The 72,089-nt window shown below is 45.8% G+C and overlaps 1 protein-coding gene across 3 annotated transcripts; it reads left to right on the top strand.

Annotated features, from left to right (window-relative positions):
• Nucleotides 1–20,831: 20,831 nt before the first annotated feature.
• On the top strand, nucleotides 20,832–63,771 carry LOC121567831 (protein FAM168A). 3 transcript variants are annotated; one of them, XM_041878148.2, is made up of 9 exons: nucleotides 20,833–21,017; nucleotides 36,578–36,685; nucleotides 37,900–37,991; nucleotides 48,945–49,025; nucleotides 61,077–61,240; nucleotides 61,864–61,908; nucleotides 62,000–62,180; nucleotides 62,463–62,601; nucleotides 62,748–63,771. In XM_041878148.2, the coding sequence occupies exons 2-8, from the start codon at nucleotides 36,624–36,626 to the stop codon at nucleotides 62,576–62,578; spliced, it is 741 nt and encodes a 246-aa protein (XP_041734082.1). In that variant the 5' UTR covers nucleotides 20,833–21,017; nucleotides 36,578–36,623; the 3' UTR covers nucleotides 62,579–62,601; nucleotides 62,748–63,771. The 3 variants fall into 3 exon arrangements, with proteins under 3 accessions (XP_041734084.1, XP_041734082.1, XP_041734083.1); XM_041878150.2 differs by lacking the exon at nucleotides 36,578–36,685 and having other exon boundaries at nucleotides 20,832–21,017; XM_041878149.2 differs by lacking the exon at nucleotides 61,864–61,908 and having other exon boundaries at nucleotides 20,835–21,017.
• Nucleotides 63,772–72,089: the final 8,318 nt, after the last annotated feature.

Below are 72,089 nucleotides of genomic sequence, written 5' to 3'. Positions count from 1 at the left end.
CTAGTCGTGAAAGATGCACAGACATCTGTACTGGGAAAGAAATCAACAGTTGCTCTTGGCATTTTCCAAGATGATGACACAAAGACATTCAAAGCTGCACTGCAGGAGGAATACAAAGACTGTTTCACAGAGCTGGGAAAACTGAAAAGACTTCCAGTTAGGAATTCATGTAGATGAGACTGTCACACCTGTTGCACAGCCAGTACACAGAATACCATTGAAGTAAAAACGAACGAGCTAGAAGACATGGATGTTATTGGGGGGCTTTACAAGTAGGCCGTCATTGTAAATAAGAATTAGTTCTTAACTGACTTGCCTAGTTAAATAAAGGTTAAATAAAAAATAAATTAATATTGAGAAAGTTAATGGACCTACACCATTAGTTGTAGTACACAAGAAAACCGGTGACATCAGAGTATGTGTTGAAATGCGTAGAGCAAATGAAGCTGTTGTGCGGGAGCGACATCCCATCCCCACCAACGACGAGATCCTGGAGTACATGTCAGGAGCCCGTGGTCTTCTCAAAACTGGACCTAAAGTGGGGATATCATCAGATCGAACTGAAACCAGAGTCTCATTCCCTGACCACATTTGTGATTCACACAGGTTTGTGGCGCTACAAGAGACTAATGTTCTGTGTCTCCTCTCTGCTCCAGAGACATATCAGCACATCATCCGCCAAGTCCTTCAAGGCATCGAGGGGTTCCACAACATCTCAGATGATATCATTGTGTTTGGGAAGCACACACAAGAACACAACAGACGACCACACCAAGTCCTGAGACAACTGCAGGAGAGGGGGCTCACCCTCAACAATGACAAATGTGATGTACATAGACATGGAATCACTGGTCACTTTAATAATGGAACTCTAGTCACTTTAATACAGTCCTTCTCAAATAGTGGGGCGCGCCCCCCTGGGTGGGCTCGGAGCGATGCCAGTGTGACCCCGGGGAACATGCTTTTTTTTGCCGCAGGGAGTAGTTTTTTTTTTTTTGCACCGAACAAGAGCACACAGCATAGAGCAGGAGATATGAAGTGCAGATAACAAACCCTTAAGAGACACCATGGAAACATATTCAACAGGGATGAAAAGAAAGGCGGAGAGAGACGGAGTTGGCAGCAGACAGCATGAAGCCAAATAAATTAAGGCGTCACTTAAAGACATTACACCCCAATCACCAGACCACTAAAAACAAGAGTCTTCTCTGCTATCTGTGAGGAGATGGGAGCTGAACATCAAGCTGTGCTGTTTCACAGTGAAGCAAGGTGGCTGTCACGAGGAAAAGTCTTGTCCCGAGTTTTGGAGCTCAGAGAGCAGATAAGAATGTTTTCGGAGCAGGAGCACAAGTATGACCTCGCAGAAAAATGTAGTGATGAGAACTTCCTGGCAAAACTGGCCTACCTGAGTGACATATTTGGAAAGCTAAATGAACTAAATCTACAGCTTCAAGGGAAAGATAAACACCTCCCTCAGGTCACAGACAAGATCAGCTCTTTCACTCGAAAGCTTGCAATGTGGGGCAGGCGACTTGATGAAGGAAATACTGATTCATTCGAGAACCTGCATGAATTTGTTGACACTACTGACTATGATGCCACCTCAGTGATTCCATATATTAAGGAGCATATTTCATCACTGATGGGATTCTTTAAAAAGTACTTCCCTGAAAACAGTTCCCAATATGACTGGGTGAGAGATCCTTTCAAAGCACCAGCACAAACTGGTTTCAGCTCTGCAGAGGAGGACCAGTTCATTGATATGACGTCTGACTCCACATTGAGACTGTGGTTCACATCACAGACACTGAGTGAATTCTGGCTAAGTGTAGAGAGGCAGTATCCACTCTTAGGGCAGAGGGCCATGGGCATTCTTCTTCCTTTTGCAACATCTTATCTTTGTGAGACTGGCTTGTCTGCTGTTGCTGCACTGATGACCAAGTACAGGTCCCAGCTAAACATTGAGCAGGAGCTGAGAGTTGCAGTATCATGCTTCAAACCCTGCTTCGAAAAGCTGTGCACTGCAAAACGTGCTCATTGTAGCCATTAATCCTGACTTCCTCATTTGGATGTTTACTTCTTCCTAGGGGGGGGGCGTAACAGAAAATAATTGAGAAGCACTGCTTTAATAAATGTTTACATACTGTTTTACTCATTTCATATGTATATACTGTATTCTACTGTATTTTAGTCAATGCCACTCAGACACTGCTCGTCCTAATATTTATATATTTCTTAATTCCATTTTTTTACTTTTAAATTTGTGTGAATTGTTAGATACCACTGCACTGTTAGAGCTAGGAACACAAGCATTTCGCTACACCTGCAATAACATCTGCTAAATATGTGTATGTGACCAATACAATTTGATTCGATTTGATGTTAGCACACAAAGGGAATCAGGGGGTAGTAAAAACAAAACAGAGACTTGTGCACAAAAGTGTGGTGGCCAAACATTGATAAAGGAACTGCTCGTGAAGTCCTGTCCAGCATGTCAAGTCAACGGCACACCACCAAAGCAGGTCCACACAGTCAGAACAGAGCTACCAGCTAAACCATGGCAGACCCTAACCCATTGACATGTGGGCCGTTTCCAACAGGAGAACACCTCCTCATAACTACAGACTCCAGATGGGTTGATGTGAGTGTCCTAAACCGCATCACCACCGCCACTATAATCAGAAGCCTGAGGGAGACTTTGGCAGTCCATGGGTATCCTGAGTCTATTGAGACGGATAATAGGTGCTCCTCTCACCGTGAGTGATTTCCGAAGCATACGTGGAGGAAAACGGGATCCGACACAGCCGCGTCACTCCATACTGGCCTCAGGCCAACCGCTCGTCAAAGCAATCTGCACTGCCCAATCAGAACAGGACGCTCGTCTAAGCAATCTGCACTGCCCAATCAGAACAGGACGCTCGTCTAAGCAATCTGCACTGCCCAATCAGAACAGGACGCTCGTCAAAGCAATCTGCACTGCCCAATCAGAACAGGACGCTCGTCTAAGCAATCTGCACTGCCCAATCAGAACAGGACACTCGTCAAAGCAATCTACACTGCCCATTCAGAATAGGACGCTTGTCAAAGCAATCCACACATGTTTATTTTGTGAAACTGTGGATACAACCACAGTCAGGACAATGGACTACAAGTGACAGAGAGACTGACTGGGCAGAGCCTGACACACTGACTAGACAAGTGCCTTCACCTGACGATGCCATTCAACTACAGCCTCGACCCCCAAGACCTCAGACAACAAGCTGTGCATCTGAAGGACTATGTTAGATAGACATGTTGCCATAATGGAGCAGAACAATCTCTGGCACAGTCTCAATAGCAGGGCAGTCTACCCTTAACCATCACAGAAAAGTTAAGAGTTCTTGTTAAATAAACATTGTCAACAAAAGGGTTCCAGCAATGTAACCAGTGTTATGGTTGGTAGTTTAAAGAGTTCCAGCAATGTAACCAGTGTTATGGTTGGTAGTTTAAAGGGTTCCAGCAATGTAAGCGGTGTTATGGTTGGTAGTTTAAAGAAAATAAAAGTAGACATTACAAATCAAAATCAAATCAAATCAAATCCAGTATGTTGTTGTTGAAAAGATTTCAATTCTGTATACGAGAGATACTTTATTTTAAGTACTAGATAATGTTTTGTTACATTATAATGCATATATCTGCAGTTTGGAGACGTGTCATCATAATGGTTAGTCAAACATCTAAGAAGAGAAGGGATGTAGTGTATTAGTGACACCTAGTGGTGCAATACCAGCGGGGACTATGAGGCACGTGAGGAATGGATGGGGCTAGGCTTTGGGGTATGCAGTTGGATGGGACCAGGAATAAAGTACAGGTCAATGATTCCCGTGAGTCAAGTCGATACATTACAGCATCCATGTTGCTTTCACCTATCCTATGTTTTCATATCAGTGGAGAGGAAGGAAAGGAAAGGAGCCTAGGAAGCCACTTCAGACTTAACATTTTGTCCAATGTATTCTAAACAGGCGGCTTTTGCTGATTCAAGCAGTAGTGTGTCCTTGATGTGTCCGGAACTACCTGAGGCACATACAGTGTGGCTGTTGCCTCTACTTGGCAATGCGTTTAACCGCAGTCTCAACCCGGCCAGACGTCAAACGAAAAACACACTCACACTCTGAAGAGAACTGCCATCTGTACTTCCTGTCACCTTGACAGCTGTCTCATGTCTGTCCTTGTTCTTCTAAAGTACATCTCTATTCTCCCTCTATCATCTCTCTTTCTCTCCCCCTCTCTCTCTCTGCACCTCATCCTCCTCAGTCTTTAGTTACTCCATCTCTCACCCTCTCTCTCTCTAACGTTCCCTCTCTTCGCATCCTTAGGTTTCTCCCGTCTGTCTCTCACCCTCACCCTCTCTCTCTCTAACGTTCCCTCTCTTCGCATCCTTAGGTTTCTCCTGTCTGTCTCTCACCCTCTCCCTCTCTCTCTCTAATGTTCCCTCTCTTCGCATCCTTAGGTTTCTCCCGTCTGTCTCTCACCCCCTCTCTCTCTCTCTCTAACGTTCCCTCTCTTCGCATCCTTAGGTTTCTCCCGTCTGTCTCTCACTCTCTCTCTCTCTCTAACGTTCCCTCTCTTCGCATCCTTAGGTTTCTCCCGTCTGTCTCTCACCCTCTCCCTCTCTCTCTCTAACGTTCCCTCTCTTCGCATCCTTAGGTTTCTCCCGTCTGTCTCTCACCCTCTATTTTTCCTTTGGTAGCTTGGTGTGTATGTCTGGTTCAGAGTACTGCAGTGTGTGTACGTGTGTGTGTGTCAGGCCGCTGGAGGACTTTTAGAAGTCAGAGAGAGACTGTGGTGGTCCCGAGGGTTGGCAGACATCAGTGTAAAGACCTCAGATACCCCTCAAAGCGCCTCGGTCTCCATAGACGCACGACGCTCAGAGAAAACAAAAGGAGGGGTGGTATTTTTCTTTTCTGCCTCTCTCTTGTTCTCTCTCTCACTGTCATTACCAGTCTCTACAGAGAAGTACAAAACATGAAGAGTGATCAAAGTGTCTGGGGTGTCAGTCAGTCAGAAGAGAGGGACAAGAAGAGGGATGTGAGTGGAAGAAATGATGAGCTGGTCACCATAGAAACATACATTCCATTTCCCTCAGTCACATTTACCATGCCATGGTGAACTGGTCACCATAGAAACATACATTCCATTTCCTTCAGTCACATTTACCATGCCATGATGAGATGATTCAGCTACACAGTTGATATTATGTTCCATAAACGTTGGAATGTAAAATCACTGCAGGAGACAACAAAAACAACACTGACTTTTCAGATGGGAGCCAATCCAGATCACAGCACACAGACAGAACAAACTAATCTTTGCTCGTTGGCTAGACAAAGATACAGTATGTCTGTGCTCCTTGCAGTGGCATGTATTCATGGATGCCAAGGGAAGCCAGGCTTCATACATTTCCTTCAATTCGCCTAGAGGCTGAATGTATCTCACCGGAGAAAGCATCCGAGCGAACGAAACAGCGCCTCTCTGTCTCAGCATGTGTAGCGTATCGATCTGATGCTGTCTGGTCAAAAAGAGAATTACATTGTTGTCGCTCATTGCATTAAATGCAAGGGAAGCCGATTAGCATTTGGCCTCCCTTAATAAAAAATAAATAAATTGCCAATCAGCGTTGAGCTAAGCTCAGCTGTGAATGGTCCTGGCGCACCAAACAAAAAAGTGTCAAGGGAAGCCAGTTTGGATTTGGCTTCAGACCAATCACATCACATCACATCAGAAGCCAAACGTCATTGACAGAAAAAAATTACTTGAATTGTTGCATCTCGTTTTGTTGTTGTCTTGCGGTGGCTAGCTAGGTAGCTAAAACTGTCCCTTTCCTAAATTAGCCATGGATTGAATAGGGATTTGGATTTGTGGTTTTACTTAATTCTTCGTACTGGCTAATGATTATAACGGCGATTGTAATCCAACCATAATTTCATACATTGTGCCCCTGGCCTGAGAGGATGGAAGTTCAACATGTAGCTAGATGTAGTATGCTAATGTTAACTAGCTGACCTGGCGCATCGTTGACCATGAAAGGAAGTTAGGCTAGCGAGCAAGCAATTTAGCCAGGTAGCCTAGGACAACAAAAACTACAACCGTGTACTGTATAACAGAGTCATAGACCGTTTAGGCAACATGAAAGAGAGGAGGATGGCATTGGCATTTCTCTACAAGTAGGGTGAGTCAACATGTTCTTTCCTACTTGCACGCACACACGCAAACTCACACAGACACAGAAGTCAATACCATGGACAGCCACATCATATGTACCTTATGTTGGTTGGACAAATTTTTTTTGGGCATCTTTTAGTTGTCACTGTATTAGACTAAGCATAGGTGGTGGTTCTCTGTAGCTCAATTGGTAGAGCATGGCGCTTGTAACACCTGCGTAGTGGGTTCGATCCCCGGGACCACCCATATGTAAAAAAAATTATGCACGCATGACTGGATAAAAGCGTCTGCTAAATGGCATATTATTATTAGGTGATTCGATTATGTTGAAATGTTGAAGTTGAAATAGTGCTGGAATAATGGAGACAGCTCCTGTTTTCTTTGTAACTTGCGGTAACTCTCCGTGGTTCGAAATCAATAGCTGTTTAGTAGTCCAAAACATTTCCTCGCTGGACCATGCTGTTGTCACGCCCTGACTCAGGGGACTCTTATATGTTGAGTCAGGGTGTGTATATTATTTGTTGTGTATGTTCTATGTTGTATTATCTAGTATGTGTATTTCTATGTTGGCCGGTGTGGTTCCCAATCAGAGGCAGCTGTCGCTCGTTGTCTCTGATTGGGGACCATACTTAGGCAGCCTATTGGCACTGTCTAGTTGTGGGATCTTGTTCCGTGTAAGGTTTGTTTTCTGTACTACCTTGGACTTCACGTTTCGTTTCATTTATTGTTTTGTCGTGGTGTTTATTCAGTTAATATAAACATGTACGTATATCACGCTGCGCCTTGGTCCGTCCCGTCATTCAACGGACGTGACAGAAGATCCCACCAAACAAGGACCAAGCAGCGTGCCGAGAAGGAGCAAACGCCTGGGACTCAACAGGAGGTTACGTTATTAGATGTCCTCCTCGGTTGGGGGAGAATTACGGAGGAGGAGGCCGTCCGTTTTCGGAAGGCGATGAAGGAGGATGCCCAGGTAGGATAGGAGAAACGGCGCCAACAGTGCCGACGACGGAGACCCGAGAGGCAACCCCAATAAAAAAATGTTGGGGGGGCACACGGTGTGGACGACGAGGCAGCAGGAGGCCGTTAAAGGGCGGATCTGCAGGTTAGGAGAGGAGGCCACCATGTTACGTGGGCTATTGGTTCAGAGGGAGCAGGAGTTATTCGGTCAGAGGGAGGCGCTACAGGAGGCTAAAAGGGAGAAGGAAAGAGTAGAGGCACGGCGAGAGGAGCTGGTTAGGCAGCAGAAGGAGCGGGGGTCAGGGGCGGTGTGTTCAATAGGGCGATATGGGCGACGCACTGCCAAACGGGAAAAGGAAGGGATTTTTTTTCTAATCAATTATATCACGGCAACAGTAGTTATCAGTGTTGTAATCTAGACGTCTGATCTGCCACAGTGCCACACTGCCACTAAATGTCCAATCAGGCTAAAGTCGTGCTTCAAATGCCCCCCTTTTTGGGGCGATTTCAGTCAGGTTGAAAATCGCCCAGAAGTCTGTCATAGACTCCCATGTAAAATCTATTTTTTTCAAATTTCAGAGCTTTCAATACAATCTCTATGGGTTTCTGAGGGCTTGCACTTACGCGTTTCGGTCATACGTAACGTAACCATGAACGTAACTAAGAAAAGAGCGGGTAGCAGCATCAATCAATTCACGTACTACTATCAAGATGGCTATAGCGTTCAGTGTAACTCCGATTGTCTCTTTGAAAGAAGTTCACATCAAAGAGACAACCACAAAGTACAGGAGCGCTTTTTGAGTTCCTTCCCATCTCGGAATCAACCTCAGTCTCAATCGCCAGTGTGCTTTTGGAGAGACTGGAACGGTCTTTTGCCGACTGACGTGAAAGTCAAACTCATTGCGCAAGCTTACGATGGAGCCAGTGTGATGAGGCGAGAGAAGGCAAAAGGTGCGTGAGCATTTCAAGAAAGGCCATTACGTGCATTGCTATGCGCATCAGCTGAATTTGATCATGCAGCAAGCTAAAAAGTAACTAGTAAACTAGTCCTCAGCATGCCTGATTTCAATGAGAAAGTCATTGACCGCTTTGCTGCATTGAAAGAGAGAAGAGAACAGTTTCAGTACAAGTAATGTAGCCTCTCTCTCTCTTTGTCCCTCCCTGTCTGTCTCTTTAACACACACACGCCCAAATCAGTTCACAGTTGATGTTGTTTAAAATAGTTATTTTTCATTTTTTTTAAAGTAAACAATTATTTTTACAAATCTATACAATTGGCCAGAATATGGTTGTTCATATTTACAAAGCCATACAGATAGCTGTGTTTACCTTTTCTAGAAATTATTTTCAAATTCTGTTTTCAGGCAAAATGTCTATCACTGTTCATTTTCACAAATCTATACAAGAGGGCAGAATATGGAAGTCTATAAAAATTTCTTATTACCAATGACTTGCATCAATGTTTTCAGTAGCCTCTATCAAAAGCTCCTGCTTGCTCAGGTGCACATATTTCCAATTCAACCATGAGGCCTTTTTGAAGCAAGTAATGTGTATATCAAAATTGACTTATATGCTGCCCCTGTCTTCATGTTGTTGCTGGACATATCTTTTTTAAAATGTGTGTAGGTCACCTAAATCATCAGAAAAATTGACCCCCCTGAGAATTTTTTCAGGAGCCGCCACTGGCGGGGGTTAATAAAGGAACCCAGTCCTGCTCCTCGCACCAAGCAAGTGGTGCGTGTCGCCAGTCCAGTCCGGCCCGTTCCTGCTCCCCGCACCAAGCCAGTGGTGCGTGTCACCAGTCCGGTCCGGCCCGTTCCTGCTCCCCGCACAAAGCCAGTGGTGCGTGTTCCCAGTACGGCCCGGCCCGTTCCTGTCCCTCGCACCAAGCCTGTGGTGCGCGTCGCCAGTCCGGCCGGCCCGTTCCTGCTCCTCGCACCAAGCCAGTGGTGCGCGTCGCCAGTCCGGCCCGGCCCGTTCCTGCTCCTCGCACCAAGCCAGTGGTGCGCGTCGCCAGCCCGGCCCGGACTGTTCCTGCTCCTCGCACCAAGCCAGTGGTGCGCATCGCCAGCCCGGCCCGGCCCGGCCTGTTCCTCGCACCAAGCCAGGGGTGCGCATCGCCAGCCCGATCCGGCCTGTTCCTGCTCCTCGCACCAAGTCAGTGGTGCGTGTCGCCAGCCCGGCCCGGCCTGTTCCTGCTCCTCGCACCAAGCCAGTGGTGCGCGTAGCCAGCCCGGCCCGGCCTGCTCCTCGCACCAAGCCAGTGGTGCGCGTCGCCAGCCCGGCCCGGCCTGTTCCTGCTCCTCGCACCAAACCAGCTGACCGGTGCCTGGTCCGGCACCGGTCAGCTACACCACTCCGGAGCCAGAGCAGTCCGCTCCACCGGTGCCTGATCCAGTTCCGGTCAGCTGTTCCACTCCGGAGCCAGAGCAGTCCGCTCCACCGGTGCCTGATCCAGCTCCGGTCAGCTGCTCCACTCCGGAGCCAGAGCAGTCCGCTCCACCGGTGCCTGATCCAGCTCCGGTCAGCTGTCCACTCTGGAGCCAGAGCAGTCCGCTCCACCAGTGGGAAGTCCAGCTCCGGTCAGCGGCTCCAGTCCAGACCATGACGTCAGCCCCTCTCCAGTTTCGGGGTCTCCCACACAAGGGTCCAGACAGGGCCTGGCGTATCGTGGGAGGAAGGAGAGGGGAAGTAGCGCGCCGAGGTCCAGACCAGACCAGACCAGGGGCGCAACAGGGAGGCGGAGAGGTCGTCACGCCCCGAGCCGGATCCGCCTCCGAGGCGGAATGCCCACCCGACCCCTAACCTGTTATGTTTATGTTGTGCGGTCGGAGTCCGCACCTTTGGGGGGGGGGGTACTGTCACGCCCTGACTCAGGGAACTCTTATATGTTGAGTCAGGGTGTGTATATTCTTTGTTGTGTATGTTCTATGTTGTATTATCTAGTATGTGTATTTCTATGTTGGCCGGTGTGGTTCCCAATCAGAGGCAGCTGTCGCTCGTTGTCTCTGATTGGGGACCATACTTAGGCAGCCTATTGGCACTGTCTAGTTGTGGGATCTTGTTCCGTGTAAGGTTTGTTTTCTGTACTACCTTGGACTTCATGTTTCGTTTCGTTTATTGTTTTGTCGTGGTGTTTATTCAGTTAATATAAACATGTACGTATATCACGCTGCGCCTTGGTCCGTCCCGTCATTCAACGGACGTGACAGCTGTAGGTCATGTAACTGTTTGTTACATGCAATATGTTTTGTGGACTTCACCGGACAAATGTTGCTCTCCGGTTTTGTAATGAAACAAATGTGTGGTTGAATTTATTCTGCCACTGTGTCTTCTTATTGTCTCGGCCTTAGGCCTATATATCACGGTGTCAAGACATATGAACTAACAGGTTATAGAGCAAACAATGCAATTATCACAACACATAGATTGTAATACAGCTTTTTTTCTGGCTTCCCCACACACCGCTACTGGCTCCTTGGCTAGATGAAGATGAGTCTGTACTCCTTGGCTAGATGAAGAGGAGTCTGTGCTCCTTGGCTAGATGAAGATGAGTCTGTTCTCCTTGGCTAGATGAAGATGAGTCTGTGCTCCTTGGCTAGATGAAGATGAGTCTGTGCTCCTTGGCTAGATCAAATCAAATCAAATGGCTTGGGGGTAGAAGCTGTTAAGAAGCCTTTTGGACCTAGACTTGTCGCTCCAGTACCGCTTGCCATGCGGCAGCAGAGAGAACAGTCTATGACTAGGGTGGCTGGATTCTTAGACAATTTTTAGGGCCTTCCTCTGACACCGCCTGGTATAGAGGTCCTGGATGTCAGGAAGCTTGGCCCCAGTGATGTACTGGGCCGTACGCACTACCCTCTGTAGTGCTTGCGGTCAGAGGCCGAGCAGTTGCCATACCAGGCGGTGATGCAACCAGTCAGCATGCTCTCGATGGTGCAGCTGTATAACTTTTTGAGGATCTGAGGACCCATGCCAAATCTTTTCAGTCTCCTAAGGGGGAATAGGCTTTGTTGTGCCCTCTTCACGACTGTCTTGGTGTGTTTTGACTGTGATAGTTTGTTGGTGATGTGGACACCAAGGAACTTGAAGCTCTCAACCTGTTCCACTACAGCCCCGTCGATGAGAATGAGGGCGTGCTCAGTCCTCTTTTTTTTCTGTAGTCCACAATCATCTCCTTTGTCTTGATCACGTTGAGGGAGAGGTTGTTATCCTGGCACCACACGTTGTCGGTGATCAGGCCTACCACTGTTGTGTCGTATGCAAACTTAATGATGGTGTTGGAGTCGTGCCTGGCCATGCAGTCATGGGTGAACAGGGAGTACAGGAGGGGACTGAGCACGCACCCCTGAGGGGCCCCCGTGTTGAGGATCAGCGTGGCAGATGTGTTGTTACCTACCCTTACCACCTGGGGGTGGCCCGTCAGGAAGTCCAGGATCCAGTTGCAGAGGGAGGTGTTTAGTCCCAGGGTCCTTAGCTTAGTGATGAGCTTTGAGGGCACTATGGTGTTGAACGCTGAGCTGTAGTCAATGAATAGCATTCTCACGTAGGTGTTCCTCTTGTCCAGGTGGGATAGGGCAGTGTGGAGTGCAATAGAGATTGCATCATCTGTGGATCTGTTGGGGTGGTTTGCAAATTATGGGTCTAGGGTTTCTGGGATAATGGTGGTGATGTGAGCCATGACCAGCCTTTCAAAGCACTTCATAGCTACAGATGTGAGTGCTACGGATCGGTAGTCATTTAGGCAGGTTATCTTAGTGTTCTTGGGCACAGGGACAATGGTGGTCTGCTTGAAACATGTTGGTATTACAGACTCAGTCAGGGACATGTTGAAAATGTCAGTGAAGACACTTGCCAGTTGGTCAGCAAATGCTCGGAGTACACGTCCTGGTAATCCGTCTGGCCCTGCGGCCTTGTGAATGTTGACCTGCTTAAAAGTCTTACTCACATTAGCTACGGAGAGTGTGATCACATAGTCATCCGGAACAGCTGATGCTCTCATGCATGCTTCAGTGTTGCTTGCCTCGAAGTGAGCATAGAAGTGATTTAGCTCGTCTGGGAGGCTTGTGTCACTGGGCAGCTCGCGGTTGTGCTTCCCTTTGTAGTCTGTAATAGTTTTCAAGCCCTGCCACATCCGACGAGCGTCAGAGCCGGTGAAGTACGATGAAGCTAAGTATGTGCTCCTTGGCTAGATGAAGATATGTCTGTGAACAGAGTGCAGTAGCAGTTCCCTACTGGGTTGCAGCACAGTTCAACAGGTGCAGAGGAGGGCTTCTGCTAGATAAATCTGCCCTCGTCAAAAGACTGATCAAAGGTGCATGACCGTGCACATGAAGGAAAGTAGACAATGTCTAAGGACGCTTCTTCCCCTTGTCTCCTCTCCTTCATCTGTACGGACATGAAAGACCTGGACAGCTGAGAACAACCACGATCTTGCTTTTTCAACCATCCCCTGTAAAGTAAATTCACCCGATAACCTGAGTGTCAATGGTTCTCCTTAGTCCTGACATCTGTTCTGTGTCAAGACTAACTAACTCTTCCACCCACATGGCCATGCTCAGCTTTGAGTGTGTCAGTGTTACTGATGCCATGAGAACCTCTGGAAGAGGGTGATCCCAGGGAGCCACGTCTGTCTGTCTGTCTGTCAGTTTGTCTGAGGTGCTGTGGAGTCATATCACCCTCTAGAGGAGACTCTGCATCATAGCAGCAACAGACCTGCTCCTGTATCAGACTACTACATTCATCACTACAGAACAGCAGACTCTGGGTGCACCTCAATAGTCTAAAGAGGCTTGCTATTGTCCACACACAAACACACACAAACACACTATCGTTTAGCAATCACTGTTTAAAAAAATGTGCTGAAATCTACCGGTGCGAGCAAGTGATACACGCAAGAACCAATACTTCTCATGTCGTACTTATTAATACGCTAGGCTAGGTGGTGCCGCATATTCACCGTGTACAAAACATTAAGAACACCTTCCTAATATTGAGTTTGCCATCAGAACAGCCTCAATTCGTCGGGGCATAAACTCTACAATGTGTCGAAAGCATTCCACAGGGATGCTGGCCCATGTTGACTCCAATGCTTCCGAATCAAATCAAATCAAATTTTATTGGTTACATACACGTGTTTAGCAGATGTTATTGCGGGTGTAGCGAAATGCTTGTGTTTCTAGCTCCGACAGTGCAGTAATATCTAACAAGTAATATCTAACAATTTCACAACATATACCCAATACACACAAATCTAAGTAAAGCAACGGAATTAAGAATATATAAATAAATATATGGACGAGCAATGTCAGAACGGCATAGACTAAGATACAGTAGAATAGTATAGAATACAGTATATACATATGAGATGATTAATGCAAGATATGTAAACATTATTAAAGTGACTAGTGTTCCAGTTATTAAAGTGGCCAGTGATTTCTAATCTATGTATATAGGCAGCAGCCTCTTAATGTGCTAGTGAAGGCTATTTAACAGTCTGATGGCCTTGAGATAAACACTGAAAAACAGCTTCTCGGTCCCAGCTTTGATGCACCTGTACTGACCTCGCCTTCTGGATGATAGCGGAGGATGAACAGGCAGTGGCTCCCACAGTTGTGTCAAGTTGTGTGGTGGACCATTCTTGATACACACGGGAAACTGTTGAGCGTGAAAAACCCAGCAGCATTGCCTGGCACTTACTACCATATACCCGTTCAACACAGGAGGCTGCTGAGGGGAGGACAGCTCATAATAATGGCTGGAACGGAGAAAATAGAATGGCATCAAACACATGGAAACCATGGAAACCATGTGCTGGATGTATTTGATACCATTCCATCTGTTCCGCTCCAGCCATTACCACGAGCCCGTCCTCCCCAATTAAGATGTCACCATCCTCCTGTGCCGTTCAAAGGCACTTAACTCCTTTTGTCTTGCCCATTCACCCTCTGAATGACACACATACCCAATCCATGTCTCAACCGTCTCAAGGCTTAAAAATCATTTTTTTAACCTGTCTCCTCCCCTTCATCTACACTGATTGAAGTGAATTTAACAAGTGACATCAATACATTATTATAGCTTTCACCTGGATTCACCTGGTCAGTCTGTTATGGAAAGAGCAGCTTATTTTAATGTTTTGTACACTCACTGTACATTCAACTACTGGGTAACAATGGCTGCCATTACACAAGCAACCTAATTCAGATCTTTCGCCAATTATTTGCATATCTGATACCTATCTGTTACCTAATGTGTAAACAGCAAAAAAAACACATGGAATCTGATCTTTTATTAACTTCCAGTTCAATACCACTTCCATACGGCTGCGTTTACACAGGCAGCATAATTCTGATATTTTTTCAGCAATTGGTCTTTTGACTGATCAGATCAGCTCTGAAAAAGATCTGATGTGATTGGTCAAAAGAACAATTAGTGGAAAAAATATCAGAATTGGGCTGCCTGTGTAAACGCAGCCATTGTGGCTCTGAATCCTGATACAAACCCGATCCTCCATATGCAACCTCTTTCTGGATGCTCAGATCAGTTTTATTTGCTCTGAAGTGGTGTTTTTGCACATGACCTGCCGTTACCGTGATAACCACTGCAAAAATGTAAAGGAACAATTACCTGACTGAAGAATTACCTGACGCATAAAAATACATTTGTTCTTGTTATGACATCGGGGTTTTAAAAATCGAAAAGATGAAATTCAACGAGAGAGCGCCCTTAAATCATGGGATTTATTGCAGCGACTTTGATATTACCGGACGCAATTGATATGGTGAAAACAATGTGTGGGGAGGCAGAGGCACAGAAACTCACATTAACACCTTACTCAGATAACACTTTTAAACGAATAATTTATACTCTGAATGACTCAAAAACTCCCCAGCTTATGCTTTCCAAATGGACGTTAGCTGTGAGGGCCGAGATGCCCATGCATTAACTTTTGTTGGCTATACATGTCGGGGGATGCTATTCACGAGGATATATTGTTCTGTCTCACGATTCCCAAGCACGAAACAGCATAGGGGATGTTCAGTGTGCTGTGTAGTGTATGGAGATTATGACTTTGCTAATGTTTTCAAGTGGAACCTGAGAGGATGTTTATTCAGTTTCAGAGGGAGTTGTTTTAGGGTGACACCCAAAAGAACAGAGGGAGTCTGTGTTGTAGACAGGGGATTGGACAGTAGAGGGAGCCACCCATATTTTGGGAAAGATTATAAGTATGGGCTAGCAACAAAGAAGATTAGAGCAGATATATTCTTTTGGGACTCTGTTCTCCAGGTGATCATGACATCTGTAAACTTATGCTGAAATCTTGTGATATGAATAAAACGTATGATCAAAGTTCAGTATAAGCGGACTCCTTTGTTTAACAGCATAATTAGCAACATCAACTCGACACTACAGCTGTGTGGCTATAATGACATAAACAGATTCCATATGGGATCGAATGGTGGACTTTTGCACAGATGGGGCTCCATCTATGGCGGGACGGCGGGCAGGCCTCTGCACTCTAGTTATGAATGTGTCTCCCTCTGCCACAGACACATTGAATGATGTTTTTCAATTGACTTCCATCGCCCCAAATAAAAAAGTAAACATTGGCTGTTAATTACATTATTTTTTTCACATGGTTGGGGTTAGATATCTAAATGGGGTCGTGGGCCAAAAAAGATTGGGAACCCCTGTACTAAGCTAACATATGGAATTGTTTTTAAATGGCCCCGTGACACTTGTAGAGCAAACCTTCGTGTTCGTGAGAGTCTCATCTTTCCGTAGAGTGGGGTCATATCAGTTTGCAGGTCAAAACGTTCAGACGCTACAGACGTTTTCATGAGAAGACCGATTTTTCGGGATGTCTCATGGTCTGACAAACACCGCTGTAGCTTGGCCACCTTCCACCGTGACATAGGCGGAGGCGGTGGATTGAGCAGGAGGGTTGAGACACAGCCCATGCTAAAAAAACATATCTCTAGCTTAAATGTATGGATTTTAATTGGATTGTTTTCTATTATGTTACTTAGATTTACACCCGGGTGCGTCAATAGACTCTTAAGGATTAACCACAGGCTACTGTTTGGTCGTAGCCTGTGCCAAAATAACCCTGCTCTTTTTAATGTAAAAGTCCCACAGCATTGGTCAGGACATAAAGAGCAAATGGGGTACAGACTGCATGGTCCCCAAAATGGTTGCCCTAACACAAATAATAAGACGTGTTCGAGAGCATCAAATCCATGATCCAATAATCCAATAATAATAATAATAATACCCTAGTTATTTATGATGCAAGGTGATTTATAGATCAGTCAGTCGGCCTGCACTGTTGGCTGCAATGTCACAACCCCATACATTTTCTATGACACAGCACAGGGTGCGTTCAAGCGGATCACTTTTATCAAGTCAGTGACCATCGTTGGTCACCACCTTTCAAAGTGTGTTGCATTATGGTTATAAAACTTGTCCGACTTGTGACTACGTTGACTGCATGAACTTCACAAAAATCATGTGATCAAAAGTTTTGATGAAGTCGCCTTCAAGTCGCTGCAGTTGCTTCTCACCAACTGCATTATGCAGTCATCACCTGAGTCCCACACTACGAATGTACGTTACGTTGGTCAACTCAGATTCAAATTGGGATAACCGGTAACACGAACGTGGCTCACCTTTAAGCCAGGTACATTTCTATGGCAAGAAATCCTTCAGATCTAACCTGCTACGGGGCAGGCTAACTCAGGGATAACTCAGGGATAACTACTTTCATCCTCAATGAAGTGTATGAGCCGTGAGCTGAGGACCAATTAAATCAGATTCCCTCATTCTTGCAAAGATTGCATCATCATCCACTTAATTTGAGGAAGAAAACTGATAAAATATTTGTAATTTATGTGTTACATTTCTTAAATGTTAAAAAACCTATCACATTACACATTTAGTCATTGAAATTTCACACAGAGTAAAACTTTTGACTTAATACAATTATTTTATAGAAAGTCATAGAAATTTTATTTTAAAGTCACTTGGCTCTGTCATATCCTCACATGGTCTCTCCTATCATTGCTACGCAGATGACACAATTAATGTTCTACTTTCCCCCTTCTGATAACCAGGTGGCGATATCGCATCTCTGCATGTCTGGCAGACCTATCAGTGTATGTGTTGGATCACCACCTTAAGCTGAACCTCGGCAAGACGGAGCTGCTCTTCCTCCCGGGGAAGGACTGCCCGCTCCATGATCTCGCCACCACGGTTGACAACTCCATTGTGTCCTCCTCCCAGAGTGCAAAGAACCTTGGCGTGACCCTGGACAACACCCTGTCATTCTCCGCTAACATCAAAGCGGTGACCCGATCCTGCAGGTTCATGCTCTACAACATTCGCAGAATACGACCCTACCTTACACAGAAAGCGGCACAGGTCCTAATCCAGGCACTTGTCATCTCCCGTCTGGATTACTGCAACTCGCTGTTGGCTGGGCTCCCTGCCTGTGCCATTAAACCCCTACAACTTTTCCAGAACGCTGCAGCCCGTCTGGTGTTCAACCTTCCCAAGTTCTCTCATGTCACCCCGCTCCTCGGCACACTCCACTGGCTTCCAGTTGAAGCTCGCATCTACTACAAAACCATGGTGCTTGCCTACGGAGCTGTGAGGGGAACGGCACCTCCTTACCTTCAGGCTCTGATCAGACCCTACACCCAAACGAGGGCACTACGTTCATCCACCTCTGGCCTGCTAGCCCCCCTACCTCTACGGAAGCACAGTTCCCGCTCAGCCTAGTCAAAGCTATTCGCTGCTCTGGCACCCCAATGGTGGAACAAGCTCCCCCACGACGCCAGGACAGCGGAGTCACTGACCACCTTCCCGGAGACACTTGAAACCCTACCTCTTTAAGGAATACCTGGAATAGTATAACAGTAATCCTTCTACACACCGCCTCCACATAAATATATATATAATTATAATAACAAAAAATAACAAATAACAAAAAATGTAAAAAATAAAAAATAAATATATATTAAGGGTGGTTGTCCCACTGGCTATCCTAAGTTAAATGCACCAATTTGTAAGTCGCTATGGATAAGAGCATCTGCTAAACGACCTAAATGTAAATGTAAAGCCATGACATCATTTTCTGCCATTTTCCAAGCTGTTGAAAGGCACAGTCAACTTAGTGTATGTAAACTTCTGACCCACTGGAATTGTGATACAGTGAATTATAAGTGAAATAATCTGTCTGTAAACAATTGTTGGAAAAATTACTTGTGTCATGCACAAAGTAGATGTCCTAACCGACTTGCCAAAACTATAGTTTGTTAACAAGAAATGTGTGGAGTGGTTGAAAAACGAGTTTTAATGACTCCAACCTAAGTGTATGTAAACTTCTGACTTCAACTGTAGTTAATGAAGCATAAGGAGGAGGATGAATTATGCTAGGCTGTGGTACATACTGCAGGATCCACATCAACCACATCGCTGCTGCCTTTTCATGTCACTCTTTAGAAACATTTGATCAAAACTTTGCCACATTAACATCAGAGAGGTACGCTCACCATCAAAGACTGGAATACATCTCCCTCTCTCTGGTCTAAATCACCCCTTGAAAAATGTGTATGTTGAACAGCTATTACCTAGCTTCACCTGACGTTGCCTTAGTAACAGTGTTGGGCGTCACAGAGGAAGTCACAGAGCACCATCCCTGACTGGAATGCACAGGGCACCATCCCTAACTGGATGTCACCTTGTCCTAGAGAGTTTTACACGGTTATCAAAAGGTCACGCCAGAGTAAGCCTATACGAAACACAGCCCTTATTTTAATTGTTTCTAAAATCCCCTATGGGAAAAACAATTGGAACTATTTCCCTGTTTGACCGCTAGGTATTATGACTCATACTGTGGTACTCTATGCAGGAGATGGTTGAAGAGCAACTGACATTTGATCACATGATTTTTGTAAAATTCATGCAGTCCACATGTAGGAACAAGTTGGCCAATGTGTATCCCCTTCTTATTTTTCTTCAATGAGGTTTAACGGTGGTTGGCATCCAATTTGTTGCATTACCGCCACCTACTAGACTGGAGTACAACTCCCTTATATTTTGCTTTAAAAATAAAATTTATAAATACCCTACCATCTAACATTACACTCACAAATTCAAAAATATTATTACAAATTAACAACACCCTACTCCACTATTTAAATATATTCATTCCTACCTCATGCCCTCAACCTGAGATGATGGGACATCACCACTTAACACTCCCTGTAACTCTTCTGTTGTCAAGTCTCGCACACCCAAGTCTCTGCAGCTGCCACCACAACCTCCATTTTCTTCGACTTACATTCCATCTCCGCAGTACAATTAATAACCATTGCTATAAATGCTAAAAATCCAATCTTACTGAAACATATATCACTTGTTGGCCTATATCCCTCTGTACTGGTACATATCTACTACTCTCACCACTCCTCCCCCTTGACCCATCTTCCTCTACTTTCTTCACTGCCTCAGCATATGACAACTTCTGCACTACTCTTACCCTCGAAACCTCAACCTGCCTCTCTCACACGGGACCTTTCTGATCCCCAGCCCCATGGACACCCCTACAATTAGCACATACCACTATTTTCCCCAATGCTATACATTCCTTTGTCTCATGCCCTTCTGCACACTTCTCACACCTTGGAACCTCCCTCCTACACACTGCTGCCACGTGCCCATAAGTTTGACACCTGTAACATCGTAATGTATTTGGCACATAAGCTCGTACAGGATAACTTATATATCCTAACTTCACTTTGTCAGGCAAAGACTCAACTTCAAAACTCAAAAGAACAGACAATGACTCTTCTGTTTCCCCACTCTCACCACCCTGTTTGCGTCGCACCAAACGACGGGCATCTTCCCCTTTGTCAGTTGGTCAACTTTTACATTTACTGCTACCCCAGTAATCACTCCTTTCAATGGCACCCTTTTCTTGAGAGCGAAACAATTCACAATTCTTCCCCCCATTTGTTTAACTCTGAGCGCTTTCTCCCTCTGACCAACAGAAACACAAACAAGTATCACTAGACAATGTGAATCCCCATAATGCAATACACTTTGAAAGGCGTTGGTCACCGACTTGACAAAAGGGATCCACTCAAACGCCCCCATTACCTTTTACCTGTTCCACTAATTAGAGTCCCAGACCAAACACCGCCCAAAACTATATTCCTACCCTTTCATGTTTATTTAGCCTAACAAAACGATGTTGATTTAAATTTCTCAACAAACAAAAAAAGGCAAACGTTTTATCTCATCGTTTTTAGTGACTGTGGTAGTTTGTTAAAATATGTTTGGGAAAAATCCAAACGTGCCGCTCGAGGGCCATCCATTGCCTACAAAACGTCATAAAATGGCGTCGCACTGTCAGATACGTTGATGGGAAATGTCGTTTTTTGCTCGAACAAACTCAAGTTTAACCGCGACGTTCTTTCTTTATTCTTCTGACCAAATCATTTCAGATTTCATTGTGTCTTTAAAACTAGCTACTTCCAAACTGATATCTATACTCCATTTCAAGCTGAAGTTGTAGTTCTAGAGCTGGTGTCCTTTTGTAATTTTGGGAGGCTGAAAAGCCCATCACCATCCAATGTTTGTTTGCCTGCTCCTGGCCCCTCTCTCCTCCCAGTCCCTCCATCCCCATCCCCCACTCCGCGGTGTTCCAAGCGCCGCTGCTAGCCCGAAATCGCTGTAGCAAAGTGAGAAGCTAGAGCACCGACAGCGTTAACATAGCCAGTGCCAGCGAGCTTGAAGATACCTGAACAAAATAAGGAATTTAGGGAACCACATTTGTCCATCAGACATTGGTAAGGCTCGCCCGCTAAATATTGTTGTGTCATCTCTCGTCTTTCCCCCTTTTTCCGTCAATTGTCCGACACCGATATGGCATGGGTACTCGGAAAATGTATTGATGATGGAGGATAACTAGCATTAGCGAGCTAGCTAGCGCTATCTTAGTTGGTGGACAAAAATAACATTTCAGCGATGGGCTTCAGTCTAACGTTAGCTACTTGATGTGATGAAATGTAATGCATTTCCTCCATCGTTTGAGATAAAATAGCTAGCCAATCCTTATCGATTGACAGATTGTAAGAGAAGGGACAGTGTGTGACGGATGCTAGCAAACGTGATGGGATCTAGTGTGATTGCGGTGGAATTGTCTAGTGCCTAGCTAGCTACTACTTTTCAATAGCTCACTGGTCACGCATTTTTCATTCCACACAGTGCAGTAAAGAACAGAGTGGTTTTTCAAAATGGTGTCGGATGCTTGTGTGCCCGTTTTTGTTAAACCATCTCTGTTTGGTTTAGTAATGTTGGAATGTGGCTAACTAGTGTATCTCGCTTCGCTTAAACTATTGCTGCGGATGTGGATTATAGGTAGCTAAATCACTTTCTCAAAGCGTTTTGTCAAAAATAAAATGTAATTTTTGTTTACCGACCTCAAACCTTCAATAACTGAAGTGGCCATTGCGGTGTTCTCAATTAACCTGGTATTGTTTTGATTTAACAAGGCAATCAACATTTTCAGATGCGTGTTAAAAGAGAAACGTTAACAGCTCAAATCCTTTCTGGATTATTGTCTTGATGTGAGCCTAATCTGCGAATTCCCGATTATCCAATTTATAATAGGAATTTATCGCTGGTTTTGTGGCTACTGGCTGACGTTATAACCCGTGTGGGAATTTGTGCAATCAATCACGACAGCATTATAATAATGAGGACATTTAATTGCTGCATTTGTTTCATTTGGTCTAGATATGGCTGAATAACTAGACCTAGTAATAACGTTATAACGCATCACCTGAAATTCATTCATGGCTCAAGCAGTAATGACATCCCTTGCGTCTAGCTATCGCAAAGTGAGTTGGACAATTCATGCCATTGTGCGTTTTATTCATACCTGCATACCTTGACACAAAGAAAATACAATACATTTACAGTCATTAAAAGATTAACTGTAGAGAAAGTGGACAGCACTCAAACTACAATTATTTAACCCAATAAAGCTTGAAACCACGTGTACCTTTTGTGCATGAGTTATTTACTGTTGTGTGCTTGAAAGGCAGGCAGCTCGAACAATGAATGCAGCCATAAAACTGTCACAGGAAGAGGGCCTACAGGACCAAGGACTGGAGAGGGGAATATACTTCTCTTCTGTCTGATCATTCTGCTTGTAAATAGAACCAGTGGATTAGTACAGGCCACATATTCTCAATTCAGGAGGAATCATTCCATCAGAAGCAGAATAATTACTTAGTCCTCTTTGTGTGTTGAATTAATGCTCACCTGTCAAGGACTGAATGGCCTGTATTTGAACAGCTTCCTGACTTCAGAACATTATTGTTGTCTTGTTTTGATCTCTAAAGTTGTGTGTGTTGATGTTTCAGTGGTTGATTTTTGAAATAGGTTTAATCGTCAATGTCTGTGGAAATTACTTGACAGAAGTGTTGACGGAATGTTAATTCCAGTTTTCTCTATGTCCTTTGACTGCTTGTGAATTTTTATGTGAAATGATGCTGTCATTGGGTGTCAGTGTCCTCAGCATCATCTGTGTTCTAGTGCAAGATGTGTGTGCTTCTTGACTTGTTGTTTGTGTGCGTGTTGTTAAACATCTCTCGCTATGTGTGTGTGCCAGGATGAAACAATCCTGTGTGTCTTTCTGTTCTCGTGGCGGAGGTGCCAGAGTGTAACTGGAAGCCGGGCATTTCTATGTTCTCATTCTCAACAATCAGTGTGTTTGTGTGTGGCCCTAGTTCTGCTCCAGTTGTTTCCTGTGTTCCTCCTTTTACACCTGGAGATGAACCCATGGATAGTCCAGTCAGGTGTGACAGCGTGTGCTGGCCCACCTCTGTGTATTGTTATCCCTTGCCCTACCTGACAGTGCTGCTTCTTGTTGGTGTCAATCACTCATCGGCCTCTGTAGTGTCTGCCAAATCAGAGTTTTAATGGACAGTGCCTCTCTGTCCTCTTGCCTGGTGAGAGGTTGGTTCTGGCCTACACTCTGTTCTCTGTGGTATCCCCAAAAGGTGAGCTTCTCCCACTAGGCAGACAGACAGACAGACAGACAGGCAAGCAGACAGAAGTGCTGAAGTCCAAGGCCAGGTCTGTGAGTCAGTCATGCCGTCCAGCCATGCTGTGACCAGTCATGCCGTCCAGCCATGCTGTGACCAGTTAAGTCCAAGGCCAGGTCTGTGAGTCAGTCATGCCGTCCAGCCATGCTGTGACCAGTCATGCCGTCCAGCCATGCTGTGACCAGTTAAGTCCAAGGCCATGTCTGTGAGTCAGTCATGCCGTCCAGCCATGCTGTGACCAGTCATGCCGTCCAGCCATGCTGTGACCAGTCATGCCGTCCAGCCATGCTGTGACCAGTCATGCCGTCCAGTCATGCCGTCCAGCCATGCTGTGACCAGTCATGCCGTCCAGCCATGCTGTGACCAGTTAAGTCCAAGGCCAGGTCTGTGAGTCAGTCATGCCGTCCAGCCATGCTGTGACCAGTCATGCCGTCCAGCCATGCTGTGACCAGTCATGCCGTCCAGCCATGCTGTGACCAGTCATGCCGTCCAGTCATGCCGTCCAGCCATGCTGTGACCAGTCATGCCGTCCAGCCATGCTGTGACCAGTCACGCCGTCCAGCCATGCTGTGACCAGTCACGCCGTCCAGCCATGCTGTGACCAGTCATGCCGTCCAGCCATGCTGTGACCAGTGGGCTAGTCATCTGTTTGGTCTGCTCTCTGAGACACTGCTACAGAGAGGTGTGTGTGTGTGTGCGTAGGCATTCCCTCTCCTCTCTAGTAACAACAAGTTGTCTGCCACCAACTGCAACCTACTACATGCGGGCCACTGCCATGACAAATCAGGACACCCCATAAGCGTAAAGAATATGAATATTGATGTTAGTCTAGACCCCTGTTTATATAGAATCCCAAGAGTCAATATTTGATTCACTTGTTTCTGTCCGTCTCTCATTAATGTTCCCTGGTGGAGCCATGTGTATTGTTTTTAGAAGGCCCACTGGCCCAGCCCTGGGCTGGTCTCAATGGAAGCCATCTAGGGGTCCTGGTTGATTTATAATTGATGAGTGCTACTTCATGTCATCTTCTTTAGCTGTCCTTCCCAGAATAGGACAGCTTCAGGCTCCCCGCTTTTCCGAACAGGAATAAATGAGCTCACCTCTTGAATCAAATAAAATCCAAGTTTATTGGTTGCGTAGACAGATTTGCAGATGATATCGCAGGTGCAGCGAAATACTTGTGTTTCTAGCTCCAACACTGCAGTAATAATACCTAGCAATACTAAACAATCCACACATAATCCAAAAGAAAGAAGTTAAGAAATATCAGAGCGAGCAATGACAGAGTCCGGTATATACAGTGCATTCGGAAAGTATACAGACCCCTTCACTTTTTCCACATTTTGTTATATATAATAATATAATATGCCATTTAGCAGACGCTTTTATCCAAAGCGACTTACAGTCATGTGTGCATACATTTTTGTGTATGGGTGGTCCCGGGGATCGAACCCACTACCCTGGCGTTACAAGCGCCGTGCTCTACCAGCTGAGCTACAGAGGACCATTATGTTACAACCTTATTCTAAAATTGATGAAATAATGTTTTCCCCTCATCAATCTACACACAATACTCCATAATGACAACGCAAAAACTGGTTTTTAGAAATGTCAAATATCACATTTACGTAAGTATTCAGACCCTTTACTCAGTACTTTGTTGAAGCACCTTTGGCAGCGATTGCAGCCTCAAGTCTTCTTGGGTATGATGCTACAAGCTTGGCACACCTGTATTTGGGGAGTTTTTCCCATTCTTCTCTGTGGATCCTCTCAAGCTCTGTCAGGTTGGATGGGGAGCGTCGCTGCACAGCTATTTTCAGGTCTCTCCAGAGATGTTTGGTTGGGTTCAAGTCCGGGCTCTGGCTGGGCCACTCTAGGACATTCAGAGACTTGTCCCGAAGCCACTCCTGCGTTGTCTTGGCTGTGTGCTTAGGGTCGTTGTCATGTTGGAAGGTAAACCTTCACCCCAGTCTGAGGTCCTGAGAGCTCTGGAGCAGGTTTTCATCAAGGATTTCTCAGTACTTTGCTCTGTTCATCTTTACCTCGATCCTGACTAGTCTCCCAGTCCCTGCCGCTGAAAAACATCCCCACAGCATGATGCTGCCACCACCATGCTTCACCGTGGGGATGGATTGGCCAGGTGATGAGCGGTGCCTGGTTTCCTCCAGAGGTGATGGTTGGCATTCAGGCCAAAGAGTTCAATCTTGGTTTCATCAGACCAGAGAATCTTGTTTCTCATGGTCTGAAAGTCCTTTAGGTGCCTTTTGGCAAACTCCAAGCGGGCTATCATGTGCTTTTTACTGAGGAGTGGCTTCCATCTGGCCACTACTATAAAGGCCTGATTGGTGGAGTGCTGCAGAGATGGTTGTCCTTCTGGATGGTTCTCCCATCTCCACAGAGGAACTCTGGAGCTCTGTCAGAGTGACCTTTGTGTTCTTGGTCACCTCCCTGACCAAAGCCCTTCTCCCCTGATTGCTCAGTTTGGCCGGGCGGCCAGCTCTAGGAAGAGTCTTGGTGGTTCCAAACTTCTTCCATTTAAGAATGATGGAGGCCACTGTGTTCTTGGGGACCTTCAATGCTGCAGATATTTTTTGGTACCCGTCCTCAGATCTGTCCCTCAACACAATCCTGTCTCGGAGCTCTACGGACAATTCCTTCGACCTCATGGCTTGGTTTTTGCTCTGACGTACTGTCAACTGTGGGACCTTATATAGACAGGTGTCCAATCAATTGAATTTACCACAGGTGGACTCCAATGAAGTTGTAGAAACATCTCAAGGATGATCAATGGAAACAGGATGCACCTGAGCTCAATTTCGAGTCTCATAGCAAAGGGTCTGAATACTTACGTAAATAAGGTATTTCAGTTTTTTATTTGTAATACATTTGCAAAAATGTCTAAACCTGTTTTCGCTTCATCATTATTGGGTATTGTGTGTAGATTGATGATTTTTATTTTATTTTATCAATTTTAGAATAAGGCTGTAACGTAACAAAATGTGGAAAAAGTGAAGGGGTCTGAGACTTTCCGAATCCACTGTATATTTACACTATATATACAAAAGTATGTGGACACCCCTACAAATGAGCGGATTCGGCTATTTCAGCCACACCCGTTGCTGACAGGTGTATAAAATCAAGCACACAGCCATGCAATCTCCATAGACAAACATTGGCAGTATAATGGCTTTACTGAAGAGCTCATTGACTTTCAACGTGACACCATTATAGGATGCCACCTTTTCAACGAGCCAGTTCGTCAAATTTCTGCCCTGCTAGAGCTGCCCCGGTCAACTGTAAGTGCTGTTATTGTGAAGTGGAAACGTCTAAGCGCAACAACGGCTCAGCCGTGAAGTGGTAGGCCACACAAGCTCACAGAACTGGACCGCCGAGTGCTGAAGTGGGTAGCGCGTAACAATCGTATGTCCTCGGTTGCAACACTCCCTACCGAGTTCCAAACTGCCTCTGGAAGCAGAACTGTTCGTCGGGAGCTTCATGAAATGGGTTTCCATGGCAGAGCAGCCACACACAAGCCTAAGATCACCATGCTTATTGACAAACGTCGGCTGGAGTGGTGTAAAGCTCGCCCCTATTGGACTGGAGCAGTGGAAACGCTTTCTCTGGAGTGATGAAGCAAGCTTCACCATCTGGGTTTAGCGGATGCCAGGAGAACGCTACCTGCCCGAATGCATAGTGCCAACTGTAACATTTGGCGGAGGTGGAATAAAAGTCTGGGGCTGTTTTTCATGGTTCGGGCTAGGCCCCTTAGATCCAGTCGAGGGAAATCTTAACACTACAACTTTGTCGCAACAGTTTGGGGAAGGTCCTTTCCTGTTTCAGCATGACAATTCCCCCGTGCACAAAGCGAGGTCCATACAGAAATGGTTTGTCGAGATCAGTGTGGAAGAACCTGACTGGCCTGCACAGAGCCCTAACCTCAACTCCATCGAACACCTTTGGGATGAATTTGAACGCAGACTACGAGTCAGGCCTAATCGCCCAACATCAATGCCGACCTCACTAATGCTCTTGTGGCTGAATGGAAGCAAGTCCCCTGCAGCAATGTTCCAACATCTAGTGGAAAGCCTTCCCAGAAGAGTGGAGGCTGTTATAGCAGCAAAGGGGGGACCAACTCCATATTAATGCCCATGATTTTGGAATGAGATATTCGACGGGCAGGTGTCCAGATACTTCTGGTCATGTAGTGTGTGTATAAAGTCCCCAGCCTACAATAAATGCGGCCTCAGGATATGCGGTTTCCATTTTGCAAATAGTCCATTGTAGTTCCTTGAGAGCCGTCGCAGTGTCTGCTTGGGGGTGGGGGGGTGGGGGGGATATACACAGCAGTGACGATGACCAAAGAAAATGATCTCGTAAGGTAATGTGGTCGGCATTTAATGGTGAGGTATTCCGCGCAATAATAATATAATATAATATGCCATTTAGCAGACGCTTTTATCCAAAGCGACTTACAGTCATGCGTGCATACATTTTTTTGTGTATGGGTGGTCCCGGGGATCGAACCCACTACCTTGGCGTTACAAGCGCCGTGCTCTACCAGCTGAGCTACAGAGGACCACAATCTCTCTTAATCCACTTCATACATGAATCCTCCACCCAATACCTTCATGTAGGCTGTATATAGGCAAAGCCTTAGATGGCTTGGCCAATAGTTTCAAACTTTCAGCCCATGGATGAGGCACCACCTCTTATGAGAGCTAGAATCAGTCCTTGTGGCAAGGAAGTTCCTCCCGCTCAAGTGTGTGTCCTGTAACGTGACTCTAGTACAGTCCTGTATGCTACTGGCACTACAGAGTCCAGGGTTATTTCGGAGAGGGAGTGGGAGGACTGAATGTGAATAGTAGTATGTCATTATGCCTTAACACAAGGTACAGTAGAGGCTCTTCACCCTCCCCCTCCATAGCTACCAACTAGACCCACTAGAGAGCCCAAGGCAAGCAACAGAAACACACAGTGTTAGCGTGTAGCTGTGCACATCACCAGGCTAGGAACAGCTGCTCTCTCTGTTGTTGTTGTGGCCCAAGGCCACTGAGGGTGTTACGCTTAATAAAGTCCCCCTAACCGCTCGGCTGATCAGGTGTGTTGCACTTCATCGTGACCCCCCCCCCCATATGCCCAATCATATGGTTGTGTGACATGCTAGTTGTGTGTACTGTAGCTCTGACACGAAGAAAGGTGTCGATCGCTCATAATGCCTGTGGGAATTTAAAGATCTCTCCCCTCATTCTGATGTGTTGGTTCAGTGTGATTGTGCTGTGAAGAATAGTCTTTACAAATGGAGGTAGGGTCTGCTGAATGGAGGGCTTTAGGGGAAGAATGGGCTTTTCACGACCAAGAGGCCAAAAACACTCAACATCAACGAGTTAAAACACACACAGACACAAACACGCACACAGACACACTCATAGTCATACTCTGACACACAGACACTTCACCCTGTCTTTCTATTCAGGCACAGCTAGGGGGTGCCATGGGGTCCTGAGTAGGACTGGGCGATATGGCCTAAAAATCCAATCTCTATTTTATTCAAATTTATGGGCGATTTCAGGAAATACGTCTCAATTTTTTTTATGTTTTCTCGAAATAAGCGTTGTTGTGCAATTAAAGGTCAAATACACTGCATTTCAAACAGTACGCAATAATCTAATAAATTAAGTTATATCTAGGCTAAATATAAGCCTTCCACAACCATAAGACCCACTAATAATATTTTATCAAAATAGTTTAACCTGCTTCTTTTTGGCAATAATCACTGATCCGTCTATGAAAATGTCCTTTTTGTTACAGATTTAACTAGAACCATGCATAATGCACATTCACTAATAATGACTAACTTCTTATAGCAGGCATTAGGCTATAGAAAATGAACACAGGCCTCATCAAGAATCTCTCAAGCCCACGTGCTAGTGATTAGCCAGCTAATCTTTATATTTCAAGTTTAGCCAACTTGGATCTATTTGCTAGTGAACAAGGTTGAACAGTTGAATTGTTATGAACACACCCTTCTGTCTGTCTCCAACTGTTTGAACAGCATGTTAGCCTGACCACTTTGTTCAGATGTTGAAATCAAGTGCCCTACCTTATTTCTCAGAATGAGAATGAGTTGCCAATTCCTTATATAATTGTGTTTTATGCTTATAAAGACTAGACAGCTAGTATAACAGTCTTTGGCTAAAATGTTGCTAGCGGTAAGTGAAGTTCCTATATACCTAAAGGGTCCTAAGATTCCAAATTAAATGGCTAAATGATCCACATTATGATCATCTTAAAACATATGTCCCACCCTCCAATGGCTTACCCTTTTAAGAATTAAGGGAGTATGCAATCACTCTCATTCAGTTTGCCTATTCGGCTAGGCGCCAGCCAAACCAAAGCATGCTGACGCCTTAAGTATAAGAAGGAGGAAGAGGATGGTAGACAGAAAGAGGGGAGAAAGCAGGTGGTGTTGATGATAAGGAGGAGGTGATGGTAAAATGATGGGTAGATGGATGATTCACTCCATTTTCCCCTGTTTCCTGACTACTGAACATAACTGTTGAGCAGAATCTCTGGCCAAGACATGAACAATAAACAATCAATTAGCCTAACTACCAGAGAGGAAAGAAAAACAGCAGTACTTGTTTAAGACCGTATTTAATGTTGGATTTCAGTGGCAACAGTAGTGGTAGCAGACTGTGTATGTATGTGGGGGTAGATTAATGGTATAATTAGAAAGAGTGCAATTAGATTGTACTGACGACCTCCTTTATCAAGCGTGAGCCAGCCGTCACCATGGATACCTGGAAGGGGGGGTGTGATGGAAAGGGAGAGGAGGAAAACAGGAAGGAGAGAAAATGAGAGTAGAGGAGAGGAGAGGGAGGAATATATCTGATTGATTGAGGTTGAGTGGGTTCCAATCAGTGACTCTGCCCTGCCATCTCTCTGTCCTTCACCTCCACTCTCACGCCTTCAGTTCCAATCAATGACACTTAGCATGGAACCTGGTGTCTGGAGAGCCAGTGGCAGTGTGCAGGTTCAAGCCCAGCATTAACACACACAAGTCAACTAATCGTGTGTGTGTCAGCGCCTGCCTCTGAACCTGTCCTTTGGCCAGCGGTGGCTAGTTAACCAGCAGGACTGCACAGTGGAAAACACAGGGTTACTTGGCTAACTATGCTGCGACAGTGTTCCTCTCAGCAGTCAGCAGCTGAATAATTTATACCTGGCCTTATTAATTCTCTCTCTCAATTTCAATATAAGGGGCTTTAATTAGCATGGGAAACATATGTTTACATTGCCAAAGCAAGTGAAGTAGATAGTACATTTCTCTCTCCCTCCCCCCCCTCCCTCTGCCTCTCTCCACCCATTTTACATTTTAGTCATTTAGCAGAAGCTCTTATCCAGAGAGACTTACAGTTAGTGAGTGCATACATTTTATTTGTTCTTTTATTTTCTATTTTATTACATTTTTTCATACTGGCCCCCAGTGACCCACAACCCTGGCGTTGCAAACGCCATGCTCTACCAACTGAGGTAACACCCCCACTCTCTGCCTCTCTCTCCACCCCCCCTCTCTCTCTCCACCCTCCCTCTCTCCACCCCCCCTCTCTCTCCCTCCACCCCCTCTCTATCTGCCTCTCCTTCCACCCCCCCTCTCTCCGCCTCTCTCTCTCTCTCTCTGCCTCTCTCCACCCCCCTCTCTCTCCCTCCACCCCCTCTCTCCGCTCTCTCTCTCTCTCTGCCTCTCTCCAGCCCCCCTCTCTCTCCCTCCACCCCCTCTCTCTTTGCCTCTCTCTCTCTGCCTCTCTCTCTCTCCACCCCACCTCTCTCTGCCTCTCCCTCCACCCCCCCTCTCTCTCTCTCTCTCTCTGCCTCTCCCTCCACCCCCTCTCTCTGCCTCTCCCTCCACCCCCCTCTCTCTGCCTCTCCCTCCACCCCCCACTCTCTCTGCCTCTCCCTCCACCCCCCCTCTCTCTGCCTCTCCCTCCACCCCCACTCTCTCTGCCTCTCCCTCCACCCCTCTCTCTGCCTCTCTCTCCACCCCCCTCTCTCTCTCTCTCTCTCTTCTCTCTCTCTCTCTCTCTCTCTCTGCCTCTCCCTCCACCCCCCTCTCTCTGCCTCTCCCTCCACCCCCCCACTCTCTCTGCCTCTCCCTCCACCCCCCCACTCTCTCTGCCTCTCCCTCCACCCCCCCCTCTCTCTGCCTCTCTCTCCACCCCCCTCTCTCTGCCTCTCCCTCCACCCCCGCCTCTCTCCTCCACCCCCCCTCTCTCTGCCTCTTCCTCCACCCGACCTCTCTCCCTCCACCCCCCTCTCTCTGCCTCTCCCTCCACCCCCCTCTCTCTGCCTCTCCTCTCTCTGCCTCTCTCTCCCCCCCCCTCTCTCTGCCTCTCCCTCCACCCCCCTCTCTCTGCCTCTCCTCTCTCTGCCTCTCTCTCCACCCCCCACTCTCTCTGCCTCTCCCTACACCCCCCTCTCTCTGCCTCTCTCCACCCCCTCTCTCTGCCTCTCTCTCCCCCCCCCTCTCTCTGCCTCTCTCTCCACCCCCCCTCTCTCTGCCTCTCTCTCCACCCCCCCTCTCTCTGCCTCTCCCTCCACCCCCCCTCTCTCTGCCTCTCCCTCCACCCCCCTCTCTCTGTCTCTCCCTCCACCCCCCCTCTCTCTGCCTCTCTCTCCACCCCCCTCTCTCTGCCTCTCCCTCCACCCCCTCTCTCTGCCTCTCCCTCCACCCCCCCTCTCTCTGCCTCTCCCTCCACCCCCTCTCTCTGCCTCTCCTCTCTCTGCCTCTCTCTCCACCCCCCTCTCTCTGCCTCTCTCTCCACCCCCCTCTCTCTGCCTCTCCCTCCACCCCCTCTCTCTGCCTCTCTCTCCACCCCCCCTCTCTGCCTCTCCCTCCACCCCCCTCTCTCTGCCTCTCCCGCCACCCCCCTCTCTCTCCCTCTCTCTCTCTCTCCACCCCCCTCTCTCTGCATCTCTCTGCCTCTCTCTCTGGGAAAGAGGGGAAGGATTGAGAGTGAATATGAAGAAAGGAGTGAGAGTTGTTGGAGAGGAGATGGAAAATGGATCAGTACATGTTGCAGGCTACTGTCTTGTGTGCATGTTATCCTGTAGGCTTGTGATGTGTCTGCTCTCTGCCTGGATGGAGCCTCAGGGTATGTGTCTGCCTGGGGCAGTATAGGGCGGTAGGAGAGACGAGAGGCAGAGAACAGTGGAGAGAGAGAGGGACCGAGATGGGCCTAATGTTGAGTGTCTCCAGCTGCCAGTGTCTATAGAGGGTTTCCTCAACAGCCTCATTAACGGTACTGTGTGCCAGTGTTTAGAGGGTTTCCTCAACGGCCTCATTAACGGTACTGTGTGTCAGTGGCCTGCAGTGAGGGCAGATGGAACTCCAGTCCCTCACATTCAGTGTTTAAACCAGTAGATGTTATTTTTGTATGTTATTTTTAAATCCCATTGAGACGAGGCCTGTTTTGTAAGGGAGCCCTGCATGGACACACATTATAAAACATTTACAACCTATACAAATGCAAAATAATAAAAACCTCTATTTACAAGCAATTTAAGAAAAATGGTCACATTCCTCAACAAGGAGGTTTGCTTAAGTGTGAATGTCATTGTCTGTTGATGGTGAGTATCGGCCCCCCAAATTTTGATGCATTAATTTAAAACAAATGTTTTCCCATAACTCAATAACGCAAAATATCCCCACAACACTGTGCATTTGAACATGTTCACATTGCAACACCATATGCCTATTGAAAATATAGAACCCTAACCCTGCTAAGTATAGAACCCTAACCCTGCTAAGTATAGAACCCTAACCCTGCTAAGTATAGAACCCTAACCCTACTAAGTATAGAACCCTAACCCTGCTAAGTATAGAACCCTAACCCTGCTAAGTATAGAACCCTAACCCTGCTAAGTATAGAACCCTAACCCTGCTAAGTATAGAACCCTAACCCTGCTAAGTATAGAACCCTAACCCTGCTAAGTATAGAACCCTAACCCTGCTAAGTATAGAACCCTGACCCTGCTGAGTATAGAACCCTGACCCTGCTGAGTATAGAACCCTAACCCTGCTAAGTATAGAACCCTAACCCTGCTAGGTATAGAACCCTAACCCTGCCAAGTATAGAACCCTAACCCTGCCAAGTATAGAACCCTAACCCTGCTAAGTATAGAACCCTAACCCTGCTAAGTATAGAACCCTAACCCTGCTAAGTATAGAACCCAAACCCTGCTAAGTATAGAACCCTAACCCTGCTAAGTATAGAACCCTAACCCTGCTAAGTATAGAACCCTAACCCTGCTAAGTATAGAACCCTAACCCTGCTAAGTATAGAACCCTAACCCTACTAAGTATAGAACCCTAACCCTGCTAAGTATAGAACCCTAACCCTGCTAAGTATAGAACCCTAACCCTGCTGAGTATAGAACCCTAACCCTGCTAAGTATAGAACCCTAACCCTACTAAGTATAGAACCCTAACCCTAATAAGTATAGAACCCTAACCCTGCTAAGTATAGAACCCTAACCCTGCTAAGTATAGAACCCTAACCCTACTAAGTATAGAACCCTAACCCTGCTAAGTATAGAACCCTAACCCTGCTAAGTATAGAACCCTAACCCTAATAAGTATAGAACCCTAACCCTGCTAAGTATAGAACCCTAACCCTACTAAGTATAGAACCCTAACCCTGCTAAGTATAGAACCCTAACCCTAATAAGTATAGAACCCTAACCCTGCTAAGTATAGAACCCTAACCCTAATAAGTATAGAACCCTAACCCTGCTAAGTATAGAACCCTAACCCTGCTGAGTATAGAACCCTAACCCTGCTAAGTATAGAACCCTAACCCTACTAAGTATAGAACCCTAACCCTAATAAGTATAGAACCCTAACCCTAATAAGTATAGAACCCTAACCCTGCTAAGTATAGAACCCTAACCCTGCTAAGTATAGAACCCTAACCCTGCTAAGTATAGAACCCTAACCCTAATAAGTATAGAACCCTAACCCTGCTAAGTATAGAACCCTAACCCTAATAAGTATAGAACCCTAACCCTGCTAAGTATAGAACCCTAACCCTAATAAGTATAGAACCCTACTAGCGAGGCAGAGAATGAAAGGAAGGAGGGAGAGAGAGATGGAGGGATGTAGAGCTCATGGGGGCACCTTCATTTTCTATCAGCAGCACGAGGTGATCCTGTCAAGGCCTGATTGATCAGACACAGAGCAGGACACACACACACTGATTCAACACTAAGTAACATGTACGCAGTCTACACACAGCAGTATAATACAGATGGGCACACGCAAATCAGAGCACCACACTGACTGACTGGCGCACACACTCACTTGACTCTCAACACATTTGCTGTGATTAGCTCATCTGTGTATTGATCCATTGCTTGGTGGCAAATCCCTATACTCTCTCTCTCTCTCTCTCTGCCTCTCCCTCTCTCTCTCTCTCGCTCTCTGCCTCTCTCTCTCTCTCTTTCTCTTCCTCTCTCTTCCTCTCCCTCTCTCTCCCTCTCTCTGCCTCTCCCTCTCTCTCTCTCTTCCTCGCTCTCTTCCTCTCTTCCTCGCTCTCTTCCTCTCTCTCTCTTCCTCTCTCTCTCTCTCTCTCTCTCTCTCTCTCTCTCTCTCTCTCTCTCTCTCTCTCTCTGCATCTCCCTCTCTCTGCCTCTCCCTCCCTCTCTCTGCCTCTCTCTCTCTCTCTCTCTCTCTCTCTCTCTCTCTCTCTCTCTCTCTCTCTCTCTCTCTCTCTCTCTCTCTCTCTCTCTCTCTCTCTCTCTTCCTCTCTCTCCCTCTCTCCCTCTCTCCCTCTCTCTTCCTCTGCCTCTCCCTCCCTCTGCCTCTCTCTCTCTCTCTCTCTCTCTGCCTCTCTCTTCCTCTCTCCCTCTCTCTGCCTCTCCCTCTCTCTCTCCTTCTCTCTCTCTCTCTCTCTCTCTCTCTCTCTCTCTCTCTGCATCTCCCTCTCTCTGCCTCTCCCTCCCTCTCTCTGCCTCTCTCTCTCTCTCTCTGCCTCTCCCTCCCTCTCTCTGCCTCTCTCTCTCTCTCTCTGCCTCTCTCTCTCTGCCTCTCTCTCTCTCTCTCTGCCTCTCTCTCTCTCTCTCTGCCTCTCTCTCTCTCTCTCTCTCTCTCTCTCTCTCTCTCTCTCTCTCTCTCTCTCTCTCTCTCTCTCTCTCGCTCTCTTCCTCTCTCTCTGCCTCTCCCTCTCTCTCTCTCTCTGCCTCTCTCTCTCTCTCTCTCTCTCTCTCTCTCTCTCTCTCTCTTCCTCTCTCTCCCTCTCTCCCTCTCTCTTCCTCTGCCTCTCCCTCCCTCTGCCTCTCTCTCTCTCTCTCTCTCTCTCTCTCTCTCTCTCTCTCTCTCTCTCTCCTCTCTCCCTCTCTCTCCCTCTCTCTCTCCTCTCTCTTCCTCTCTCTCTCTCTGTTTGTGCCTTCTCAGTGGCTGGTGGTGTGTTTGCTTTGCTGCCTACTTTGTTTTGCTGGTGTGCATTGCATGGACACACACACACACACACACACACAACACACACACACACACACAGAGAGAGAGAGACATATACACTGAGTGTACAAAACATTAAGAACACAGGGTATGAGCTGCACCCCCTCAGAACAGCCTCACTTTGTCGGGGCATGGACTCTATAAGGTGTTCGAAGGCTCCAATGTTTCCCACAGTTGTGTCAAGTTGGCTGGATGTGCTTTGGGTGGTGGACCATTCTTGATACACATGGGAAACTGTTGAGCGTGAAAAACCCAGCAGCATTGCAGTTCTTGACACACTCAAACCAGTGTGCCTGGCACCTACTACCATACCTCGTTCAAAGGCACTTAACTCTTTTGTCTTGCCCATTCACCCTCTGAATGGCACACATACACAATCCATGTCTCAATTATCTCAAGGCTTAAAAATCCTCCTTTAACCTGTCTCCTCCCCTTCATCTACACTGATTTAAGTGGATTTAACAAGTGACATCAATAAGGGATCATAGCTTTTCACTTGGATTCACCTGGTTAATCTATCATGGAAAGAGCAGGTGTTCATAATGTTTTGTACCCTCAGTGTACATTCAAATCAATTAATACAACCATCCTACCACGAGCAACCATAAACACACACACACACACACACACACACATCAGTACAACCGTTCAGCATAAGATCCCCCCAACATAAACCAACACACACCTCTACCGTGACTGTGATTGATGTGCTGACTTGCTTTGCCGTGTTTTTCTTGTCTGTGTTCATTATAATCATGATCTGTCGCTGTTTTAATTTCAGATTTGCATATCCACTCCCACCTCTTCCTCATTTGCATACAGCGAGAATGGCGAGCGGGCACCCCACTGACAAATACAGTTTCATGTACCAACCAGACACGCACAAGAGGTACGACACACACACACACACACACGAGTTACAATACACACAGACACAAGACACTCACAAGTGGTACTACTAGTGACACACACAAGATGTACAACACACACACCAGCTCGTAGTTTCTATGCACCAACCAGACACACACGAGGTATGGACAGGTACTAACCAGACTCTCACACCAGTATGACCTACGCAGTAGGAAGAGGTAAGTACACACATGATGAGAAAAGGGTGTGTTATAAACGGTATGTTTCGCTCTGTTCATCTCCTCTTTATGAATGTAGATTATCTGAGAAAGAGACTGGGTTTGTCCTGTTGTTTTTGACTAAGTATCTTTTTCTTCTATATGCTCTAATATGTTCCCCCCCATCCCCGGTCTCTCTCTCTCCCCCTATCCCCTGTCTCTCTCTCTCCCTCTATCCTCTCTCTCTCTCTCTCTCTCTCCCCCTATCCCCTGTCTCTCTCTCTCTCTATCCTCTCTCTCTCTCTCTCTCTCTCCCCCTATCCCCTGTCTCTCTCTCTCTCTATCCCCTGTCTCTCATCTCTCTCTCTCTCTCCCTCTATCCCCTGTCTCTCTCTCCCTCTCTCCCCCTATCCCCGGTCTCTCTCTCTCTCTCTATCCCCTCTCTCTCTCTCTCTCCCTCTATCCCCCCCCTCTCTCTCTCTCTCTCTCTCTCTCTCTCTCTCTCTCTCTCTCTCTCCCTATCCCCTCTCTCTTTCTCTCTCTCTCTCCCCCATCCCGTCTCTCTCCCTCTATCCCCTGTCTCTCTGTCTCCCTATCCCCTCTCTCTCTCTCTCTCTCTCTCTCTCTCTCTCTCTCTCTCTCTCTCTCTCTCTCTCCCTCTCTCTCTCTCTCCCCCCTATCCCCGGTCTCTCTCTCTCTCCCTCCCTCTATCCCCTGTCTCTCTCTCTCCCTATCCCCTGTCTCCCTCTCTCTCCCTCTCTCCCTCTCTCTCCCTCTCTCTCTCTCTCTCTCTCTCTCTCTCTCTCTCTCTCCCTATCCCCGGTCTCTCTCTCTCTCCCCCCTATCCCCGGTCTCTCTCTCTCTCCCTCCCCCTATCCCCTGTCTCTCTCTCTCTCTCTCTCCCCTGTCTCTCTCTCTCTCCCCTATCCCCTGTCTCTCTCTCTCCCCCTATCCCCTGTCTCTCTCTCTCTCTCCCCCTATCCCCTGTCTCTCTCTATCCCCTGTCTCTCGCTCTCCCTCACTCTCTCCTCCTCAGTAAGAACAGATTATCCAGCAGTATGAATCCTGTCTACAGTCCTGTTCAGCCTGGAGCTCCCTACGGTAACCCCAAGAACATGGCCTACACAGGTGAGACACATATTACCTTATTATTATTACATATTACCTTGCTCCCACACAACAATCAACACCCTCTAATCAAACTCAAGTGAATGGGCTAGCTAACGGTAGACAGAAATGACAGAATGAAACAGATCTGTCTGGTCTAAGATGTGTCCTGCTGGATCCCTACAAGGAATTTAGCTTAACGGTTAAACTGCCATTTTCTATCGGTTTTCCATTTAAACTATAAGAAAAAAAATCATACAATTCCACATCAATTCACAATGCAGAATAATGGTCCTATTACGTGTGTGACAGCTAGGGCCGGACAATGTTCTATCTACCGCAGTCATATTTATTGCCTTACCTCCATAACTTACTACATTCGCACACACTGTATATATATTTTCTGTTGTATTTCTAACTTTATGTTTTGTTTACCCCATATGTAACTCTGTGTTGTTGTTTTTATCGCACTGCTTTGCTTTATCTTGGCCAGGTCGCAGTTGTAAATGAGAACATGTTCTCAACTGGCTTACCTGGTTAAATAAAGGTTAAATAAAAATAAATAGAAAATAAATTACCCTTGAAAGCGCATCGGCTACGGCATGTTTGTTTGTCTGAGACCGCTCCCGAGTGGCGCAGCGGTCTAAGGCACTGCGTCTCAGTGCTTGAGGCGTCACTACAGACCCCCTGGTTCGATTCCAGGCTGTATCACAACCGGCTGTGATTGGGAGTCCTATAGGGCGGCGCACAATTGGCCCAGCGTCGTCCGGGTTTGGCCGGTGTAGGCCGTCATTGTAAATAAGAATTTGTTCTTAACTGACTTGCCTAGTTAAATAAATAAAAGAAAAACACTATGGCTTTTTAAATGCCTACACAAAACCTCCTCTTCTCTGGAGATGGTTTCGAAGCGCTACTGAACAGACATTTTACTGTAAAGGAATGCCGCTTCTGAAGTCCATCACTAAGTGACCGGAACTGTCAATCAAAAAATATTGAGCTGCCTGTGCGCAGACCACTCTCTCCTAAAAAAGTACTTTAAAGTTAGTTAAATACCGTTACTTACCAAGTAGGGCTGTCCCTGACTAAAAAAAAATCTTGGTCTACCAAGAGTGTTCTTTCAACCAATCGAATGGTCAAAATTTTAAAACTTGTATTTTTTCATATATTGACACATCCCTATGTGTTTTAATCAAATCACCTATATTCACTGAGCTTGTCTGATGCTTTAAGCACACTGTTTGATTAATCATTAAGACACACAAATGACTAGAGGGAGTCCGACCAGCAATTTGATTGTGCCGGGCCAGGCCCAGGCTCAGAATTACAACCATTTCTGAATTAAAAGTTCTGTTACCGAAATCCCTCATTTCAAAACTGGCCCGCTGTAATTCAAAAAAATTCAATAAAAATAAATTGACAGTTATGAAGGAAGCGTGAAGATACAGTATTTCAACAGTTCCAGGTGATAGGGCCACACTGATAACTTGAGCTTGGTTCGCAAGTTTCTAAACCATACCAAACCATCTTATTTGTCGCCATAATATTTGAATTGAGGAAGTGTGATCATATTCATTAGGATATTTTAGCGGTCTGCAATACATCCTAAATGCCCCCCAGCCTTCAGATGTGAGCTAAACAGTGCAAATAACCTTGAGATGCGTTTTTTAAGGCTATGGATGAGAAAGTTAACATATAATTTCCAAACGTTTAGGTCAGTTGTATGCTGCTTTGCTATCTTAACAGCAAGGGTTGCATTAAATAGGCTCTATTTTTTTACTGATGCATTTGGCAATATTCAATTTATACGCACAGAACATATAAACAAAAGCATTCACTGTGTACGTTGCTAGGCTACATGTAGGCCATTCATATATAGGCTCAGCACTTAGTTCAATTTATCTAATCAGTTATTGTTTTCTTGCTCAAACCACAAGCAACACCTGTCAAACTCAGACTCTCAAAACACAGGGATGACGATTCGCACGGGACTAGTATTATCAGAGGACCTTGGAGTTCGCCAAAAACCAGGAGGTTATTCTGCCTGGAATTGTTACTCGCCTGCCATGTAAAAATGACTGACATGGCAGATTCGGACGGGACTAAAATGACAGATGTGGTGTTTTGTGCTCGTGCACATAATGACATTACCGACCTCCCCCAGTAAAATGAATCCCGTCACAATAGGGCCTGACCTATAGCACATCATAATCACATCAATACTCCCGAGTGGCGCAGTGGTCTAAGGCACTGCATCGCAGTGCTAGCTGTGCCACTAGAGATCCTGGTTCGAATCCAGGCTCTGTCGTAGCCGGCCGCGACCGGGAGACCCATGGGGCGGCGCACAATTGGCCCAGCGTCGTCCAGAGTAGGGGAGGGAATGGCCGGCAGGGGATGTAGCTCAGTTGGTAGAGCATGGCGTTTGCAACGCCAGGGTTGTGGGTTCGATAAAATAATGTATGCGCTAACTGTAAGTCGCTCTGGATAAGAGCGTCTGCTAAATGACTAAAATGTAAATGTAAAAAAAATACATTGGTTATTAACAAACACTGAACACCGTAACACGTGACAGCAAAATGGATGCAGAGGACGTGACAAATTAATATTTACTGGTTGCTCGTGACATAAAGGGGAAGTCAGATGTGTGGAATAAATGTGACTAGTTGTTGAAAATACTGGAGATGAAGAAAAAGAAGGTAAGGCGTAAGCGCTGCGTCATATTATGTGGGCCAAACAGGTGCTGTTAGTTTCCAATGTCATTGTTTTGACCATTTGGAACAAAAGTAAACAAAAGTAAATAAATGATAAGCACAGAGAGTCTGTTGTAACATTATTTTGTTAAGCCTATTACACCAAAGACTAAAAACAGTCGCGTTCATTCGTAAATGCAATTTCCGAAATGTAACGGTTTATTTATTGTTCAAGCTAATTATTCAAGGCTCGCTTTATTTTATTTTAAAACTAAAACGCTTGATTGCGTTTCAATTCGTGAATGACTCATATGCTGTGTGATGACATGAGTGAATGATTGATTGATACAGTAGCCTATGTAAGTATTGAAATATAGGCCTAAGTAAGTTACGGTATTAAGATAAAACAGGATGCACTCTTAGGCCTACAGCTCAATGGTAGTTATACAAGGCTTCTATACTTCTATACTAAGCCTACTAATAATAATACTAATAGTAATAATAACAATAAGGAGATCAAGAAAAATGAGCATTATTATTATCATTATTATAAATATTATTTTTCTGACAATTTGGAACAGTGCAAACAACACAAAAAAATATGTAAGTAATATCAGAGGCTGTTCTAACTTTTAAAAAAAAAAACTGTAACTCCTTTTATTACAGCAAAGCAAAGATTAAAAACAGCCGAATTTGTGAAATTGTTTTCTTGACATGTCGTCCCAGAATCAGTAGGCAATTAAACAAACACTCAAACAGACAACAGAAGCAGGATCTGTCTTATTTCTGTAGATATATATGGATGATTTATAAAGCCAGGTACATTTAACAGAAAGGCTATTGATTATAGAACTAATTAAGCTGGGGTCCACTCAGACAGGCTCGAATCAGACAGGTGTCTTGTACACCATTATTTTATATATATATATATATATATATATCTCTATATATATATATATATATATATACAGTGCCTTCAGAAAGTATTTAGACCCCTTTACTTTTTCCACATTTTGTTACGTTACAGCCTTATTCTAAAATCTATTAAATAAAACAATTTCCTCAACAATCTACACACAATAACCCAAATTTTAGCAAATGTATTAAATATAAAAAACAGATACCTTATTACATAAGTATTCAGACCCTTTGCTATGAGACTCGAAATTGAGCTCAGGTGCATCCTGTTTCCATTGATCATCCTTGAAATGTTTCTACAACTTGATTGAAGTCCACCTGTGATAAATTCAATTGATTGGACATGATTTGGAAAGGCACACACCTGTCTATATAAGGTCCCACAGTTGACAGTGCATGTCAGAGCAAAAACCAAGCCATGAGGTCGAAGGAATTGTCCATAGAGCTCCGAGACAGGATTGTGTCGAGGCACAGATCTGGGGAAGGGTACCAAAACATTTCTGCAGCATTGAAGGTCCCCAAGAACACAGTGGCCTCCATCATTCTTACATGGAAGAAGTTTGGAATTACCAAGACTCTTCCTAGAGCTGGCCGCCCGACCAAACTGAGCAATCGGGGAAGAAGGGCCTTGGTCAGGGAGGTGACCAAGAACCCGATGGTCACTCTGACAGAGTTCCAGAGTTCCTCTGTGGAGATGGGAGAACCTTCCAGAAGGACAACCATCTCTGCAGCACTCCACCAATTAGGCCTTTATGGTAGAGTGGCCAGACGGAAGCCACTCCTCAGATTCTCTTGTCTGAAGAAACCAATATTGAACTCTTTGGCCTGAATGCCAAGCGTCACATCTGGAGGAAACCTGGCACCATCCCTACGGTGAAGCATGGTGGTGGCAGCATCATGCTGTGGGGATGTTTTTCAGCGGCAGGGACTGGGAGCCTACTCGGGATCGAGGCAAAGATGAACGGAGCAAAGTACAGAGAGATCCTTGATGAAAACCTGTTCTAGAGCACTCAGGACCTCACACTGGGGCGAAGGTTCACCTTCCAACAGGACAACGACCCTAAGCACACAGCTAAAACAATGCAGGAGTGGCTTCCGGACAGTATCTGAATGTCTTTGAGTGGCCCAGGCAGAGGCCGGACTTGAACCCGATCGAACATCTCTGGAGAGACCTGAAAATAGTTGTGCAGTGACGCTCCCCATCCAACCTGACAGAGCTTGAGAGGATCTTCAGAGAAGAATGGGAGAAACTCCCAAATACAGGTGTGCCAAAATTGTAGCCTCATACCCAAGAAAACTCGAGGCTGTAATCGCTGCCAAAGGTGCTTCAACAAAGTACTGAGTAAAAGGTCTGAATACTTACAGTACCTGTCGAAAATTTGGACACATCTACTCATTCAAGGGTTTTTCTTTATTTTTACAGTTTTCTATTTAAAATTTTAGATTCTTCAAAGTAGCCACCCTTTGCCTTGATGACAGCTTTGCACACTCTTGGCATTCTCTCAACCAGCTTCATGAGGAATGGTTTTCCAACAGTCTTGAAGGAATTCCCACTTACGCTGAGCACTTGTTGGCTGCTTTTCCTTCACTCTGCGGTCCACTCATCCCAAACCATCTCAATTGGGTTGAGGTCGGGTGATTGTGGAGGCCAGGTCATCTGATGCAGCACTCCATCACTCTCCTTCTTGGTCAAATAGCCCTTACACAGCCTGGAGGTGTGTTTTGGGTCATTGTCCTGTTGAAAAACAAATGATAGTCCCACTAAGCGCAAACCAGATGGGATGGCGTATCGCTACAGAATGCTGTGGTAGCCATGCTGGTTAAGTGTGCCTTGAATTCTAAATATATCACAGACACTGTCCAGCAAAGCACCATCACACCACCTCCTCCATGCTTCATGGTGGGAACCACACATGCGGAGATCATCCGTTCACCTACTCTGCGTCTCACAAAGACACGACGGTTGGAACCGAAAATCTCAAATTTGGACTCATCAGACCAAAGGACAAATTTCCACCGGTCTAATGTCCATTGCTCGTGTTTCTTGGCCCAAGAAGCAAGTCTCTTCTTCTTATTGGTGTCCTTTAGTAGTGGTTTCTTTGCAGCAATTCAACCACGAAGGCCTGATTCACACAGTCTCCTCTGAACAGTTGATGTTGAGATGTGTCTGTTACTTGAACTCTGTGAAGCATTTATCTGGGCTGCAATTTCAGAAGGCTGGTAACTCTAATGAACTTATCCTCTGCAACAGAGGTAACTCTGGGTCTTCCATTCCTGTGGCGCGGTCCTCATGAGAGCCAGTTTCATCATAGCTCTTGATGGTTTTTGCGACTGCACTTGAAGAAACTTTCAAAGTTCTTGAAATGTTCCGTATTGACTGACCTTCATGTCTTAAAGTAATGATGGAATGTCGTTTCTCTTTGCTTATTTGAGCTGTTCTTGCCATAATATGGACTTGGTCTTTTCCCAAATAGAGAAATCTTCTGTAAACCCCCCCTACCTTGTCACAACACAACTGATTGGCTCAAACGCATTAAGAAGGAAATAAATTCCACAAATTAACTTTTAAGAAGGCACACCTGTTAATTGAAATGCATTCCAGGTGACTACCTCATGAAGCTGGTTGAGAGAATGCCAAGAGTGTGCAAAGCTGTCATCCAGGCAAAGGGTGGCTTTTTGAAGAATCTCAAATATAAAATATATTTTGATTTGTTTAACCCTTTTTTGGTTACTACATGATTCCATATGTGTTATTTCATAGTTTTGATGTCTTCACTATTATTCTACAATGTAGAAAATAGTAAAAATAAAGAAAAAACTTTGAATGAGTAGGTGTTCTAAAACTTTTGACTGGTACTGTATATATATATATATATTTTATTATGCTACTGCTCGACTATAGAAATCTCGGGCGACCAAACAATCCACCAGTCGACTAAATGGGGTCAGCCCTATTACCAAGATATTTGGTAGAACGAAAACACATCTTCCGGTAGGAATCAACTCCTAAGATTCAGTATTTTTGGAACGGAGGAGACTGATTAGTTGCCGTACTTCCGAGAACTCAAAACACTTGCATCTTTCATAGCGAGCTAGCGAGGGACGGAGAGAGAGGGGAGGGGCGCAGTATAGGTAGGTCGGCCATCAGGCAGACAGGCCTAGTGCATGGTTCTGACTATCTATCTGGAATCAAAAGCTGTATCTCGCAATGGGATGCTGTGTTTCGCAATATCTTGGCTTGTAAAGTCTTGCTACTTCTGTAAAGCAGGGCCTGTCATCAAAGAATAGGCTAGGATATTGTACAGTCGTGGTCAAAAGTTTTGAGAATGACACAAATACTAATTTTCGCAAAGTCTGCTGCCTCAGTTTTGATGTTTGCAATTTGCATATACTCCAGAATGTCATGAAGAGTGATCAGATGAATTGCAATTAATTGCAAAGTCCCTCTTTGCCATGAAAATTAACTTAATCCCCAAAAACCATTTCCACTGCATTTCAGCCCTGCCACAAAAGGACCAGCTGACATCATGTCAGTGATTCTCTCGTTAACACAGGTGAGAGTGTTGACGAGGACAAGGCTGGAGATCACTCTGTCATGCTGATTGAGTTAGAATAGCAGACTGGAAGCTTTAAAAGGAGGGTGGTGCTTGAAATCATTGTTCTTCTTCTGTTAACCATGGTTACCTGCAAGGAAACACGTGCCGTCATCATTGCTTTGCACAAAAAGGGCTTCACAGGCAAGGATATTGCTGCTAGTATGATTGCACCTAAATCAACCATTTATCGGATCATCAACAACTTCAAGGAGAGAGGTTCATTTGTTGTGAAGAAGGTGTCAGGGCACCCAAGAAAGTCCAGCAATCGCCAGGACCGTCTCCTAAAGTTGATTCAGCTGCAGGATCGGGGCACCACCAGTGCAGAGCTTGCTCAGGAATGGCAGCAGGCAGGTGTGAGTGCATCTGCACGCACAGTGAGGCGAAGACTTTTGGAGGATGGCCTGGTGTCAAGAAGGGCAGCGAGGAAGCCACTTCTCTCCAGGAAAAACATCAGGGACAGACTGATATTCTTCAAAGGGTACAGGGATTGGACTGCTGAGGACTGGGGTAAAGTCATTTTTTCTGATGAATCCCCTTTCCGATTGTTTGGGGCATCCGGAAAAAAGCTTGTCCGGAGAAGACAAGGTGAGCGCTACCATCAGTCCTGTGTCATGCCAACAGTAAAGCATCCTGAGACCATTCATGTGTGGGGTTGCTTCTCAGCCAAGGGAGTGGGCTCACTCACAATTTTGCCTAAGAACACAGCCATAAGAGTGTCTGCTAAATGACTAAAATGTATAAGTAATGAATAAAGAATGGTACCAACACATCTTCCGAGAGCAACTTCTCCCAACCATCCAAGAACAGTTTGGTGACGACCAATGCCTTTTCCAGCATGATGGAGCACCTTGCCATAAGGCAAAAGTGATAACTAAGTGGCTCGGGGAACAAAACATCAACATTTTGGGTCCATGGCCAGGAAACTCCCCAGACCTTAATCACATTGAGAACTTGTGGTCGATCCTCAAGAGGTGGGTGGACAAACCAAAAACCAAAAATTCTGACAAACTCCAAGCATTGATTATGCAAGAATGGGCTGCCATCAGTCAGGATGTGGCCCAGAGGTTAATTGACAGCATGCCAGGGCGGATTGCAGAGGTCTTGAAAAAGAAGGGTCAACACTGCAAATATTGACTCTTTGCATAAAGTTAATGGGATTTTAATAAGGGAAAAATTATTTAACATTAAGGATCCCAATTTTGTTTAAGAGTTTTAACGTTTAATCGTTTACGCCCCTAATCCCTACGCCGACAGCAGACGGTCAGGAAGGGGCCCCTTCAGATCTATCAGTCTCCGATACACCATTTGATGGTTTGGAGACTGACTTTGGAGATAGTATGACAGTCATTCATTATTACAGGGATGTTATGACAGGGCCTGTATATCACAGTGTGATGATACCATTCACTATAACAGGGGTGTTATGACAGGGCCTGTATATCACAGTGTGATGAGACAGAGTGTGACATCTATCAGAATGTATGACTGTCCCCAATCACACAGCTGTCACCTCCATTTACACACACACACACACACACACACACAGCAACATGGATGTGACCTGTGTGTCATGCTTCCCCTCAACATCCCTCCTCTTCCTCTCTTCCTGTTCTTCTGTGTCTATTTCCCTCATTCACACTCTCTCTCTCTCTCCATCTTCCTCCATCTCGCTCTCTCTTCCTCATTCCCTCCTTCTCTCCATCCCTCTCATTTCTCACCTTCCTGCCACACAGCGTAATCACTGAAAAGACATAAACTCTAAACGTTAGTGTGTAGAGTGGGGGTTGTAATGTCTGCTAATTGGTGAGACGATTATCCTCCTCTTGTCATTACACACACACACACGGTTAACACACAGTCTGGTCCCAGTTGTCTGGTTGTGTGAAACACACACTGGGTTAACACACAGTCTTGTCTCTGGTTGTGTGAAACACCTTGTAATGAAGACAGATTAACAGCCAGAACAGAACTGTATTATCCTGGTGTGATAACAGAACAGAACTGTATTATCCTGGTGTGATAACAGAACAGAACTGTATTATCCTGGTGTGATAACAGAACAGAACTGTATTATCCTGGTGTGATAACAGAACAGAACTGTATTATCCTGGTGTGATAACAGAACAGAACTGTATTATCCTGGTGTGATAACAGAACAGAACTGTATTATCCTGGTGTGATAACAGAACAGAACTGTATTATCCTGGTGTGATAACAGAACAGAACTGTATTATCCTGGTGTGATAACAGAACAGAACTGTATTATCCTGGTGTGATAACAGAACATAACTGTATTATCCTGGTGTGATAACAGAACAGAACTGTATTATCCTGGTGTGATAACTAGGGGTGTAACGATCCATCTACTACATCGATGTATCGATTTATATTCCTATGATCCAACTACATCGATCTGTGCTCGGCGAGTTGGCCTTTTGGACAACATATATCGATCTAACATCGTTTTAAAATGTAATAAATCGATTGTATCGATACTAGGAAATAACCCATTGGATTTAAGCACGTCAGACTTTATATGGATGTTTTTTCTTAGCACTTTTAATGATAAAGGCTTTAAACATTACTCGATTCAGTCTGCCTATCCGTGACGTCATCGCGCCAGCAGCAGCGCAAAGGCGCAAAGACAACAAAACATAGCATGGCGGACGACAGAGGAGAAGCCGACGAGCGAGAAATTATCAAGCCACCATTGCGGTCCTTACAAGAAACAGGAATCTAGGAAACTTCACCTGCACTGTCCAGTATCCAGGTATTTATTTCAGTCACACTGGTTGAATTTTTGGCTAAAAGGTTACTGAATCGATTTCAAGTCACTGAATCGTTTCGGATCGTATCGTTCTAAATGAACCAATATCGTCCTTGAATCGTATCGACAACCACGAATCGTGATACAAATCGAATCGTTGTTAAAACGAATCGTTACACCCCTAGTGATAACAGAACAGAACTGTATTATCCTGGTGTGATAACAGAACAGAACTGTATTATCCTGGTGTGATAACAGAACAGAACTGTATTATCCTGGTGTGATAACAGAACAGAACTGTATTATCCTGGTGTGATAACAGAACAGAACTGTATTATCCTGGTGTGATAACAGAACAGAACTGTATTATCCTGGTGTGATAACAGAACAGACACTATTCAACATGTGTGTTGTGTTCACCCCAGAGTGTGTTGTATGCCAGTGTGTGTGTGTGTTGTGTTCACCCCAGAGTGTGTTGTATGCCAGTGTGTGTGTTGTGTCCGCATACATAGGTTTGGTTTGCTTCTAGCTGAACTCAGCGAGGGGAAGTGAACATCTCCCATACGCCCTTAAAATACATTCGCTTGGGAAAAAAAGTCAATATTTGTGTTTTATCCTCCTTGAGACGCCATACCAACAACATACCCAGTAACACTTCCTCAAAATAGTCAGAATCAATCTAAGATAAATCAAGAAATATGTAATTAATCTTAGACATCTAAGATGTTTGGTGCAGTATTGTATCAAGTATCGATGAATGACAACAAACACTTCATTGAAGAATCCATACTGTTGACCAATCACTGACGAAGGGGCATGGACTTCGTCTGCCGAACTTCGGCTTGCCTCAAGAAAAAAAAATGGTGTTCACGAACAGCCGAAAAAACCCTAGCCGAAGACTAAATCGAAGAAAAACGTCACCAAATTGTCATCGTATATGAACTGTTTCAAACTGTTTCGGATGTTCGCACGTTCCTTAAGACTCTCTCTTGTCCTGTGTCTGTAGGCTACCCAGGAGGTTACCCCACTGCTGCTCCCACCTACACACCCAACCTCTACCAAACGGGTAGTCCAGGGTACCCACCGGGTAAGAACACACACACACACAACCTCTACCAAACGGGTAGTCCAGGGTACCCACCGGGTAAGAACACACACACACACAACCTCTACCAAACGGGTAGTCCAGGGTACCCACCGGGTAAGAACACACACACACAACCTCTACCAAACGGGTAGTCCAGGGTACCCACCGGGTAAGAACACACACACACCCAACCTCTACCAAACGGGTAGTCCAGGGTACCCACCGGGTAAGAACACACACACACCCAACCTCTACCAAACGGGTAGTCCAGGGTACCCACCGGGTAAGAACACACACACACCCAACCTCTACCAAACGGGTAGTCCAGGGGTACCCACCGGGTAAGAACACACACACACCCAACCTCTACCAAACGGGTAGTCCAGGGTACCCACCGGGTAAGAACACACACACACCCAACCTCTACCAAACGGGTAGTCCAGGGTACCCACCGGGTAAGAACACACACACACCCAACCTCTACCAAACGGGTAGTCCAGGGTACCCACCGGGTAAGAACACACACACACCCAACCTCTACCAAACGGGTAGTCCAGGGTACCCACCAGGTAAGAACACACACACACACCCAACCTCTACCAAACGGGTAGTCCAGGGTACCCACCAGGTAAGAACACACACACACCCAACCTCTACCAAACGTGTAGTCCAGGGTACCCACCGGGTAAGAACACACACACACCCAACCTCTACCAAAGCGGGTAGTCCAGGGTACCCACCGGGTAAGAACACACACACACCCAACCTCTACCAAACGGGTAGTCCAGGGTACCCACCAGGTAAGAACACACACACACCCAACCTCTACCAAACGGGTAGTCCAGGGTACCCACCGGGTAAGAACACACACACACCCAACCTCTACCAAACGGGTAGTCCAGGGTACCCACCGGGTAAGAACACACACACACCCAACCTCTACCAAACGGGTAGTCCAGGGTACCCACCAGGTAAGAACACACACACACCCAACCTCTACCAAACGGGTAGTCCAGGGTACCCACCAGGTAAGAACACACACACACCCAACCTCTACCAAACGGGTAGTCCAGGGTACCCACCGGGTAAGAACACACACACACACAATTTCGACCGGAACAGGTAGTCCAGCCTAAAACTGTGTTTTTTGGAGGAAAAACACAGATTTTATAGGGCTCCCCTTAGTTGTTTATTAACCATTATTTTACCAGGTATATTGACAGAAAACCGTGCACGACTTTCTCTTGTACACTAAGGACCCGGGGGAGAGAAGAATGTGCCTATTTGAAAGTTATAATTTTTTTTGTAGCTCAGCAACATTTTAAAAAGTAGCTCTCTTGCAGGGAAAGGTTGGAAACCCAGGTATAGAGTAGTCAGCTGCCCCCTGCTGTTTCTAGCAGAGTACTACACATATAGTAGTACACAAAGGTAACAGTAGGGTTGAATGGCAGGAAACCACTCCCTTTTCCCGGGATAAATAACTGTGAGAAACCGGTAAATTATAATAAATGATATCAACAGCATGGTGCGAAATGGAACTGTTAAATTATATGTGATGTCTAAATCTGGCTTCTCTATGGCCTTCTCTCTGATCTCTGCATGATCAATCATTAACGCTCATGGTGGGGACAGACAGCCCATCTCAGTATGGAGCGCAGTTCACAATGCATGTAGACCTATCATCTCATGGTAACTTTTATTCTTGTGACAGATAGGCCTACGTTTGCTACAGCATAGCCTATGGTACAGTAATATAAGCACCGAATGCACGTCTAATTTACCCATCTCCATCTGGCTTTCGGGATCACCTTATTTTTTGTTATTGTAAATATGTTTTTATTGCAGCTGCAGAGTTTTAAAACAGCCTCTCACTCAAATATTGTTGCTTTGAATTAGTGTGTGCGAGTCGTTTTTCTCTCCCATTCAAATTGCTTTGGAATGGGGTATTGTGTGTAGGTTGATGAGATAAAAAAAAAAAAGTAATCCATTTTAGATTAAGGCTGTAACATAATGTGGAAAAGGGAAGGGGTCTGAATACATTGCAAATGCACTGTGTGTGTGTGTGTGTGTGTGTGTGTGTGTGTATATATATATATATATATATATATATACACACACATACAGTGCATTCGGAAAGTATTCAGACCACTTCCCTTTTTCCACATTATGTTACAGCCTTATTCTAAAATGGATTACATTTTTTAAAAATCTCATCAACCTACACACAATACCCCATTCCAAAGCAAATGGATTAAATAGTTTTTTTTTTCCCTCATCAATCTACACACAATACCCCATAATGACAAAGCAAAAACACGTTTTTTGAAATCTTTGCAAATGAAAATGTTTAAAATGAAATCACATTTACATAAGTATTCAGACCCTTTACACCTTTGGCATCGACTACAGCCTCAAGTCTTCTTGGGTATGACGCTACAAGCTTGGCACACCTATATTTGGGGAGTTTCTCCCATCCTTCTCTGCAGATCCTCTCAAGCTCTGTCAGGTTGGATGGGGACCAGATAATCTTGTTTTTTATGGTCTGAGAGTCCTTTAGGTGCCTTTTGGCAAACTCCAAGCGGGCTGTCATGTGCCTTTTACTGAGGAGTGGCTTCCATCTGGCCACTCTACCATAAAGGCCTAATTGGTGGAGTGCTGCAGATATGGTTGTCCTTCTGGAAGGTTCTCCCATCTCCACAGAGGAACTCTGGAACTCTGTCAGAGTGACCATCGGGTTCTTGGTCACCTCCCTGACCAAGGCCCTTCTTCCCCGAGTTTGGTCGGGCGGCCAGCTCTAGGAAGAGTCTTGGTAATTCCAAACTTCTTCCATGTAAGAATGATGGAGGCCACTGTGTTCTTGGGGACCTTCAATGCTGCAGAAATGTTTTGGTACCCTCGACACAATCCTGTCTCGGGGGCTCTATGGACAATTCCTTCGACCTCATGGCTTGGTTTTTGCTCTGACATGCACTGTCAACTGTGGGACCTTATATAGACAGGTGTGTGCCTTTCCAAATCATGTCCAATCAGTTGATTTTACCACAGGTGGACTCCAAGTTGTAGAATCATCTCAAGGGTGATCAATGGAAACAGGATGCACCTGAGCTCAATTTCGAGTCTCATAGCAAAGGGTCTGAATACTTATGTAAATGTTTTTTTCCATTTTTTATTTGTAATACATTTGCAAAAATGTCTAAAAACCTGTTTTCGCTTGGTCATTATGGGGTATTTTGTGTAGATTGATGAGCATACATTTAGATCCGTTTTAGAATAAGGCTGTAACGTAACAACGTGGAGGAAGGGGTCTGAATACTTTCCAATGCACTGTATGTGTTAACATGACTGTTAAATGCACTGTAAATGCAGTTCTTGACTTGGACTGAAATAGGTGCTGGTACTCATTTTGGGTGCCGGTACTGTTTATATTTAGGTGCAGGAGTGCCACAATACTTTTGAGCCAAAATTCTATAAGAGGAACAGGACCTCAAGCAGTAGAAGATTTTGAGGTGCCGGCACTCCGCTCCGGTGAACTCCTGTCCAAGTCAAGCACTGTGTAAATGGCATGTTATAGAAGGGTCCAGACACCTTTTGTGTGATTTCGCATGTTTTTGAGAAACTTTCCCCAACCAGAAAATCACTTCCTCGTTGTGTAACATGAACAAACATGAACAAAGGCTCAAACACCCCAAAATGTTGTTTTAGAAACGGCAAAGCTCTCAGTATAGTGATGCAGGTCTTTAGATATTGTACACATGAAATTGTGCCATTCAAAAATTTATATTCCATTTACCTCTTCGTCCATTCTTCAGGTAACTGCCAAAATAAACAAAACACTAAATGAGGGTTGCAAAGTATATTGAAAGCATGGAGTGCTTCCACCCAGGAAGTTCCAGACACTTGTACAATCTATGCCAAGGTGCATTGAAGCTGTTCTGGCTCGTGGTGGCCCAACGCCCTATTAAGACACTTTATGTTGGTGTTTCCTTTATTTTGGCAGTTACCTGTAGCAGCAGGCTACACAGAGAATGGAACAGCTGGAAACGGCATGAGTCGCGCAAAAGGGAAGATAACGTTGCGGATAAAGTTCGGAATGACACAATTTCATGTCTCGAAAAGGCCGTATTTTGGGTGTTTTTGGAGCCTCATCACTACAGTCTCCTCCTAGTGGTAGAGCCTCATCACTACAGTCTCCTCTTAGGGGTAGAGACTCATCACTACAGTGTCCTCCTAGTGGTAGAGTCTCATCACTACAGTCTCCTAGTGGTAGAGTCTCATCACTACAGTCTCCTAGTGGTAGAGCCTCATCACTACAGTCTCCTCCTAGTGGTAGAGTCTCATCACTACAGTCTCCGCCTAGTGGTAGAGTCTCATCACTACAGTCTCCTAGTGGTAGAGCCTCATCACTACAGTCTCCTCCTAGTGGTAGAGTCTCATCACTACAGTCTCCGCCTAGTGGTAGAGCCTCATCACCACAGTCTCCTAGTGGTAGAGTCTCATCACTACAGTCTCCTAGTGGTAGAGCCTCATCACTACAGTCTCCTCCTAGTGGTAGAGTCTCATCACTACAGTCTCCTCCTAGTGGTAGAGTCTCATCACTACAGTCTCCTCCTAGTGGTAGAGACTCATCACTACAGTCTCCTCCTAGTGGTAGAGACTCATCACTACAGTCTCCTCCTAGTGGTAGAGTCTCATCACTACAGTCTCCTCCTAGTGGTAGAGCCTCATCACTACAGTCTCCTAGTGGTAGAGTCTCATCACTAGAGTCTCCTCCTAGTGGTAGAGACTCATCACTACAGTCTCCTCCTAGAGGTAGAGCCTCATCACTACAGTCTCCTCCTAGTGGTAGAGACTCATCACTACAGTCTCCTAGTGGTAGAGACTCATCACTACAGTCTACCTCCAGTTTAAACGGCCGCTCAAAATCTGGCGCAGCAAGAACAGGAGTACTACACAAGAGTGCTTTAGCAGTGTTGAAAGCAGTACAACAATCTTCAGACCATACAAATTTTCTCGCCGGACTGAGCAAATCCGTTAATGGAGCAACTACCGCAGAGAAATTTTTACAGAAACTACGGTAGTAGCCAACCATCCCTAAAAACGGCGTAGCTCTCTTCTGGTGGTAGGTGCGGGAAATGCGTTTATAGCTGAGACCTTGGCATCTACAGGGCGCACCTGACCATGGCCGACCTGTTTACCAAGATAAGTAACAGTGGCCTTCCCAAACTCGCACTTTGCTAAGTTCAGGGTTAGAGAAGCGGTTGCTAGACGTTCACACACTACCCTTAGAGTGTTAACATGATCAGACCACTCAGTTGAATAAATTACCAGATCATCAAGGTAAGCACTACCATTAGGAACTCCAGCCAATACTGTGTTAACCAGGCGTTGGAAAGTGGCTGGTGCGTTCCGCATCCCAAATGCCATGACAGCATATTGTAGGAAGTGATCTGGGGTCACAAAGGCAGAGATGTCGGAGGCACGTGGGGTTAACGGCACCTGCCAGTAACCTTTTAGAAGATCTAATTTGGTTACATAAGTAGCAGCACCAACAGTATCAATACAGTCATCCAGTCTGGGTAACGGGAACGAGTCGGGCACTGTGACAGCATTGACTTTCCGATAGTCCGTACATAATCTGGATGTCCCATCAGGTTTAGGAACCAGAATGCACGGAGAACTCCAAGGACTTGAACTTGGCATAGCCAGGTTATTCTCCAGCAAATAACCGACCTCACCCCTCATTATCTTTCTCTTAGCGACGTTGACACGATAAGGATGTTGCTTGATAGGTGCAGCGTTTCCAACATTAATGTCATGTTCTAACACATTTGTACATGTAGGAACATCATTAAAAAGACATGGAAAGCTGTGTAACAGTCTCACAATATCATCTGACTGTCTGTCCGTTAAATGAATCAGGCTTGACGGGAGAGACAGCAGCATCTCTGAATTGGGCAATCTAGCACACTGCTGCTGAGTATTGCGCAACTCCAAACCATCTCCGTCCACATCATTAACATGACCTCCCACTACAGCCGTAGCAGCAACAGAGACAGCCGACTCGGCCAGTTTCTCTGGACTGTCTACCTGAGTGACGGGTCTGTTGTGGTATGTCTTCAACATGTTAACGTGGCACACACGAGATTGGCGTTTTCTATCAGGAGTCTGTATCACATAGTCAGTTTCAGTTAGTTTCTTTTCAATGACATAAGGCCCAGAGAAACGTGCTGACAATGACGCTCCTGGCACAGGCAACAACACAAGAACTTCGGTCACCTGGCTGCAGTGAACGAGAAACAGCCTGTGTGTCATAGTGTCGTTTCATCCGTTTCTGTGAGGAAGACAGCGCTTCCTTTGCTAGAGCACAGGCAGCATGTAGGCGCTCACGAAAGCGACTAACGTAGTCCAACACATTTTCTTTCACACACAACTCTTGTGACAAAAACTGATCCTTAAGGACTTTCATAGGTCCTCTCATGGTGTGTCCAAACACCAGTTCAGCTGGGCTGAACCCTAGGGATTCCTGTACTGTCTCACGGACAGCAAACAATACTAGAGGAACTCCCTCATCCCAATCTTTCTCAGATTCCAAGCAATATTTACGGAGCATAGACTTCGGGTCTGATGCCAACGTTCAAGCGCACCCTGAGACTCTGGGTGATATGCGCTTGACACACGGTGTGTAACTGACAAGGATTTTAACACTTGTTTGAAAAGTTTAGAAAGGAAATTCGTACCCTGATCAGTTTGTATCACCTTAGGTAATCCAAAAGTTGAGAAGAATTTGATCAACGCTTTACTCACCACCGGAGCAGTAATCCTTCGCAGAGGAATGGCCTCTGGGTACCTGGTGGCCACACACATAATTGTCAACATAAACTGGTTACCAGATTTTGTTTTCGGTAATGGTCCAACACAATCAACCATCACATGTTCGAATGGTTCACCTATGGCCGGTATGGGACAAAGAGGCGCGGGGGAAATAACCTGGTTCGGTTTCCCAACTACTTGACAGGTGTGGCAAGTCCGACAGAACTGAGCCACATCTTGTTTTAAGCCAGGCCAAAAGAAATGTCGCAAAACTCGATCATAAGTCTTGGTGACTCCCAGATGTCCGGACCACTGGTGATCATGAGCGAGGGATAAAACATTTTGTCGAAAGGCTGTAGGAATCACTATTTGGTAAACAGCATTCCAATCTCCGCCAGCGTCAACATGGGAGGTCCATTTACGCATGAGGAGATTACCATCAATGAAGTATGCCATGTTTTTCTTCTTTAGCTCCTCCTCTGAGACAACACTAGAAAAACATTTAGCCAGGCTAATGTCAACCTGTTGGTTAGCGATCAGCTGCTCACGAGTAACTGGTAACTGTATTGCCTCAGCAACCAGTTCCACATCCTTCTTCCTTTCTCTGGGCTGTTGGTCAGACTGCACCAGCTTACCAGAGGTAGCACCCGAACTATCCTCTGGGTCACACTCTCTGAATAGAATCGTGTCTGACAAATCTACCACTTCACCCACTTGTCGTGCTTGAGCACGTGTGACAGCACAAGCGGGGAACACATCTGGATAACCCTGTGCCAGCTCCTCGGAGAGAGACTGGTCACTTTTATCCAATACCTCCAATATGGGTATTACCTTTCCTCCGGCAATATCGTTGCCCATTATAAAGGTCACCCCTTTTACTGGCAACATCGGACGTACGCCAACTCTGAACAATCCACTGACTAACTCAGAGTGTACGTTCACAAAGTGCAATGGCACTGGGGACGAAACCCATTTCAATTCCTTGTACTAACACACTGGAACCACAATATGTATTATTAGACAAGGGCAACACATCAGCTAGTATGAACGACTGCGCCGCACCAGTATCTCTGAGGATTCTAACTGGACGCTGAGACGCTTCATCATCTGATATAGAAACAAACCCCTCAAAAATGAACGGTTCATAACTGTGATCTGGGACAGGGACTTTCAAACCACATTCACTATGAGGCTTCTGTCTTGATTCCGGCCTTACAACCGTACGAATCAGCCCAACACCCGTTGGCGGCCTGGCGTGCTGAGGCATCCCCGGTTTGCGTTTTTAGCAGAAAGCAATCATTAACCATATGTCCCACCTTATGACAATAGAAACAGTGACGCACATCTTTTGGGCGTGCTGGATGTACTGCTGGTCGACTAGGACTAGAAGTTAGCAACTCCGCAGCCCTGCTCTCCGTGCGAGCGCGAAAACACGCTCTTATGCGTCAACACAAACTTCGTCTGCCAATACAGACGCTTCCGACAGTGAGGATACTTTCTGTTCGTTCAGATAAACTACAATGCGTTCCGGTAAACAATTTTTAAACTCTTCTAACAAGATTAACTCCCGTAGAGAGTTAAAATCAGTTACCTTACTAGCACTGTGCCATTTGTCAAACAGATTTCCTTTGTCTCTAGCAAACTCCACATAAGTCTGAGTAGGAGACTTTTTGTGAGACCTAAATCTCTGTCGATATGCCTCAGGAACAAGCTCATAGGCACGAAGAACAGTAGCTTTGACCACCTCATAATTCAAACTGTCTTCAAGAGGTAGCGCTGCCAGAACCTCTTGGGCTTTACCTGTTAGCTTACACTGAAGTAATAGGCACCATACCTCGTCGGGCCATTTCAATGCTACCGCTATACGTTCAAAAACACTGAAATAGGAATCAACCTCTGACTCCTGAACACAGGTACCAAGGTGATCTGCCTACTAATATCAAACGTAGCAGATGACACAGCTGGTGAGGATGGCTCACTAGCAGGCATAGTATTAGCAGAGACTAACCTCGCTGTTTCTGCCTCTAGTTCCATTTTACGCATCGCCAGTTCTTGATCAAGCCTACGCGTCTCCAGTTCTTGATCAAGCCTACGCGTCTCCAGTTCTTGATCAAGCCTACGCGTCTCCAGTTCCATCTTACGCGTCTCCTGTTCTATCTTACGCGTCTCCTGTTCTGCCTTACGCGTCTCCTGTTCTGCCTCTAGCTCCATTTTACGCATCTCCAGCTTGTCTTGCCTGATTTGTGCCCGCTCTTCCGCCTCCATTTGGAGCCGCGTCGAGCGGACATCGATCCTGGCATCACTGTCAGTCAGTGGGGAGAGTGGGTCATAACGGGGCAATGTGGCTGGAGCCTTAGCCTCGTCCTCAGACACTGATGGGCTTACAGAAACATCAACCACATCCCCTACAGGAGCAGCAGACTCGCTCGTTTAACAATATCGCTAGCACTACTTCCCTAACTTCTGCTTTCACTATACCCCTCGGTATGGGTACAGAAAAGTGGTCAGCCAAAGCCTGTAGATCCACTCTACGACAATTCTCAAAAACCTCCCACGTAGGGTTTTCCAAAAATGCTTCCAAATCAAAAGTAGCCATCCTACTAACTACACGAGCCGTCGACTACTGAACACACACAAAAAAAAACAGGTAGTTACAGCTGCTAAGCTCAACACTGAACCAGACACTTACTAATTTGCACGAGTAGCATGGGATAGATCCCGGACGAGCCCCCACTTTATGTTACGAACCCCGTGGCTCTAAACGTCTAGGGTGGATGGACATGAGACCCGTAACATAAATTATGCAAATTATAAGTGTGACCTGGAACAGCGAGAACCAAACATGACACAACAACCATGAGCTACCGTCAAACTTAAATGGTTTATTACTAAACACACGGTAAAGGTTTGGGAAAAAGGGCTGAGCAGGACCCAAGAAATGAAACAATAGTGTAAAACCCCTAAACTGATCTAGCCTGCCTAAAGAACCGCTAGGCTACTGCTACCATACAAAAAATACAGTGGGTGGTCCGCTCAGGTCTAACTGGTGTTTATAGACAGATTTCTTCCCTACGGGTAATGTACGCCCAAGGGCAACTAGCTTAAACTCCCCTTTTCCCAAAAAACACACAAAGCTACTAAACAGGGTAATCAGCAATTTAGTGAGTACACAACACACAGGACACCACCGTGTCCATACTCACATATGGCAAAAAGTCTCTCTCTCTTGCAACAAACACAAGTCTGGTTTTATACAATGGGCTGTGTGATTCAACAAACGAGTAACAGGTGGTGCTATTCACAGGAATGTTCACTGATTGGTCCAATCAGCAGACACCTCAACGACCACCAATCAGGAACATATAGGACACCTGTGATTAGGGCAGAAAGAGTAGAAACACACAAAAACACAGGATACCTGTATCCGTAACAACCACTAGGAGGAGACTGTAGTGATGAGGCTCTACCACTAGGAGGAGACTGTAGTGATGAGGCTCTACCACTAGGAGACTGTAGTGATGAGGCTCTACCACTAGGAGGAGACTGTAGTGATGAGACTCTACCACTAGGAGGAGACTGTAGTGATGAGTCTCTACCACTAGGAGACTGTAGTGATGAGGCTCTACCACTAGGAGACTGTATTGATGAGGCTCTACCACTAGGAGACTGTAGTGATGAGTCTCTACCACTAGGAGGAGACTGTAGTGATGAGGCTCTACCACTAGGCGGAGACTGTAGTGATGAGTCTCTACCACTAGGAGGAGACTGTAGTGATGAGGCTCTACCACTAGGCGGAGACTGTAGTGATGAGTCTCTACCACTAGGAGGAGACTGTAGTGATGAGTCTCTACCACTAGGCGGAGACTGTAGTGATGAGGCTCTACCACTAGGAGGAGACTGTAGGGATGAGTCTCTACCACTAGGAGGAGACTGTAGTGATGAGGCTCTACCACTAGGAGGAGACTGTAGTGATGAGTCTCTACCACTAGGAGGAGACTGTAGTGATGAGGCTCTACCACTAGGAGGAGACTGTAGTGATGAGGCTCTACCACTAGGAGGAGACTGTAGTGATGAGTCTCTACCACTAGGAGGAGACTGTAGTGATGAGGCTCTACCACTAGGAGAAGACAATGACTAGTCATACGCTGACTGGATGACAAGCTATGGCAGTGTTCATTTTGGCATTCTTTTTTTAGATTTATTGTAGTCTTAGTCATTTTGACCAAAATATCAAGTCACATTTTTGTCATTTGAATAATGGTTTAGTCTAGGATTTGTCAAAATGACAAAAAGTTGGCAATTTTTGTCAACTAAATACCCTTTCTTTTTAGTCATCAGATTTGTATTGCCTCATTAACCTATAGTAAACATAAATAACTGACTTCCATGGGCATACATAGCCTTTTCCTACCAACATATTTTTCTGCATTATAGAAGGATTATCTGGCCATGTAAATTCCTAATTCAGCCTACATAGATATTGCACGTTACATGAGAGAGCGAGATCACTCCGTGACAACAGTCACTGACTCAAAGAGGGTAGAGCACATTTCAAACATTGCTTTCTTTCTGTGCCACCAAATGTTTGCATGCAGGCTACTGGTAATGCTATTGGTAATGTTCAGTTGAAAAACATTCTTGAACTTTGCAGATAGAAAACCATGAATAAGAGCCGACGTTATTTCTTATTCAACATGTCAGAGAGGCATGTTTGTTCTACATACCATATTTCTATCTGAACGTTCCAAAACATTGCATCCTGCTGAACGCAGCCCAGGTTGTTAGCAATAGCTAGTTAATGAGGTAACATGACTGAACAAGGTGTAGCCTAAATAAATGGTTAACGGTCCGGTTATGAATGTAAAATGCGGGCCGCCACGATAGAAAGGAAACAAATCGTAGCGCCGGTAGACTTAGTAGTCAGATTTTAGTCAGAGATAGTTTTGTCAAGTTGATTTTTTAGTCAAATGAAATAGCAATTATTTTGGTTTAGCTATATTTTTTTTCTGGGTCTGTTTAGTCAGTTATATAGTCTCTTCAATTGCCTCTGAAAAATAGGTGTTTGACAAATATTTGAGTCACCATTTTTTGGGGGACAAAATTAATACTGTGCTATGATGGTACTAGATTAGGACTGAAAGGAAGGATGTGTTACCCTTAAATGGTGTCTTGGCTGTTGGACCGATGTTTCATATCTCTCTCTCTCTCTGTGTGTGTGTGTGTGTGTGTGTGTGTGTGTAGGATACACTACAGCGGGTACTCCATATAAAGTGCCCCCCACCCAGATGAACGGCGCACCCCCGCCCTACTCCCCCTCCCCCAACCCCTACCAAACAGCCATGTACCCAATCAGAAGTGCCTACCCCCAGCAGAGCATGCAGAACCTGCAGAACTTGTATGCACAGGTAAGCACACACACCCTTCACACACCCTTCACACACCCTTCACACACCCTTCACACACCCGCACACCCTTCACACACCCGCACACCCTTCACACACCCACACACCCACACACCCTTCACACACCCACACACCCTTCACACACCCTTCACACACCCTTCACACACCCGCACACCCTTCACACACCCACACACCCTTCACACACCCTTCACACACCCGCACACCCTTCACACACCCTTCACACACCCGCACACCCTTCACACACCCACACACCCTTCACACACCCACACACCCTTCACACACCCACACACCCTTCACACACCCACACACCCTTCACACACCCACACACCCTTCACACACCCTTCACACACCCGCACACCCTTCACACACCCACACACCCTTCACACACCCGCACACCCTTCACACACCTGCACACCCTTCACACACCCGCACCGTACTCTACCAACTCCTACCCTCATCAGCTTCTACACACACACACACACACCTATATACAATCCTAACCTCAGCATACACACACCGTACTCCCTCAACGTCTACCCTCAGTAGAACCTTTACGTATCGGTAAGCTCACTCACACCCTAACCTCTGTCTCTGTCTCCCTGTAGGCAGCATCGTATTATGGCCAGCCAGTGTATGCGGCTCAGCCATATGTAAATCAACAACACTACTCACATGCACACACACACATAAACACACACTAATACAGACCCGCTCTAACCTCTGTCTCTCTGTCCCCTGTAGGCTTATTACACGCAGCCAGTGTATGCCGCTCAGCCTCAGCCCCATGTCATCCACCACACCACGGTGGTTCAGCCAAACAGCATGCCCTCAGCCCTCTACCCCGCCCCTGTCCAAGCCCCTAGAAACAATGGAATGGCTGCCATGGGGATGGTTGCCGGGACCACCATGGCTATGAGTGCAGGTAGGGCTGATGACTGAGGAAACTGATGTAGCTACAGAATGTGTTGACGTTACGTAAACAAGGAAGATATTTTCATATTAAATACCTTTTTTAATGATTGAATTTAATTTCCTATGCTAAATTGATTATACTTAAGTTATGCTAAAATTATAATATTGCTGTTATGTGTTTTTGGTGTAAGTGTTATTAGTTTAGTCGGTGCCATATTGACCATAGTGCTACGGTCAAAACAATAGTGACAAAATGACATCCAACACTGATGATGCGTGTGACGTCCTGTAGGAACCCTGCTGACCACACCCCAGCACGCTCAGCTGGGAGCGCACCAACACGTCACCATGCCACAGTACCGGCCCCAGGGCACACCGGGATACAGCTATGTCCCTCCCCACTGGTAGAACCCCCCCCCCAAAAAAAAGAAGTAAGTCATGTGACTAGCTCTCCTTATTTCTCTCTTTCACCTTGAACTTTTTCAAGTAATCTTATAATTCCAAATGTCCACATTCCACTCTCAATCAATCCAATGTCTTGTCACTCTTTCTCTGTGTCTGTGTCGTGTCATTTCAGATCTGGAGTCCAACATCGTATGCAACTACTCAAGTTTTACACGGGCTTCTTATGGTCACCATGGCAACATCACATCTGTCTGCAACAACAAAACTAAAGAGCAACGGACACTTGCTGCATTCTCTAGTGTTTTACAAAAGCTGCTTTAATTTTTTTTTTTACTCAAAGATTTTTTTTCTTTCTCCATTTATTTGCCAATATTTCGTTGCATTACTTTGTTTTCGTTGTTTTTTGGTGTTGTAATATATATATATTTTTTCCATCATTTAAATTTTTCCATCATCATTGGAACTCCAGAGTGATTGACCAATCACGAGTGTCTGTTGCCCTGCTTGTGGACTGTGTTCTGCTGCTGTGTGCCAGTGGTGGGAATGTACTGCTTACTTCCTGCTCCATCATCAATGTACTGGTCACTTCCTGCTCCATCATCACCACCTTTATCATCACCACCTTTATCATCACCAACTTATGCTGCCAAATTTTCTAACCATTAGATATCAGCACAGGGTTTTGATTTTATTTATTTAGATTTGTTTTAATCCCTTACTTTTCCTTTCCAACAAAGCACTGTCTTAGAACAGCCTGTTGTTTTCTCCTTCACATCCTCTGTTCCACTTCTCCTTCTGATCTTCAGTTCATCTTCTGATAACAAGGGTTGTCTTCCAGCTTATAGCTGTTTCTTAGATAGATCTGTAACGTCTTGATACGCTGTCTGACTAGATCTGTAATGACTAGATCCGCTGTCTGACTAGATCTGTAATGACTAGATCTGCTGTCTGACTAGATTTGTAATGACTAGATCCGCTGTCTGACTAGATCTGTAATGACTAGATCCTCTTTCTGACTAGATCTGTAATGACTAGATCCGCTGTCTGACTAGATTTGTAATGACTAGATCCGCTGTCTGACTAGATCTGTAAAGATCTGCTGTCTGACTAGATCAGTAACGACTACACTACCGGTCAAACGTTTTAGAACACCTACTCATTCAAGTTTTTTTTTCAAGACTGTTGGAAAAGCATCCCAGGTAAAGCTGGTTGAGAGAATGCCAAGAGTGTGCAAAGCTGTCATCAAGGCAAAGGGTGGCTATATAAAATATATTTAGATTTGTTTAACACTTTTCTGGTTACTACATGATTCCATGTGTTATTTCATAAAATAAAAAATAAAATAATTGGTCATTTAGCAGACGCTCTTATCCAGAGCGATTTCATAGTTTTGATGTCTTCACTATTATTCTACAATGTAGAAAATAGTAAAAATAAAGAAAAACCCTTGAATGAGTAGGTGTTCTAAAACGTTTGACCTGTGCCGTAGATCTGCTATCTGATTAGATCTGTGACGACTAGATCTGCTGTGTGGCTGTTAAGACGTGGTATGCAGCATCACAAGGGCCACAGTACTTACCAGTTACTGAATTCATCTCAATCTAGAGGCCGTTTATGTCTTTTAGCTTAAACCTATAAATTACAAGATATATTTATATAGCTGTGTGTGTTTGTACAGGATGTGTGGTCATGCACACAGTCACACAATTACACACACACATACACAGTCTTGTATAACTAACCTTGTGGGGACACACAAAAATCATATAAATACACACACAAGTCATACTTAGAGCTGGATCACTTAATGTCAATCAAATAATCAGACGTTGAATCAAACGTGTGCCAACACAGTTAAACACACACGCACACACATGCACACACAGTACATTAAACCACCACTCGGACTGATGGCGTGTTGAGGAACATGTTAAAGAGTTAAAGAGATGTGGAAGCACTGGGCAGGGTGACATGGCAGAGGAGGGGAGGGGAGGGGAGGGGAGAGGAAGAGAGGAGGGGAGTGGTGGGTCAGGAGGGGAGGGGAGAGCAGCAGGGAACGGTGTGTGTGTGTGCCATGTTTCAGGGTTTTAATAGATTAGTATGAATCACAGTTAGGATCTGTGGGGCACGGGTCATTACAAAGCATTTACAATGTATCGAAGTAGATCAAGTCGTTAATTGCAATAAGAGGAAATGCCTCGTTATACGGTTACCACACAGTAATTATTTTATAGTCGTTTTGAATTAAGATAATTTTAAAATCCTTATTCTGGTAATCCTTAAATCTGGATTATGGGCTCTGTATCCAGCCTCAATCCCTTTAAATCACTGTTACTGTATTCTGAGGTGGCAGCAGTACATATCAGAGTTATTGTAATAATCGCACGAGGAAGCTTGCACAATAAAAAACCTGACAACAATAATTTATACTAGTTACCAGGTAGATAGACTTCGTAGTGAAACAGAGAGAGGCAGTTTAAACTGTCATTTAAGAAAACAAAACAATAGATATCAAGCGTTCAGTAAGGTGTCCTTAGTCCTGATAATGTTTGTGCTAGTTAGTATAATTCTCAACAAAAGAAAATGGCTTATTGTTGTTCATGAGCATTTATTTAATCAACCACTATTTCAGTGTTGTTTCGCATTGAGGTTTCGGAAAAAAATATGGCGTGTTTTTCTTTCTGTGGTCTTTTGAACATAAGGATGGTTCATATTCAGGTGTAGTGTAGCATGGAGCGTCATGCATCACAATGCAGTCTGTTTATACACTGAGTGGTTGTGTGTTACTGCGAAGCATGCTTTTATCAACTTCAAGATATTCACCACCTTTTAGAATCTAATAAATCAGACATTACCCACTCTCTCTCTCTCCCCCCCACCTCTCTCTCTCTCCCTCGCTCTCCCTCTCGCGCAGTCCCTCCTTCCTTCACACTCTCTGGTTTGTCCTTCCCGCTCAGTGGTGTATTTTAGTAAATGTTATTTAATAAGTCCAGTTGTTGGTCTTTGTCAAATCCCAAACATGATCTGTCTGAAAATCTGTTCTTCACGTAAATTCTAATGTAATAATTAGTTACTAATGACCTCCACATCCTGCCATCGGGGTTGGAACTGGTCTCTGTTTCTCAATATATGTATCTCTCTTCCTCAATTTTACTCCTCCCCCTCCTCCCCCCCCTCTCTCTGTCTGTGGCTCTGTGTTCCAGCTCCCTCTCATGCTCTCTCTCTCGCTCTCTCTCTCCCCCTTTAAACGTTGGTAAAAAGCAGCCCTCGGCACCTCTTCATTACAGAGATGAAGTGAGGTGTAATGGCAGACTGGAACCATGTAGATGACCAGGACTGTAGATGTCTCATGTAATCCAATCTAATCCTAGCTGAGGTTGTGCTCTGGATGGGGTGTCACACTAACCCACCAGAGTCTGGTGCACAGTCTGACATCAACCTCTAGCTCATGTAGATCTGAGAGGGTTGGATGGGTTGAAGCAAGATGGTTGTTCAACTACTGAACCTACCAGAAGATGGAGCTGTTACCTGTGTTGCTTGAACCCATCAGATGCTTTAAGAGCAACTGATAAGTGGATGATTTTTGGAATGGGGCAAAGGAATTCCCTCCAGTATTCTACACCTCGGCCTAAAATAGGAAACAGAATGTTGGATTTCCTGAGCCGTGTAAAGTTGAGCGCTTTTTACCATAAGTGTTATTTAAGGTTTTAACTGCGATTTTGTGTTTTATTATTCTATAGCACAAGTCTCAGCGGTTCGGCTAACACACTCATTCCGAGGGGGCTTGTTTCGGACTTTCTCACACACACACACACACACACACACACACTGTCACCTGTTTGCATGCCTGTGTTTTTGATGGGAGTGATGTCAGGAGGGATTGGGTCAATTCCAGGAAGGGAACTGAATTTCAACTCGTTCTCTGAATTCAAATCGAATTGACCCTAACCCTGATGAAACACTTACCTGCAGAGCTCAAAGGGGGATATATTTTAAGGTATTTTTACTCGTACTCTATCAACTTATGATTCCTTCACCTTTTGTATCATTCCATCTCTGAATACGTTTCCAAAAATGTGAAAGAAGTTAAAGATCCTTTAAAGATGTTAAAGGATTATTTGTTGTTGATGTTTTTGTGTATTTTACTCTTCTTCATTATGTCAAATCAAAATGGTGTCAAACACCAACCTCTCCCCCACTTCTCTTTTTCTGACTCTCTTCTTTTGCCTCAGTGGTCATGTCTTAACAGTTTTCATATCTTAGCAGTTTCCTCAAATTAAAACCCAACTATTGGAGGTATGGTGGACTTGTTTTTGTGTGTTTTTTTTCCTCGATGTTCTGCAGCTTTTTATTTCTAAAATAATAATTTGAACACTAAATGTGATGCAAAAAGTGGAAATTCCTCGTCTTCCAAAATACTTTAATCCCTGGAGCGAGTTTAGGAACAACCCCCTTGAAGTTTGGTACCCAGTTTGCACAAACAATGGTAACATTACCCTACCGTTGTGGCAAACTATGGCACAACGTTTTCTCAACGTTGCGTGAACTGAATTGTATGTTAGCTCTTGGTCCAGTGTCGCGGACCCACGTCAGGCTTGTGATATGAAGTGTAAATCTGTTTTGAATTTTGGTTTTTTTATGTTTTTGTTAATTTTGTTTTTATTTTTTTGAAGATCAGTTAGTGATCTTCATACCATAACTAAGCCAAGTTTGTAATTGTATAATATTTACTGTAAGATGTAGAACATCGAATAACTATTAAAATGTTCCTATAAAAGGAATTCTGTCTTAGTCTCTACTTTCTGAGTGGAAGTTTTTCTGGCCATCGAATATAGCACAAGTAGGTGTGTATTAGGACCAGTGCTGTGACTAACACCAACAGTAGTGACGGATGAATGAAGAATTGGGTGGGTGCCATAAGGTGTGGTTTCATTAGAACTGCTTTAAGTAATAGTAGTGGTAGTTGGGTGCATTCGTAGCCTCTGACTATAGTGATGGTTTAAGGCTACATATTTCAGGAAGGTCCAATAGCACACAGGGTAGAGGTCGTGCTGCTGATCCTACAGACAGTGAAAGTCTGTGTGTAGGTGTAGCTGATTGAGAAAGAGACGTCTGTCTTTCACTTCTCCCTCCAGGCCCCCTGCCAGGCTTTCTGGGTAGTTGAGCAATACACACCACTCCCTATGCATGCACACGCACAAACACGCACTGATGGCACAAGCGGGGAGCCCAGCCAACAGAGTTGCAGTAGTCGAGACAGGATATTACAAGTGCCTGGATTAGGACCTGATGAACCCCAGGGGACTGTGTCAGCACTGTCATCAACCCCAGACGGATGGAGGAGTGAAGCTGAGAGCCCAGACTGAGGGAGGAGTGAAGCTGAGAGCCCAGACTGAGGGAGGAGTGAAGCTGAGAGCCCAGACTGAGGGAGGAGTGAAGCTGAGAGCCCAGGCTGAGGGAGGAGTGAAGCTGAGAGCCCAGACTGAGGGAGGAGGAAGCTGAGAGCCCAGACTGAGGGAGGAGTGAAGCTGAGAGCCCAGACTGAGGGAGGAGTGAAGCTGAGAGCCCAGACTGAGGGAGGAGTGAAGCTGAGAGCCCAGACTGAGGGAGGAGTGAAGCTGAGAGCCCAGACTGAGGGAGGAGTGAAGCTGAGAGCCCAGACTGAGGGAGGAGTGAAGCTGAGAGCTCAGACTGAGGGAGGAGTGAAGCTGAGAGCCCAGACTGAGGGAGGAGTGAAGCTGAGAGCCCAGACTGAGGGAGGAGTGAAGCTGAGAGCCCAGGCTGAGGGAGGAGTGAAGCTGAGAGCCCAGACTGAGGGAGGAGTGAAGCTGAGAGCCCAGACTGATGGAGGAGTGAAGCTGAGAGCCCAGGCTGAGGGAGGAGTGAAGCTGAGAGCCCAGACTGAGGGAGGAGTGAAGCTGAGAGCCCAGACTGAGGGAGGAGTGAAGCTGAGAGCCCAGGCTGAGGGAGGAGTGAAGCTGAGAGCCCAGGCTGAGGGAGGAGTGAAGCTGAGAGCCCAGGCTGAGGGAGGAGTGAAGCTGAGAGCCCAGACTGAGGGAGGAGTGAAGCTGAGAGCCCAGACTGAGGGAGGAGTGAAGCTGAAAGCCCAGACTGATGGAGGAGTGAAGCTGAGAGCCCAGGCTGAGGGAGGAGTGAAGCTGAGAGCCCAGACTGAGGGAGGAGTGAAGCTGAGAGCCCAGACTGAGGGAGGAGTGAAGCTGAGAGCCCAGGCTGAGGGAGGAGTGAAGCTGAGAGCCCAGACTGAGGGAGGAGTGAAGCTGAGAGCCCAGACTGAGGGAGGAGTGAAGCTGAGAGCCCAGACTGAGGGAGGAGTGAAGCTGAGAGCCCAGGCTGAGGGAGGAGTGAAGCTGAGAGCCCAGACTGAGGGAGGAGTGAAGCTGAGAGCCCAGACTGAGGGAGGAGTGAAGCTGAGAGCCCAGACTGAGGGAGGAGTGAAGCTGAGAGCCCAGACTGAGGGAGGAGTGAAGCTGAGACAGAGCCAGAGATCCAGAGAGCTCAAGAGCACAGAGAGGCGTCAGACATCTGATCTAGGCCTATCGCAAAACATATTCATATCAGTGTCAGTACATCTATGACCAATGTCCATAATTTGAATGAATGTCCATGAATTAAAGGTTTCATTTCCAGTCAGAAGAGTAGATGATCTCTTATTAGTGCAGAGGTCAGAACAGACATTTCCGCTGCAGTGGCATCCAACCTTTGACTGTGTCACTCACATGCACACAGTCCGGGGGGACATTGATCTTTGTGGAAAAGTATAACTTATAGTTCCAACGAAAATCACCCAAATATCCTTACACTAATGTTAGGCCTTATTAGGTTTCCCAAACAACGGGGGGTTGGGACCCATGGGGGGTTGGGACCCATGGGGGGGTTGGGATCCATGGGGGGGTTGGGATCCATGGGGGTTGGGACCCATGGGGGGGTTGGGACCCATGGGGGTTGGGACCCATGGGGGGTTGGGATCCATGGGGGGTTGGGACCCATGGGGGGGTTGGGACCCATGGGGGGGTTGGGATCCATGGGGGGGTTGGGATCCATGGGGGGGTTGGGATCCATGGGGGGGTTGGGATCCATGGGGGGTTGGGACCCATGGGGGGGTTGGGACCCATGGGGGGGTTGGGACCCATGGGGGGGTTGGGATCCATGGGTGGATAGTGGCTGACTCTCTCTTGAACCCAGCTACAGAGCAAGCTCTCTTTGGGTGTCACAGTCCAGGGGGCATTGATCTTTGCACAAACATACAACTGATGATAGCTCCAACAGAACATAAAAAAACGAAATCTCCTGATATTAATCCTGTTAGGTTTCCCACAACAACGAGGGGCTGGGGACCATGAGTGGGGTAATGGCTGATTCCTTCTTAAACACAGCTGCAGAGCAAGTTTCCAGACCTAGCTATTAGATTATCATGACCATAGAGTTTCCAGACCTACACTACCAGTCAAAAGTTTTAGAACACCTACTCATTCAAGGGTCTTTCTTTATTGGCCTGGCCTCCACAATCCCCCGACCTCAACCAAACTGAGATGGTTTGGGATGAGTCGGACAGCAGAGTGAAGGAAAAGCAACCAACAAGTGCTCAGCATATGTGGGAACTCCTCAAGACTGTTGGAAAAGCATTCCAGGTGAAGCTGGTTGAGAGAATGCCAAGAGTGTGCAAAGCTGTCATCAAGATAAAGGGTGGCTATTTGAAGAATCTTAAATTGTAAATATATTTTAATTTGTTTAACACTTTTTTGGTTACTACATGATTCCATATGTGTTATTTCATAGTTTTGATGTCTTCACTATTATTCTACAATGTAGAAAATAGTAAAAATAAAGAAAAACCTTTGAATGAGTAGGTGTTCTAAACCTTTTGACCGGTAGTGTAGCTGTTAGATCATAATGAACATAGAGATCCTGAGGTTATTATTCATGTCTAATGTTGATGACCACAGACCATCCCTCATATCTATGGCAGTACAGCTGGCTCTGTCTCCATCCTCCCCTAGTGTCTGGGGGCAGTACAGCTGTCTCTGTCTCCACCCTCCCTTAGTGTCTGGGGGCAGTACAGCTGGCTCTGCCTCCATCCTCCCCTGCAGGTTCAGCTGGCTCTGTCTCCATCCTCCCCTAGTGTCTGGGGGCAGTACAGCTGGCTCTGTCTCCATCCTCCCCTAGTGTCTGGGGGCAGTACAGCTGGCTCTGTCTCCATCCTCCCCTAGTGTCTGGGGGCAGTACAGCTGGCTCTGTCTCCATCCTCCCCTAGTGTCTGGGGCAGTACAGCTGGCTCTGTCTCCATCCTCCCCTAGTGTCTGGGGGCAGTACAGCTGGCTCTGTCTCCATCCTCCCCTAGTGTCTGGGGCAGTACAGCTGGCTCTGTCTCCATCCTCCCCTAGTGTCTGGGGGCAGTACAGCTGGCTCTGTCTCCATCCTCCCCTAGTGTCTGGGGGCAGTACAGCTGGCTCTGTCTCCATCCTCCCCTAGTGTCTGGGGGCAGTACAGCTGGCTCTGTCTCCATCCTCCCCTAGTGTCTGGGGGCAGTACAGCTGGCTCTGTCGCCATCCTCCCCTAGTGTCTGGGGGCAGTACAGCTGGCTCTGTCTCCATCCTTAGTGTCTGGGGGCATAGTACAGCTGGCTCTGTCTCCATCCTCCCCTTCGGGGGCAGACAGCTGGCTCTGTCTCAATCCTCCCCATAGTGTCTGGGGGCAGTACAGCTGGCTCTGTCTCCATACTCCCCTAGTGTCTGGGGGCAGTACAGCTGGCTCTGTCTCCATCCTGCTGGTGTCTGGGGCAGTACAGCTGGCTCTGTCTGCCATCCTACCTTAGTGTCTGGGGGCAGTACAGCTGGCTCTGTCTCCATCCTCACTAGTGTCTGTGGGGCAGTACAGCTGGCTCTGTCTCCATCCTCCCTAGTGTCTGGGGGCAGTACAGCTGGCTCTGTCTCCATCCTCCCCTAGTGTCTGGGGGCAGTACAGCTGGCTCTGTCTCCATCCTCCCCCTAGTGTCTGGGGGCAGTACAGCTGGCTCTGTCTCCATCCTCCCCCTAGTGTCTGGGGGCAGTACAGCTGGCTCTGTCTCCATCCATCCCCTAGTGTCTGGGGCAGTACAGCTGGCTCAGTCTCAATCCTCCCCTAGTGTCTGGGGCAGTACAGCTGGCTCTGTCTCAATCCTCCCCTAGTGTCTGGGGGCAGTACAGCTGGCTCTGCCCATCCCCCTAATGTCAGGTGCAGTCAATGTCTATCCCCTAGTGCTGGGGACAGTACAGCTCGCCCATTGATTTAGCCTCCTGTAGAGTGTTCAATAATACACAGCCCTGGCCACATCCCCCTCAGGAAGACACTGGTCTACTGACTAACTACCATGTAACTGCTAACTGCCACACCAGCTCACAGAACGTGACCGCAAAGTGCTGAAGCACGTAGAAATCGTCTGTCCTCAATTTCAACACTCACTACCGAGTTCCAAACTGCCTCTGAAGCGACGTCGGAACAATAACTGTTCATCAGG

Source organism: Coregonus clupeaformis, chromosome 25, assembly GCF_020615455.1.
Source record: "Coregonus clupeaformis isolate EN_2021a chromosome 25, ASM2061545v1, whole genome shotgun sequence".
Classification (NCBI taxonomy): domain Eukaryota; kingdom Metazoa; phylum Chordata; class Actinopteri; order Salmoniformes; family Salmonidae; genus Coregonus; species Coregonus clupeaformis.
The sequence above is the reverse complement of the archived record's forward strand: the minus strand, read 5'-3'. Positions and strand labels throughout refer to the sequence as shown.

Coding starts and splice junctions, on each gene's coding strand:
- LOC121567831 (XM_041878148.2), top strand. CDS start 36,624: ATGGCGAGCGGGCACCCCACTGACAAATACAGTTTCATGTACCAACCA. Junction 61,909..61,999: donor TGTATGCGGCTCAGCCATAT/GTAAATCAACAA, acceptor TGTCCCCTGTAG/GCTTATTACACGCAGCCAGT. Junction 62,181..62,462: donor CACCATGGCTATGAGTGCAG/GTAGGGCTGATG, acceptor GACGTCCTGTAG/GAACCCTGCTGACCACACCC.